Here is a 72089-nt window from a genome sequence, read left to right as displayed (position 1 = left end):
TCCTTCAATTTTAATGTGCTTTGTTTGCTGTGCTGCTTCTTAGCAACCAGGGACCCTGTCATCATGGGGTGTTTCAAAATGCCTCCCATAGCATCTTATCTCTGCCCCCCATGGCTGCCCCTCTTCCGCAGTCTATCGTTGAGAATGGAGTATACTTTATAGCACCTGTCGTTATCCATCATCATAATAATTAGAAAATATAAGACTTCCCTGATGGTCCAGTGGTTAAAACTCTGCGCTTCCACTGCAGGGCGCGCGGGTTCTATCCCTGGTCCGGGAACTAAGATCCCGCATGCCAGGCGGCGCGGCCAAAAAAAAAAAAAAAAAAGAAAAAAAAATAGAAAATATATAGTAACAATAATGATGCAATAACTTATTACATAACCATATAAGTCTACATAACCATATAAGATGCTGCAAAAAGAAACTATCAAAACACACATACACCTTTGTGAATCACCTATGTAATTCAATCCCATGCTAAGTAGAGATGGCATCTGCACTGCCTGTATAACTGCCCAAACTTCCTCTTGCTCTCTTACATGCAATTCGGCTCAAGATGTTTTTTCCACATCTGTTGGAGGTAAAATTTCCAATTACATCCATGGGAATTGTGGGTCCAGCAGGAGAGAAGGAAAGCCCCTGAGAACTTATTCCTTTTCTATTAGACATCTAATTAGAAACTCTGACTTTAACACAATAGAGGATCATCCTTGAAGGCTACAATTTATATACTGAGGTTCCTTGGAGGAATTACTTTTACTTCAGTAAAATGATATACCACTAAAATGGGCAGATATTAATATACAAAAATTATAATGACTTTCAATAGACTGATGTCAAGGAATGTAATTCCTGAGATAAAGCGGAAATTAAGAGAAAAATCTGAACATAGTTCTGTTCTAACTTGGAATTCTTAAATAAAAAACACCATTCCACCGGTTTTTTTTAATATATCTTTATTGGAGTATTATTGCTTCACAATACTGTGTTAGTTTCTGTTGTACAACAAAGTGAACCAGCCATGTGCATACATATGTCCCCATATCCCCTCCCTCTTGCATCTCCCTCCCACCCTCCCTATCCCACCCCTCTAGGTGGTCACAAAGCACCGAGCTGATCTCCCTGTGCTATGTGGCTGCTTCCCACTAGCTATCTATCTTACATTTGGTAGTGTATATATGTCAGTGTTACTCTCACTCCGCCCCAGCTTCCCCCTCCCACCCCGTGTCCTCAAGTCCATTCTCTATGTCTACATCTTTATTCCTGCCCTGCAACTAGGTTCATTAGTACCATTTTTTTTTTTTTTTAGATTCCATATATATGTGTTAGCATACGGTATTTGTTTTTCACTTACTTCACGCTGTATGACAGACTGTAGGTCCATCCACCTGACTACAAATAACTCAGTTTCATTTCTTTTTATGGCTGAGTAATATTCCATTGTATATATGTGCCACATCTTTATGCATTCGTCTGTCAATGGACATTTAGGTTGGTTCCATGTCCTGGCTATTGTAAATAGTGCTGCAATGAACATTGGGGTACATGTCTCTTTTGAATTATGGTTTTCTCAGGGTATATGCCCAGTAGTGGGATTGCTGGGTCATATGGTAGTTCTATTTTTAGTCTTTTAAGGAACCTCCATTCTGTTTTCCATAGTGGTTGTATCAATTTACTTTCCCACCAACAGTCCAGGACGGTTCCCTTTTCACCACACGCCTTCCAGCATTTATCGTTTCTAGATTTTTTGATAATGGCCATTGTGACAAGCGTGAGGTGATACCTCATTATAGTTTTGATTTGCATTTCTCTAATGATTAGTATTGGGTTTAACACTGTTCCTGTTTCAAACACACAAGTGTACACTACACACCAGCTAGCCATTAAACTTAACACAATTATTATTCTGTAGTGTAGATGTTGAGACATCAGTCACAAATAGAAAATCCAAAACTAACATTTAAAAAAATGAGAATTTCCACAAGTTTGTGTTCCTTGTGTATTCCTGCTATTTTTATCCATTCTAAAAAATCAGGGCATAATACTTTTTTAAAAATCAGTAGATTTTTCATTTTTTTCATATAAAGACTACTGTATGAATGAAGACTATGTATGAAGACTACTGTAGAAAAATTTATGAATTTTTCTTCTTGTCATAGGTTAAAGACAACTGAGTTAGTAGTTCAAATAAAGAAATATTCTGTGACATAATCTTCACTAAATTGTTTTGAGGTCTTTCACAGAACCTTAAAAGCAAAGTGAAGCAAAAGTTTCTGTTAGTGTGCTAAAGTTACCAAAATTATGAAAGATTTTGCCATATATACTTCAATTAACCATTATGCAGAAGAGGAATTACTCTGCAACCCCCTTAGTTTCACTCCTTAGGGAAGAAAAGGAATTGTTATTCCTAAAATCTGAAGTTTTACTAATAAAAATGCAGTGGGAAAAATATATGGCAAAAGAATTTTAAAGGCTGCACCTTGAACTCAGAAACAATTTATCATATTAACAAATGCGTGAATAGAGTCCTTTATGAAGTGTTAAAAGTGAATCTGTTATATATAATGCCCACTTTTAATGAAGATGCAGGACACTGGCTGATCATACATGACTAGCACAGCTATAAATTGGTACATTTTTAGAAGGCAATTTGACAATAGAGATCAGAGACTTGACAACTACACATATACTTTGATTCAGCAACTATGCATCTGGAAAAGAGTTCAAGAAAATAATAAGAGTAGTTCACAGAAACTTATGTACAAAGATGTCCCAACAGTAAGAAGTAGGCCAAATAAATACATGACTAATCAGTGTGTGGAATACTCTGTAATTTATTTAAAATGATGAAAATCTATATACCAAAGTAGGGAGGAAACAAAGTCAGCAGTGCTTAAAGCTGTTGCAACCTGGTTTTCCCCTCACCCTGAAGAGGCCAGTTCCATAGAGTTCTGGGCACACCATGCCCCCCAGCAGACACTTCACGCAGAAAAGCGTCTGCTCAGTAATTTTATGTTGAGGTTTGTCTGCAGGAACATTGGGATAATTTCTTCAGGATTTGTGCAAAGGTCTTACTGACTTCAAGGGTTTAGGGCAGCAACGAAGGAAGAACTTTTTTTACTTTCCAGAAGACCAGGTGCACAGAGATGCACATTGGGCTTTATGGAGAAGAACCGTTAAGACTTCACTCACAAGGAAAAGAAGGTACTTTAGCAATACATTGTGCTATTAGAAACTTCATCATCAGAAGTAATTATTGGAAGTAAACTAATCTCGCCTGAGAGAGCAGAAGAGGATGAAGGGCAATGCATAAACTTAAGAAATGCCTATTTGTAAGTCCTAAGAGCCTCCAAGATCATCATTGAAGATACTGCACAATCTATATTATTTTAAACAACCAAAGGCTGTCTAATTTTTTATATATCACTTACAACTACTGGAGTATATCAGAAATTCAAAACTAATGAGCATCCACAAAAATTCAGACTCCAACAATCATTAATACTCTCAAGTAGGTTAATTACTAGGTGCTGGAAGCACATGCCACAGAATAATTCTTCGATTGAAAGAATAATATACCAGTATGGGTTTCTTGTTCATACTGACAGGAGCTTTACTAAATACTGTAAACATAAAGACTAACAAGATCACTTGTCTCATGATGTTCAGAGTTTGATGGAGAGGATAGACATATGAACAAATAACCAGAGCAATGAGATAATGGTGTAAGAGGATGAGCATCTGCTTCCAAATCATAAGCACTTAGCTTTAACTGGTTAGCTGGGAAGGCTCCCTGAACTGATGATGGTATTTGAGTTAAGAACTAAAGGATAAGGCTTTTCCAGGCAAACAAGTAGCACAAAGGCATTCAAGGTAGAAGGACCAGCATGTACAAGAAATAGTACGGCCCCTTTTGAGAATTCTATGTATTTTAATTCCAAGAGACTAGCTAATGAAAGGTAGAGTATGTAAGCTAAAGAGTTTTATATAGCCTGTAGGTGATGGGGCAATATTGAAATTTTACAAAAGTGTAATACCATACCTGCATTAGTCAGGGTTCTCCAGAAAAACGGAACCAAGAGTATGTACGTACATATAGAAAGAGATTTATTATAAGGAATTGGCTCACACGGTTATAGAGGTTGGCAAATCCAAAATCTGCAGGGCGTGCTGGCAGGCTGAAGACACAGGAGAGCCAATGTTCCAGTTCCAGTCTGAAGGGTATCTGCTGTAGAACCAGGAAGGGCTGATGTTGCAGATGAAGTCTAAAGGCAGTCTGTTGGAGGATTCTCTCTTGTTTGGGAGGGGCTGGTCTTTCCGTTCTGTTAAGGCTTTCAACTGATTGGATGAGACCCACCAACATAATGAAAGGCAACCTGTTTTACTCAAAAGCCACTAATTTAAATGTTAATCTCATCCAAAAACACAGAAACACCCCAAATAATGCCTGACCAAATATCCGGGCAACCTGTGGCCCAGTTATGTTAACACATAAAATTAACCATCACAATACTATATCTCAAATCAAGATGGAGTTATACCATGTGAAGTAGACCACCCAGCACCTTTTATACGTTAGTACATTGCTAAAGTTTAAAATACATGTCTCTTATTTACAAGCAGCTCATGCAGCTCAATATCAAAAAAACAAACAACCCAATCCTAAAACGGGCAGAAGACCTACATAGACATTTCTCCAAAGAAGATATACAGATTGCCAACAAACATATGAAAGGATGCTCAACATCACTAATCATTAGAGAAAAGCAAATCAAAACTACAATGAGGTGCACCTCACATCGGTCAGAATGGCCATCATCAAAAAATCTACAATCAATAAATGCTGGAGAGGGTGTGGAGAAAAGGGAACCCTCTTGCACTGCTGGTGGGAATGTAAATTGATACAGCCACTATGGAGAACAGTATGGAGGTTCCTTAAAAAACTGAAAATAGAACTACCATATGACCCAGCAATGCCACTGAGAAAACCATATTTCAAAAAGAGTCATGTACCATATATACCCTGAGAAAACCATAATTCAAAAAGAGTCATGTACCACAATGTTCACTGCAGCTCTATTTACAATAGCCAGGACATGGAAGCGACCTAAGTGTCCATCGACTGATGAATGAATAAAGAAGATGTGGCACATATATACAGTGGAATATTAGCCATAAAAAGAAACGAAATTGAGTTATTTGTAGTCAGGTGGATGGACCTAGAGACTGTCATACAGAGTGAAGTAAGTCAGAAAGAGAAAAATGAATACCGTGTGCTAACACATATATATGGAATCTAAGAAAAAAAAATGGTTCTGAAGAGCCTAGGGACAAGACAGGAATAAAGACGCAGATGTAGAGAATGGACTTGAGGACACAGAGAGGGGGAAGTGTAAGCTGGGACGAAGTGAGGGAGTGGCATGGACTTATATACACTACCAAATGCAAAATAGATAGCTAGTGGAAAGCAGCCACATAGCACAGGGAGATCAGCTCTGTGCTTTGTGACCACCTAGAGGGGTGGGATAGGGAGGGTGGGAGGGAGACGCAAGATGGAGGAGATATGGGGATATATGTATACGTATAGCTGATTCACTTTGTTATAAAGCAGAAACTAACACACCATTGTAAAGCAATTATACTCCAATAAAGATGTTAAAAAATAAAATAAAATAAATAAAATACATGTCTCTTTATTTGGGCAAAACAGACATAGACCATCTAAATCTAACACGGGATAGCTGATCTGTCTTGATGAAAAGAGGAGGATAGACTTCTTTTTACCGTATTAATGTAAACTAATTTTCCTGTCGTGCCCATGACTTCATGGAATTACTATTTGAAAATATGTTTGGATTCTACATTACTATTATAGAAGAAATATATGTCATATTTACTAGTTTTATAATGAGTGGTTCTGACTAATGATCTAGAGGTAGAAATCCCTTCATGTTCAGAAGACCATTTTTGGAATATTTAGAATCTATATTATATTTCAATAAAGGGCAATTAGTAACTTTGACAAACTAGAATAAAACAAAAAATAAAATAAATAATACATTTTAGGTTTTTTAATTAAGAATTTTGATTTGAAATGTTTGATATTAAGATATTTTCAGGTTTTTTAAAGATCAATTAATTCATCTCAGAAATATGATCCTAATTATTCTGAATGAGTCTAAAAGATTCACTGATACAGAGTGGGACCCATGTAGATTTTTCACCAATAATGACAGTTAATCCATGTATAGAATTAACTATGAGCCATGCACAGACATAAGATTTTCATATGTATGAACTCTTTTAATCCTCACAGTAACCCTAAATGTTAGGTACTACTCTGATCCTTGTTTTATAGATGAGAAAATTAAGACAGGAAGAGTTTAAGTGATTTTCCCAAGGTCAAACAGTATGAGGTGGACCTAGGATTTAAACTAGGCAGACAGGCTCCATATTCCACTGCTATACCATCTCCCTCTTTTACTGATCAGAACACATGTGTAAAATGTAAACAACAAGCTATGTGAGTAATATGCAGGCCCTTTTGGTTTGGTTTATACAAACAGTATTGTACCTGTAGTGAAGTTCCACCTTACACCCAAGCTGGGAGTCAGATATACTTGTCTATGTCTGGCAAACTGGTGGAGCAATAACAGGGGCCAACTAACTAAGAAAATGATGGAATTAGCTCAGACCCCAGCCCCCTCCACAGGTCTAGACAGGTGGGTGGTCAACACCAATGTGGCGGAGAGGTAGGTGTACATAACCTCGGACTGGGCAGAGCACACAGCCAGGGTGACCAGGCGAAAAGTCAGCAAGATCAATCAAGCTGTAGAATAAATCAACTATATTATAGTTTAGATCTGACTCTAAGCTCTTTTAGATGATTTTCCGATCACAGGGACTGATTATGGTTAAAAAAAAAAAAAAAAACTACACTAAAATCTTTGATGAGTTGAGCTGGCGAAGATATAAATAAGTTCTAATCACCTCACAATGATCTTAATACCTCTAGATCATTTTTTGTCAGAAGGAAACGAAGACTGCAAACAGTTGGAGTTGAATTATTTCATTGGTGAAGGAAATTCCTGCTTCCTGGACCCTCGAAGCTGCCCTGATTCCTTTCCTTCTAAATAACCGATTTTTTAACTCTTCTTTCTGTTCTGGCAGCTATCCAGTATCTCTTTTTAATTCTGGTTATCAAGAAGACAACCAATACAATATTATTTCCCCCTTACCTGAGTTCTCTCATTGTCTCTCAAAATCTCACCTTCATTTACAACCCAAGGTAAGTCTTACTTTGACTTCCATTGATTTCTTTCAGTTAGGAACCCACTTAGGAATAAATCTAATATGGTAGTACTTTGTAAATACAGATGTGCATACTAATATTATTCTGCAATGCATAGTTATTCAATGTTAGTATTTTTCCCCAACTATACCTATATATGGTATAGGTAAGCATTCAACAAATATAGATTGAATTGAATCATCACTATCAAATCTTATACTAGTATAATCATGTATAATTTATTCCATATAAACATTCTCATTATAATAGGAATCTTATTTTGTAGTACACTGCAAATATCTTTAGCAGAGGTCAAGATGTTTATCTTTTGGTAAGGAAAGAACACTCAATCTGGATGTCATGTTGTGGCATTAAATTCAACTTTATTTAAAAATGCATATTTTCTTTATAGCTTAAATCATATAAACAAAACATTATACTTTTTGCATTCTTCAGTGAGACCTCTACAACTGAATGCTGAGATATAGTAACTCTTCAGTTCTTTTAAGACTACTTATCTTGCAACCTAGCCTAAAATCAGCAAATAAAGAGTTCCATATGATCCAGCAATTTCACTCCTGGGCATATAACCAGAAAAAAAAATGAAAATGTTAATTCAAAAAGATACATGCACCCCAATGTTCACAGCAGCACTATTTACAATAGCCAAGACATGGAAGCAGCCCAAATGCCCATCAACAGATGAATGGATAAAGAAGATGGTATATTTATATACAATGGAATATTACTCAGCCATAAAAAAGAATTAACTTCTGCTATTTGCAACAGTGTGGATGGACCTAGCATATATTATGCTTAGTGAAATAAGTTAGACAGAGAAAGACAAATACTGTATGATATCACTAACATGTGGAATCTAAAAAATAATACAAATGAATGTGTATGCAAAACAGAAACAGACTCAGATTTAAAAAAACAAACTACTGATTACCAAAGGGGAGGGGGGAAAAGGACAAAACAGATAAGCAACAAAGATATATTGTATAGCATGGGACTTATAGCAATTTTCATCTAATAACTTTTAATGGAGTATAACCCTTAAAAATACTGAATCACTGTGCTGTATACCTAAAACTAATACAATATTGTAAAGCAACTATACTTCAATAAAAGAAATACATTAAAAAAATTTTTTTAAGTTCCAAACAGAAGCCCCAAACTCTATGTAATAGAATTTCGGGCAAGTTATTCCCTCAGCTATAAAATGAAAATGGGTCCCCTCAGCTATAAAATGAAAATGGGTAATAATTCTAATCTACATTATATTATATTATATTATATTATATTATATTATATTATATTATATTATATTATATTATATTATATTATATTATATTATAAGCATTATATTAAGAACTAAATGAGATAAAGTTACCAAAGTGTTTCCTGCAGATCGTGACACCAACATCAATAAATTTGAGAATTAGGTTGAGATAAAACAAACTCAGAGGGTCTACTTATAGAAAAGCTTCTCAGACGTCACTCAAAAAAATGTTTTACTCATCTGCTGTTTTTCCAGTTATCTATTTTCCACCCTACAACAGATTAAGAGTAGCCAATTAAAACAATGGTAGGGGAAAGCTCCAAGCAACCACTGTAAAGGTTATTCCTCCCCGCCCCCCTTTCCCCTTTGGTAACCATACATTTGTTTGTTTGTTTGTTTGTTTAATAAATTTATTTATTTATTTTTTATTTTTGTGTCTTCCTTGCTGCGCGCGGGCTTTCTTTAGTTGTGGCGAGCGGGGGCTACTCTTCTTTGCTGTGCGCGGGCTTCTCACTGCGGTGGCTTCTCTTGTTGTGGAGCACGGGCGTGCGGGCTTCAGTAGTTGTGGCTCACAGGCTCAGTAGTTGTGGCTTGCAGGTTCTTGAGCGCAGGCTCAGTAGTTGTGGCGCACGGGCTTAGTTGCTCCGCAGCATGTGGGATCTTCCCGGACCAGGGGGTGAACTCATGACCCCTGCATTGGCAGGCAGATTCTTAACCACTGCACCACCAGGGAAGCCCCATACATTTGTTTTTGAAGTCTGTGAATCTGTTTCTGCTTTGCAAATAAGTTCATTTGGATCATTCTTTAGAGTCCACATAATAAATAAATAAATATGAATTTGTTTTTCACATTATCTTTTTGTTTTTGATGTCTAATGTTAGTAAGTTGTATAACATCCTCAGTGCTCTGAATCATGTAAGACAATATTGATGTAGTTACTGGACAGACAATTCATCTTGTAAACAGATGATGTAAACTTACGGTATCATTAAATACAGTACAGTACTGTAAATGTATTTTCTCAATAACATTTTCTTTTCTAGCTTACTTTATTGTAAGAGTACAGTATATATTACATATAACATCCAAAATATGTGTTAATTGACTGTATATGTTATAGGCAAAGCTTCTGGTCAACAGTAGGCTATTAGTTAAGTTTGGGGAGTGTCAAAAGTTATATGCAAATTTTCCACTGCATGGGGAGTGGGTGCCCCTAACCCCTGAGTCCTTCAGGTGTCAACTGTATTTGCTATTGTTGCCAAGTCAGAAGCAAGTAAGATGAGAGTAGGACACATTTAGAGTTACCTTGCTGAAATTGAGGAAGCATATATAGAAAGTATTAAAAAGAAATAAGCATGAACCTCCAATGCAGGTATCATGCAAATAAAGCCCTGCACATTATATAGACTTGAGGGCCTCAGATTATTAACACACAAAAGAAGTGTGTTGAGTATACTATCAAAAGCAGTGGGTCTAGTCTCATGTTCAAATCATAGGTCTACCCCTTATAAGCTGGGTCTAGTATTTATTATCTCTGTAACCTCAGTGGCCCCAGCTATAAAAGGAGATAACAATAACTATTTTGCATGACTGTTTTAAAGACCAAAAAAAAAAAATGTGAAGTGCCTATTATATAACTGTATTCAGTACATTTTGTATAAGGAGGCAAAGAGGTAGATAATACAATTTAGAATGATTTTTCATTTAAAAATTGCCCCACTTTAAAGTTTTGCATTAAAAAAGGCTTCAATTATTTTGAAACTTTATTTAGGTAGAATTCCTCATTCTTGGACAATGCCAAATGAAGCATTACTACCTATGAATTAGAAATGCATACATCAGTTTTTAAAAGATCATAAACACAATTTAAAGGCAAATGAAAAAACATATTCATAATATATACTACAAAAGATTGATACCCTAATGTATAAAGATCTAAAAATTAATAAGAAAAAGTTGGGCCAAGTCATGAACAAGCAATTCAAAAAGAAGAATTACAACTGGACTATATATATATTTTTTTTTAATGTTAATTAAAAACAGTGAAATAATATTTTCACCTATGACCTTGACAAAATTTTTAAAAATTATTGTAATGACTACGATGTGGGGAAACAGGCTCTTTTACACACTACTGGGGATATTAGAAACAGTCTGCCTGAAAGGCAAGTTGTTAATTTATATCAAAAGGTTCAAAATGCTGTTCACTCTTTCATCCAGGAATACTAATAAATGTGTATAAGGATTAATAAAAAAGAATATTCATCTATTTGAGATATTGGAAATATCCTAAAGTTTTGTTCAATATGGAAATTGTAAGTAAATTATAATTATGGTTCATTCACATGAAAGAGTATATATTAATGGATGCAATCCTATTCAATGCTAAGGGAAAAGGAACAAACTACATATTGTATATTATACACTGCAATAATAGGGTATACTTTAAAAAACTATATGCATAGGTAAAAATTAAGATGAAAATGACATAAACGTGATAATAGTTGTTTGGAATGATTATGGATGATTCTCAGTTACTCCTTTTTGCTCATTTTCATTTTCTGCTTTTTTTCTTAACTTCACCATGTATTGCTTTTGCAATAAGAAAACTGAAACAAATGTACACTGATTTTTATACAACCTGAATACAAACAAGACTATTTATTCAAAAATATATAAAATATATATTTAATAATCCTACATTTACATACAATTTTGTGTGTAACACTTTTCCATACAAGATTGTCTGAAGCCTCTGTGACATGTCTATTATCATCCCAATTTAAGGATGAAGAAACTAAGTTATTTCAACACAGTCATCCCACTGATAAATGACAAGGCTCTGTCTTAAATGCAGCTCTTCTGAGTTTAAGGTCGAGGCTCTTTCTACCGCACTGAGAGCTGCCTCCCACTTAATCCCTGCATGGCAGTAAAAGAAGCCAACTAAGCATTAAAATATAGTATCTTTAGCATTTCTGCTCCAGAGGCTTGTAGGAGCAAGCCAGCATATCATTATTTTTCATTTCATTGAGTTTTTTTAATGACAAATTTTGACTGCAAACTCTTTCCAGAGTGGAGAGTTCAAATTAAAATGTCAGTCTTGATTCAGTGAAGATGATTTACTTTCAAAATATTTAAGGAAAATATTTTCATTAAAACCAATATGATTGGATGTTAGAGTATATAAATGTCATGATAAGTTCCACCATTTAGCAAAAAGACTTCAAGCCTTATTAGACAAATCCTGAAACTTTGTAACACAGGAAAACATTCGTCTCATTAAAAATATACATGTGCATATATATATTTACCTAAATATTTAAAACGTATGCAACAAGTACAAGATCCAGATACTTTAGTGTGTCAGTGTCTGTAACAAACAATCCAATTTGCTGACAAGCAGTCTCCAACAATTGTTGACAATGATAGCATCTATTAGACTTCTGTTCACTACTATCTCTCTCACTGATAAATTGCTATGCATTTTGCTAAGCCTCATTTCTTTCCATATATTCGTATTAACTCCTCTGTAGTTCTTTTTTTAAGTAGGAGATAGATACAGAATTTTGAGGTTCACTTTAGTCTAGATTGACAGTCTCCAGGCAAAACAAAATCTCTCATTAGTCAAAAAAATTTCACAATTTTTGATACCCTTACCACCCTACCCCCAAATGGTAGAGCATTTCACAAATAATTTTATTAGAGCCAGACCTTCTGGGCAGTTTTAATTTGAATTTAAAACTTCACCCATAATTGGACAGAGATCTCTTCAACCATGGTGCAAAGATCAATACTGGCTTAAGAGAAGTGGCTTTTGCACAAATTCCATTTCACCTCCCCTTCCTTCTCTCTTCTAGGACCTAGAATGATCCCCACCCTATCCTTTGCTCTCTCAGTAGCATCACCCTTTGCCTTTACTCTTCTCTGAAATTTTCAGTAAGGATGAGAAGGAAAGGGCTTCTTTAGTTCTTCCTCCTCTGAGGATTCCTAAGTACTCTTCTGCGGCCCATGGGAAACTGAATCAGAGCCAGAAGCTATAAGTTGATACTGCATTGCACTACCTTACTCTCCTCTCTCCCACCTAGCCTCTTAGCTTTTATCTTTATTTTTCTGCTTCTCATAAACACCACTAACTCTCCTTGAGATTTCTCCAATATGACCTAGTCCTAAAGGAACTGAAGGTGGTCTCCCAATGACACACTCCGGATCATCACAATCTCTGTTGCTTCTTTTGTTTTGTTTTACTACTTGGACCACTGCAAGACCCCTCCTCAGACATACACATGGTTTAGCAAGGGTATTATATATGTCTTACTTGTAAGTGGTATTATTGCATGGGTAAATTCATTCAAAAAGCACAATTTCAAATATTTTTAACTGATTCAAGCCAATTGCCAAAACACTTAAAAACAAGTAGTCTACTGAATTTAACCAGATTGCTTTAACCATTATTTACACATGGCAAATCATGATTGGACAGCTCCATTAGAAATCGAAGCAAAGAGGCTTTTGGTAATGTTGAATTCCAGGAGGGTTCACTTCGTCGATCCAAAATTCAAGTAACAATGATTTATAGAGAACTTAGATTCTAGTACTATGCTAAATTCATTGAAGATTCCAATAGAAACATAAGACAAATTAGGTGAGAACTCAGGAGAAGCATACATAAAGAATTTAGAGAACAATGCAAAAATACAAAATAGTGCAAAATTAAAAGGCGATCACCAAGGTAAAAGCCAGAAATACTAAAGAAATTCTCATAAGTGAAATACTGGTAAGGGAGGGCTCCATTGAGGATATAGAACTCAAAATGGACTATGTAGATTAAAAAAACATTTCAGGAAAGGACATGAGACAGGACACAGAGTTGGAAACTAATAACCATGTAAAGGACTGGAACTAAAAATTATAAGTAGATGACTTACATATCTGTTTCACACAATATCATATGGGGAGATTCAAAACAGCCATAAATCTTCCCTTACCAGAGCTAAAGTCTGTCTCTCCACCTCTTGGATCAGGGTTGTCACTGTGGCTTCCTCTGGCCAATGGAACCTTAGCAAGCATGACACGGGCGGGGGCTCGAGAAACACTTCCACCTCGGGGCTTGCCTTTTACTATACTTGGTATCGTAAGACCACCATGGATGGAAAAGAACCCAAGCTAGCCTCGTGGAGGATGAAAGATGAAAAGACCCCAAGGAGAAGTGAGGTGACACAGACAACAATCAGACAGCCTCCAGGCAAAACCTGCCAACTGCCATTTGTGTAGTAAGGCCGGCCAGCCTGCCAGCTCGCCATGGACACGTGAGTAAGCCCAACAGAGAACAGTGGGGCCAGTCCAGACATAGTACCTTGCCAATCCATGGAATTCACACACACACACTCTTGAGTTTTTTGTTTCTTCCTTCAAAACTACTATCATCCAATTAATCACCTCCAAACTGATGATGCAGCTTTCAGTTTTTCCTTCCAAGCTACCTTAACCACTGCTGTCAGACTAGCTTTTCAAAAAAGCACAGCTTTGATCCTCTCACTCTTCTGATTGCAAACTCCTAATAAGTATTCATTCATTCATTCAACACATTTATTGATCACCTGCTAGGTCACAGCCACTAATCTAGATGTAGGAAATACAGTTTTTAAAACATTGTACAAACTCCCTGCTTCACAAAACTGACATTCCAGCTCATCATTTCTACAGTAAAGGCTCTCCAGTCTGACTCCACATAAGATCACTGGGGGAGTTTTACAACTATGTACTGAGCATAAACAATGGAATGACAAATCATACATTGTTTAAATGGATATCTATAGGGAGAGGAAGTAGATAGGCTGGTGGGACAGGCTAAATTACTTTGACAATAACTTGATTTGTAAATTTAACTTTGGAAACATGTAAATATTCTACATAATTATAAAACAAAATTAAATTTATAAATTAATCTCTCAAATGAAAATAAAATAAATGAGCTTTAATACATAACCAATTGCTGGTGCAATCAAATAGATGAACTATTCAAAGTAACTTTAAATCAGAGCAAATTGACTGTATATCCCTACTGATAGATACACTAAGAACAAAAAGATAACAAAGTTACCAGTAATAATATCATTAGAAAAGATGTTATTATTGTTAATCTGAAACTTTTGTGTGTTCACTATAGGACAAAGCAAATAGTTCATTATAAAATATTCTCCTTCTAACATTCCTGGTGTCATTGAAAGGTGGGATTCGGGGGAGGCCTGGGGTAAAGAAGATACCAACATAAAATAAACCCTGTGGTACTGAGTTTGAATGGAATGTATCAGTATATATCTGTGATGTGATGGTATCTTAGAAAATAAAATCTTCCCTGGTTCTTTCCATTTAAAAGGCTTAGAAACATGGCCTAATAGCAATGTAAACCACTAGTATCCAGATTGTAATCTTAAAATATGGTTTCCTAGTGAAAGATATCAGAGCTCCACTGCAGGTTTGGGACAGGAAATGTACATGATGATCCTGAGACATCTTGTCATACTAGAAAGTAAATAATGTTTCAAATACTACTAGGGTCATGTCAGAAGAACTCTGGAGCCAAACTGAAGAGGTTCCCACCAGGCAAAGAAAGAACAATCTGAGAATCAGTAACAGTAACATTGTAATGGACTGGAATATCCCAAACATGTTTAAATTCATAGTAATACTAAATAAACAAATTAAACAAATTAATTAGATAATTGAATTCACTGCATGATGCTAATGAACAAATTCATTATTTTTGAAAACTGGTAAATAAGGGAAAGAATCATGTATCCTGCCTTTCCTGTCTAAATTGTACCACCTTTTAAGCAACTAGTAGATGAAAGGAAATGTCTCTTTGTAGAAGTATTTTAGCAAGTTAATGAAGAGACAACAGAATATTATCATTTTGCAATTTCTATTAAATTAATGGCTCAAGGCATGGCTCATCAGTGGTTGCTAACATCTTAATAAGACAGGCAAACAGATATTATAGGCTCCTAATGAAAGAACACATCACGACCTAGAAATTAGTCTTGAAAAAAAAAAAAAACTGGAACTGAAATCTTATAAAACCTCTGGATCCAACTATCTATACATGACTAGAAAATATGCTAAATGATACCATAGGAATGAAATCAGCAAATTGCAGAGTGAGGAAAACTCTGTAGGACAATCTAGTTTCTTGAACAGAGAGAGAGAGAGAAATGGAGTGGGAACATGTATTATAGATTCAAAGAGACATACCAACCAATCTTATTGTATAGGCCTTGTCAAAATCCTGAGTCAAACGATCTGTAGAAAACTGTACACGTACACACTCACATTGATGAAACAGTAACTAATTAAAACACAACTGGCTCTTTCATGATATTTAAAAAATATGGTACGATGGCACTTTTATGTCCTTATTTAGAGATACATGCTGAAATGTTACAGATGAAATTTTATAATGTTCAAGATTTGCTTCAAAACAATACAGAAGATGGGGAGGGTGGTAGGGGTACAAGTGAAACAAGACTGGCGGTGAGTTTACAATTGTTGAAGTTGGGTGATGGGATGGGTGTTCACTATCTTGCTCTGCCTACTTTTATATATATTTAAATCTTTCCATAATAAAAAGCAAAAAATATATGCATTGATACAAAGGCCCCACTCTCAGAAATTCTAATTTAATTGGCCTGGGGCTCAGGTGTGAGAGAGAGAGGAGTAGAAGAGAGGAAGAGGAGGAAAAGTTGGGGGAGGAAGAGGAAGAAAGAGAAAAAATGGAAAGAAGAAAGGAATGGAGGGAGGGAGGGAAGAAGGAAGGAAAGTAGGAAGAAGGAGGGGACTCTCCCTGTGATCCTACTGCATGAGCAGCCTGGGCTAAGAGCCACTTGTCTACCCTCCAGCCATCCCATTACTTCCAATTACCCAGCCATGCCTGTGTTTCTCAGTCGTTCCCTCAGAATTAACTAGGATCCATGTTAAACATGCTGATTCTGGGAACATGGACATTTAATAAGTTCCACAGGCCATTCGCTATCAACTCAGGGTGAAACACCCGCCCCACCCCGTGCTCATCAGAGCAGGTCTTCCCATTGCTCTCTGCATGCAGCCCTCGTGCTACCTCTCCCGAGCCTTTGTTCATTCTACTCCTCCCTTCCTCCACCTGAAATGCCTTCCCCTTATCTTCATCCAAATCCTCCCTACTCTGTAACCGAGTTCAAAAACTGCCCCTCCATGAAGCCTAATCCCTTCAGCTGAAGTGATTCCTTCCGCCTGTGAACTCAGTTTTTCCCCCTTGCACAGGTTTACATCAGTTTATATATAATGCTTCAGCTCCTTTACTCAACAATAAGCTGCTTTGGGTCAAAGGGCCTTTTTTTTATACATATTTTTGTACTCTCACAGAACTTAGACATTCAATAAACGTATATGATATCAATGAAGCAATGAAAGCATAATAGCTGATGACAGCCAGAATACTTATCCAGCAAGCTCTCTTCTCTTAAGGACTAGTTACCATCCCCATTCCACCTTCAATATACAAAGAAGCACCTCTCAAGGAAAGGTGCTACTGGAAGGAAGGCAGCTCAAGTTAAATGACTATCAGCATTTCTCAAGAACCAGCTAAATCAGCTATAAAAGCTTAACTACTTTCTAAATCAAAATGCCACTCTTACCGTTTTTACAAACTAAAGAAATTGGTTTCAAGAAAAATATTTCAAAGTACTATTTTGCATAGAAAAACTGTGTCCGAAAAGTGTTAAATATCCTAAGAGGTTTTATAAAAATGTAAGTAAATACGCCTTTCTGTATAAATGTGTTGCAATTTTAGGAGGCTTCTAAAGGAAAGGGATATGTATTTGTAAAGACCTCTACTTCAGATTCCCAAAGGAAAGAAAAAAAAAAAAACTTTCAAACTCTGACTTGGGAGGGTTATCATTATAAATTAATGCCTGGCACTCATTGAGAGCCTACCATGCTCAGCAGTTTGTCTGATTCTCTCTCCGTCTTCTCTGAGTTAGGGTTATCCATGGTTTATTGAGAAGAACACTGAGATCTGGAGAGGCTAACTGCCCAAGGTCACCCAACTGGCAGAAGTGGGATTCAAGCCCCTGTATGAGAGATTCTTTCTTTCTACAGACCTCTGTCTTCTCAGAACTCTGCTGACTATTGAGAGTAAAACCACAAACACTAGGGAAGGGGATGGGGAAGAGGAGGGAGGGTGGCTAAGAGGATGAGAGAGAAGATGAATGAGCAGAGGACTTTGCTGTGAGGCAAATCTAGGTTCATATCTTACTACCTTCCCTATACTGAACCTCTCCGATCTTCAGCTTCTTTCTTTGTAATAATATGGACCATTTGGAGCTGTTGTGAGGAATGTGTAAGACGGAGCATATGAGGACCCTGACTCAGTAAATGGAAGGTGTTGATAAAAACAGCCAGTGCGGTCAACTTTGGTCTTATGAACAGGATGTCCTTGTAGATTTCTCGTTACTGGGCTATCAACTCATTCAGTGAAATGAACTAACTGATATTTCACCCTTCACAGATTCTGCTGAAATCACATTATACCACCTAATTTGTTGTTCTTTGGGGAATTTTCTTGTCAAATATCTTAAAGCATTATATATATTTAAGAGCGTGTAATATTTAAACGCTTCACCTTCGTTTAACCCCAAACTCACGAGCAAAACTGCTCTCAGCAACCTCAGTCTGCATGATCTGTCATTTAGGCAGAAGGCTCCACTCTGTACACAAATCTTGCCCAAAGGGATGTGGCCCAGGAAGGGTTAATACAGTACACCTGTCACAATTAGCCTCTCTAGCAGTCCTTCTGCAGCCTCCTTTGCTTCATCCAGGGATAATGATGATCATTATTTTTCCTAGAGAAATCCTTCCTAGAGGCTCAGATCCAGCAGAAGGGAATGGTCTGGGGAGGGACACTCAGCTTGCCATTTCTCCCTCATCTGTCTTTCCCTCCCTAATTTGATTGGTTTTACCCTAAACCAAGGGGTAAGTGTCAACCTCTTAGGATTCCAAGAAAAAAATTCTTTTCTAAAATCCATCTGTACCATCCATGTAGGAGGTACACAGGAGGTTTTACAGAGTGGTCTGAGTCCATGGTTAAATTCTGAGGTGACACAGTACTTAAAGATGCAAACAATTCTGCCTTTAATTGGTGTGGAGTTTGAATAACTGAGTCAATAGTCAGAGGTACCAAGAGAGAGACCGAACATTGTTGATGATTTATCATTTTGTTGACCAATTATAGCCACAGACATTATTTATAGAAAAATATTTACAATCTCTACATTGTTTATGAGAAACATAAATTACTAACCAAAATAAACAATTTGTAATTTGTGGGTTTCTGTGCACAATCTTTAGTCCCTGAAACAAAGTGTTTCACTAGCACCTTCCTGGACCTGAACTGAAGAAAAAAGTAATGAAATTAAGTGTTTATTTATAACTTAGAAATAAGTTTACAAATATTCTGACAGAATGATTCAGATGCCCATACTAATGAGCACACATATTTTTTTCTGGAAAATAGTGTGGTTCTCCAACCTCCACGATGCTGAAAATCTCTTGCTCTCTGGGGGAATCGTTCACCTACTAATTTATGAAAATACTTTTAGTCTCCCTTTATTCACAGAGAGCTAGGTTTGGAGAGCCTACCCTTTTAATGTAGTACAACATTTCTTAAAACTTAAGTTCATTTATGTTTTTCTAAAAGGTATGCACAGATGTTTACACTTTTAAGAATATGGCTATTTTTTACATAAATACAGAAAATACAAGACAGAAATATGATATTTAAGACTATGTTAAAAGTATAGTCTTGCTATGGAACCAGCACTAAAACAGGATTTTTATTGTTAAAATCTCCCTGAAAGCCCTCTGCATTTATGAGATTAAGCTGCTGTGAGGTCTCTTTTATCTATTCCTGAAATTATTTTGTCAGTCTTTTTAACTATCTAAGTATTTTTTACAGTTAGAATTAAAAACCCAAACCTATCATTAGGGTTCTTACAAATCCTCTGTAGAAAATCTGTTTACCAAGGAAAAGAAACAGAAAATTTCTTCTCAAGCAGAGGATGTCCTATAACCAGAAATGATGTAGGAATAATGCAAATTACACATTTTCCGAAATTTATATTTTCTCTCTTAGAACGATATAGAGGAAAAAATTCTAACCCATTATGTAAGAAAAACTTGGTCATGCTTCCAATACAAGGGCTTAAGCTTTCTTCAATGCTCCTGTACTGTTCTTCACTGGATGCTAACATTAGCATAATCCTGAATTATTAAGAAAATTAGAGGTCAGATTTACTTTACAGGAGAATTCAACCTATCTATCTGAATCAGGCCTGAGAGGGTCGTAGCATTCCAGATGTGAGCCTGGTGGTAGGTGTAAAGTGCACCACATGTAGAGAATGTGCACAGTAAGGAAAAAGACAAATTACCCAGAGCTATTACTGTCATTAGTTCCATCAGCCTGGGAAGCCCTCCCACGGCATTTTCAGTGTAGTGTGTGGAGCAGGCCTGGGGCTTATCACATCTCGCAGGGGGTCGTCTTCTGCCGTGCATAGCCACATAGCTTGACATTTCAGTAAAAAAAAAAAAAAAAAAAAAAAAGTCTGGGCCTTCACTCTCTGTGCAGGCTTCTGTTTCCCAGCTCCACAACTAGTAGCTCAGATAAAGGGAGCCAGCCCACTGAAGACGCAATCATTTATCTGATGGCAGAATTGCTAGCCTTTCCAGAGGTGCACACCGTTCTTTCACACAATCAGTTCTAAGCCAAGGAAAATAAGCCTGTGCTACTGTATTGTGCCAGAAGCTCCTCTGGGGGTTGTTTCATTAATCTTTTGAATATTTTGCCATAATTAAAAGGTTAGGAATCTATGCCACAAGAAATGTGATGAAATTATTAAGCATACACCATAACGTTAAATGGACTGTGCAATGGTAACCAGTGAGAAAGGCTTAAGGAACCACTGATGTTAACAAAGCCATTTTCTCAAGATGTTTTTGATTCTGAAAGTGCACGTAATACTTACTATGGGATATCAAGCAGAAAGGGCATAAAACAATACATACACATTATAATCATAACTGTATGAGAATCTGTGCTTGTGGGAAGTTATATGTAAAAAAGAAATGGGTTGTGTTAGGTAGGGTGGTATGATTTTTAAAAATTATCTTTTAATCATTTGCTAAAATCCCTTTAATTCTCCTCAGTTAAAGGAAGCCACAGAAGTATATATACACAAGCATTCTCATGAAGGAAACTGTAGCCACAGAAAGGAAAACAAGTGTAAAAATATAAAAACAAGAAAAAACATAAAGACTCAGTATCCATCTCAATAGGGAACAAAGAAAAAGATGCAAAGAACCAAGTAAATTCATTCACGAGAATAATACTTTTCTTATACCCTTCATAATATAATAATAATCCTACATAGTAGGCACACTTCAAACTGGTCCAACAAGCCATTCCTAAACATGTGGAAACAAGTTCAGAGAAGCTAAGTAACATGTCCAAGGTCAAACAGCAAGTGTTCATATCCAAGACTACTGCCTGACTCTGTCTTTAACCACTAAATTGCACCTCTCTCAATCTCTGTCTCTCTCATCATTATTTTATTAAGGTCCAGTCATAATTCTGAAATAGCCCTCTTTTCCGTTCCTCCCTTGCCCGTAATAAAGCGGTGCAATTCTCATCTGACTTTGGCAGGTCTGATATTCACTCATACTTTACTATACACATACAGTAAATAAATACTTGAGTACCTGCTCTGTATTGGACTGGTTCTGGAGATACAGAGCTGAAGAAAATAGACCCTCTGGAGGCTTACAGGCAAGTGGGAGATAGAAACAGGCAAGCAGGCAAGTGCAGTCTGTGATGGGAGCTCATAGCTGGGGCATATGACTTCGGCTTCTTGAGGAACTGACATCTGAACCGGGAAACTGAGGGATGAGCTAGGATTAGCAGACGAATGGTGCATTATAAGAAATAATTCCTGTGGAGGGCCAGGTGGGGGAAAACAAAAAGAGGACAAAAACAAAAGCAAACAAACATGGTGTATTCCAGAAGCCGAAAGTGACCCATATAGCTGGACTTGGCGTGCAATAATAACCATAAATACTTTGTTGTGCCTAAACTGTATTATTTTTTGAAGACTTGGAGGGTTTGCTTTTCAAGGAAAAAATTATTCATGATGTCAAAAAGCAACATTTAAAAATTTTTAGGTTTTCCCTCATTTCATGTCAACAATAAAAACCTCTTTGTGAATGAGCACACCTAAATTGTTTTGTTATGCAAATTACCTGTGCAATTAATTTAAATATCATTATGTCTAGTTCCACAAATTCTGAAACCTTGGGCAAGTTTTCTTGACTGGAGGTTACTTTTCTCTTCTGCAAAATGGAATGAACTTATCTTACATGTTTATGGATGAGAAAGAGAAACAATATGAAACTAGCACCTAGCCAGGTGCCTGGTACATAGAGGACAACCATTAAATAATAACTGTAGTAGGAGAGTTTGGAAAGCCTAATGCCCATAAAGTATCATTTTAGTGACAAGAAGAAGAAGGGGGGGAAAAAAAGAAGGAAGCGCCATTTGCTCACCTGCCTCACACCTTGTTCCCAATACTGACTGGCTGTTCAAAAATATGATTATTTTCCTAACAGCGAACTTCAACTGTGTTAATGACTCAAAAGGCTTCCTGTCTTTCCCGTACTCCATATGCATTCATGCTGCATTTAAGAATATGTGCTACAGATCAATGGCTACAGATCAGAATGGAAGGCTTGATCCATTGAGGATAAGGCCTCTAGGCATGGTTAGAACATTCCTAAACTTAGGAGGATGTGTCACAAAAGTTCTCATTCACTGCCTATGTCATCTAGCCACCTATGTGGCTTATGCACAGCTTGCTATAGAACTAATGAGTTCAACTCCAAGAGGTTTGGGGACTCTTGTAGAGCGTCCAACTGTTGTGAATTTATCCTGGTATGTTTCTTTCTGAGATAGTTTACTGCAGCATGCCTTACAAAATCAAGACCTTTATTTAACTCTACAACTTTCTAGGCTATGTTGCTTATACACTCTTGCTAAGCAATACTGACTGATTCAGGCTGCCATTCTGAGTAGTGGTCAGTGGGGAAGAAAATGATCCTCATTAACTCTCAAGTATAAAAATAGATTTATCATCATCATTTTGAAGAGAAAAGATTTTTCTCTAACCAATTGATTTCAGAAAGCCACTTTTCTGAAAACAAATGTAGTTTGGATTGCTGTGGCATTTTTTTCCACAAAGAGAAACAATCAAGACATTGTCTTTGAAAAAAGACAATTAATATCAGGTGATATCAAATTAATCTAGCAATAAGAGGTAAATTACATTTCCACTATTAATATACTTTCCACATGATGTGCATTTTGGAAAGTTTATCACATGAACACAGATGATATTTCATTCAGAAAAAAAGTCAAAGATTATATTGGAAAGTATTTTATATGCCAATTCTGGATTCTACAAGGAATAGAATAAATAAAACCTTTACAATTATGGAGGTGTCTTCATTTTATCGTTTGATGCACTTTAACATAATCCCAAAATTAGAGCTTTGGGGGAAAAAGATGGAATCTCTATCATTTTAGGGGAAAATAGTATTAAAGAACTCACCAAGACTAAACATTTTCAAAACTGAGTAATTCAACGATACTTACTGAAGTCTTTTGTTTTGTCTTTACACACTTGTCCATACTACACCTAGCGCATTTAGCTATCAGATGAGTGTTTCCCATTTCCTTTATGTTGGCCCTCAAAATCAAGTAAGCCTTTCTCTTCTTCCTCCATTCATTCCTACCTCTACCAAAGATTTTATGTTTTACCTTCTTGTGTACACAAATAAGGGGGATAATTAATCTTTTCAAAGTATTGGATGGGGGATAATTAATCTTTTCAAATTATTTTAACTACAAATAATAACTAACCTAGTGTGTTTTTATGTTACTAGATTTAGTCTTTACTTTTCCCTCTAAAGGGCCTACATTATAGGCACATCTATAGTGGTACCTATAGAACCCAGCATTTCTCATAGAGCAAAGTAAAACTAAGAGAAACTATGAATTCTTGGTAGGCATCCATTCCATGAGAGGCAAATTGTAGCAGATATTATTACTGGTTTTCTCATCCCATGGACACCTCCGTGATGCAAAACGATATACCATCTGATTCCCCAGTGTTTTCAGACTGGCAAAGCATCAGCTGGATGATGAGTCACAATACAAAATATATGAGGTCTTTGCTTCTTGCCACTTAAGTTTCTAAGGCCCAACTGATTTTTTTTCCCTTACTTCATGTGGTTTTCAAACCTGTTGCTCTTTCCCAAAGTGTTTTCAGTTGAGTTTTTAATAGTACGATAATATAGAGCCCAAGGAATATTACTTTCTGTTGAAACATCACATACACTAACCTACCGTCAACAAAACTAAGCAAATTGCTAACCTCTCACAGTTTTACAACATGCCAATAGGACTTTTTTCTTTTAGGTTTTTGCCTAGGTTCTTATAATTACTGGATAATGACCTCTCCATACTCACTTTCTTTTGACAGCTTAGTTCTAGCCTCTGGGATTTTAACATCTAATTGGTTTGTCTGCTTAGATTGTGGATACTTGAGTCTTCCTGAACTCAGCAAAGCCAGACGGCCAAAGGGATTAAAAGCATTTTAGGTAATTCTGTCCCCCAGAGCCCTTCTAAAATAGAAGTACCAGACTCTGGTACTTCCGTCATTCTTCACAAACCTGGTAACTGGATTCAGCGAATACTTTGGTTATCAGAACAGCACTCTATAGAATCACTGCACTCAATAAATGTCCAATAACAATGGTGAAGAGTTAGATGAACTATATTTAAAATATTTCCCCCTTAATTCCCCTCCTAAATCTGGCTTCCATCTTTGCCTCTTTATGGTATCCAATGATCTCAATTCAGCCAAGTTCAAAGGCATTTTCTCTGTCCTTATCTTCCTTGATCTTTCTGATGTATGGGGCACAGCTTTTCATACCTGCCCCTTTGAAGGCTTCTGGCTTTAGTTCCTGAGACATTTCTATTGTCATTTATTTTTCTTCATCATCACCCTGATCTCTTCACTTATTTCTCACATTTCTTTGTCTTTCTTTTTTCCTTATACCTTTCCAGTCACTTTTCTTCCAAACATATCTTTGATGAATACTGTTTTCCTTGTGTCTTCCTGCTTTTTTTAAAATTCTACAGAGATTCTTTTGTTTTCACTAAGTTGTGTAAGTTAATAATTTACAGATACCTCTCTAACATTGATCCATTTCTTTCCGTACATCAAGGACATGTTAAAACTCAAATATACAGTTTCAATATAGAATTGATACAGTACATACATTATCTCATTTTCACTTTTTCAAGTGCTCACCATGTCTTCAAAAGTCACTTCTTCTGAGAAGCTGTACTTGATCACTCTACTTCAAATTCTGTCCCCCTTTTTTTTAATCTGCTTGATTTTTCTTCATAGCATTTGTTATTGCTTTCACTGTAATGTGCATTTATTGTACGTCATCTGAATGCATAACAAAAATATAAGCTTCATGAAAGCTTCATGTTTACTGCTATACAGCCAACACATAAAATAGTACATAGCATGAAGTAACTACAAGATAAATATTAGAATGGGTTAATGAATGAGTAAGTGATTAAGTAAATAAATGCATGATTCATTCAGAATCTGTCATCCAGATTCAGAACCTTAGAATCATCCTTGATTTCTTACTACCTCAATGCTCTAGTCTATATCCTGTTGTATTAGGATAATAAGGCTAATTACCAGCCTAAGGCTAGGCTGATGTAATAAATAGACCTAACAATACTTCAGTGGCTTAACGAAGATAAAAAATATTACTTCACACTTATAGTTTGAACTGTTTCAGGCTCCACTGGGCAGCTGGGCAGCTCCATTCCCTGAAATTATTTAGAACATTAGTTATTTCCACCATGTTGATCCACCATACCTGTAGGGCACTTTCCTCATCTGTCCTATTAACGCTGGACTTTCCTGGGTTCCAGCCAGTTAGAAGGAAAAAGAGAACATGAATGAAGCACATCCCCAAGCCCAGAATAACCTACATTATTTCTGCTTAGATTCCATTGGCAAGGATGTGATCATGTGCACCCCACACACACCTGTAAGGGAATCTGGGATATAAGCCTATTATACAATAGCTTATGAAAAAAGGGAAAAACAGATTCTGATGAGACAACTGCCATTCTCCTCCACATCAGTCAATTTCTCAGAATATTTTTCAGACCAACTCCTTCCATTCTCTTCCTGCCAAATCTAAAAAAGTCCTTCCCTTGCCTGAACCACTATGATCCTCGACTTGTTTTTTCTAGCCTTTAGTCTTTCATCTCACAAGCTTATCTCATTCCAAAATCCAAATGACTTTTCCAAATTATAACTGTCATTTTTAATTTGCTGTCTCAAAATGCTGCAGCTAGCAATTCCCACATATGTCAAGTCAGAATTATTCGTTATGGATTTCAGTGCTCATCACCTTCCAACTTTACTAGGGTAAAGGAGAAAAAGATTCTAAGAGATAAAAAAATAAAATAAATGAGTTCAGCACATATTACATACGCTAGTCCACGTTCATGGATCTATTTCTCCTAAAGTTTTTTAGAAAGGAGTCTTAAATTTTCAGTTATGTAACATCACAATATTTTTTTTTCTTCAAGGCCCTGGATATAGGTGACTTTCAGATCAGTGTTTGATGACGGAATTGGAAAGTCACAAAATAAAACTGCAACGAGAATTTGCCTTAAAAACAAACCTGTTATCACTAGAACATTAACCTAAGCAATTAAATTCCCTCAAGCAATAGTTTCTCTATAATCCTTTTGTAAAAGCCCATTTTTAAGGCAAAGATTCTCACTATGTGATCTGGGGACTTCTGAGGAGGTGTCTCTGAAACCTTTTCAGGGGGTCTATGAGGTCAAAACTCCTTTCATGGTAATGCTAAGACATTTTTTACCTTATTACTTTCATTCTCTCATGAGAGGACATGGACTTTTCCAGAGGCTACAGGATGTGTGATATGACCACAGTTTGAATGAGGAAGCAGATATGAGAATTAAGCTGTCTTCTATTAAGCCAGATATCTAAAAGATTTGCAAAAATAGAAAACTATACCACTCTCTTCTTAGAGAACAGAACTTATGGTTACCAGGGAGGAAGGGTGGGGGGACAGGATAGTTAGGGAGTTTGGGATTGACATGTACACACCACTATATTTAAAATGGATATCGAACAAGGACCTACTGTAGAGCACAGGGAACTCTGCTCAATGTCATGTGGCAGCCTGGATGGGAGGGGAGTTTGGGGGAGACCATTGGATACATGTATATGTATGGTTGAGTTGCTTTGCTGTGCACCTGAAACTACCAAAACATTGTTAATCAGCTATACTCCAATATAAAATAAAAAGCTAAAAAAATTTTAAAAAAGAAAACTATATCACTCTTCTTACTAGATTTTTTGCTTTGTAATCTATACTTATTTTTCATTAAAAAGTAATTTATGTGATCATATAGCACATTATTTTAAATAAATAATAAATATTTCAAAATCATCATTTAAAATTTATATAGTAAACACTGACAAATATAACTCGCATAAACCAAAACTTTTTGAGAGCCTCAATAATTCTGAAGAGTTTAAAGGGGTCCTGGATCAAAAAGTTTGAGAGTCACTTATTTAAGGAGATAAATTACAGTTTTGCTAGTCAATTTCACACACCCACTGCACCATTCAGCATCTCCCCTCAATTCCTGGAAGTAAGGAGAGTGGACCTCACTGAAGATGTTTATAAAATGGTTTCCATTCTCTGATCTAATGTAGTCCTCACTGAAGCCATCAAGGACAAAGTATTGTTTCTTTGATGTTCTGCTCTTACACATATGAGGGAAAGACAAGGGAATTTTTTTTAATTTATTTTTTATTTTTATTTTTTTTAACATCTTCATTGGAGTATAATTGCTTAACAATGGTGTGTTAGTTTCTGCTTTATAACAAAGTGAATCAGCTATACATATACATATGTTCCCATATCTCTTCCCTCTTGCATCTCCCTCCCTCCCACCCTCCCTATCCCACCCCTCTAGGTGGTCACAAAGCACCGAGCTGATCTCCCCTATCTCCCCGTGCTATGCGGTTGCTTCCCACTAGCTATCTATTTTACGTTTGGTAGTGTATATATGTCCATGCCATTCTCTCATTTTGTCACAGACCTACTAGAGAATGGACTTGAGGATATGGGGAGGGGGAAGGGTAAGCTGTGACAAAGACAAGGGAATTGAGAATTGTGCTGAGAAACAGGTAGAGAGGTCATTAGGAAAACGGGCTCAGGGCAGCTCTCATGCATAACTAATGACTGTAAAGTGCTTTACAGATAGAAAAGTGTCATGTCATGGCAGAAACAACCACTATGCGTCTCTTGCTTTAGGAGAAACTGCCTCCTTCCCTGATATTCCCTATAAAGATTTAAAATATGCTTAGTCTATATAGTGGTTCTAGAAGATTTTAACTTGAATAACCAAAACAACATTCATGATGAACAACATTCATCATTTATATTCTTGGACCATCACTCAATTCTGTAATGTTACAGATTCAATTCTAATACCAGCCACTTAGCCCGGCCCTCGAGAAAACTCTATGCCACGGCCAAAGGCTGCCATAATACAGGTTACAAATGCACACATTTATCCACAAGAATGATTTCATAGAGTCCATCACCACTACAAAATGAAAACAAATAAACAAAGCATTACTTAATTCCGGTAGATAATTCATTAGAAACAAGGTTCTATATGGTGAGTAAGCAGTTTATCACCAGCTTTGGTCCTAGATCTCAATGGTAGAGAAGCTGTATTATTTGCCTGGCCTGGCAGGAATATTTCTGAACAATCAGTTAACTAATAAGGATTACTCCTAAAATTCTAAAAGGTGAGGGAAAATATTTTTAGGCCTTTTTAAAAAAAAATTAATGCATTTGTTTTTAAAGTCAATTCTAATCCTACCACTTCATATGCTGATTTTCACCTGTGAGACTAATATATTATCTAGGCCTAGGTGTGACTGAAATTATTTCTTAGGTCGTTTTGGCCTTGACATACTTGCTATAAAGACATTGCTGGGTGAAATACCTCCAAGCCCTGTTTTGCAAATGACACATTAACATTAATGAAACTTATGAATCCATTGATGGGATAATAGAACTAAAAGGTGAATTTCTATTGGTGATATACAATCCTTCATCCAAGTGTTCAAATTCTGGTAAACAGGGAGAAATTTGGCCATGCATAAAATGCCGCAGTGACTAGTATCTGTGAAGCTGTAAAGACTTCAAGGATATAGCATAGTCTTAAAAATACGAAATGTACTTTGATACAAAAATGAAATTCTAAGTAGTGATCTCTAAAATATTTCCATACATTACTGAAGAAAGTAAATGATTTCAGGATTTATTCAGCATTTTTATTCTCCAGAAACTGATAATCAGTTTCATTCTCCAGAAACTGACAATAATGTATTTTCCGCACTTAATCATTTTAGACATCAGCATTCATTGTTAGTGGAAGAAAATTACTGTATTTTACAAATAAAATCACTCATTTTGTTTCATGAATTAAATCTTAAATGTTATTTAGGTTGCCAGGCTATTTTTATTTCAAGTATTTCTTCTTGAGAACTTATATCCCACAACAAAAACTCTTGGACAAAATTTTAAATAACTATAATTTATAGTCTGTGAGTTTAAAATGAGATTTTAACTATTTAGCCCACAAGCACTTTCCCATTTATTGCTTAAAATATACTGTTTCAAAGTATATATGCTCTCTTCCCAAATAAAACTCTTTTTTTTCCTATTTCCTGCTAGTTCTCCCCCGAAGTCAGATATTCTTTTTCCTTTGCTAAACCTATTTTTAAAGTAAACCTCCTGTATATAATAAAAACAAAGTAATATTTGATCTAATAAGTAATTATTGAAAATTTTAAGGCAAAACATGATCCTAATTAAGTGTGGGCATTTTTTTATTAATGGTAAAGAAAACTTATTTAAAACTAATTGAGACTATAAGTAATCTAAATCATCAAAATAACTGCAGACCAGAATCTGCACAAGTAGCATTTTGCCAGTCATGTCTTTACTGTGCTCTGAACAACTGTTTACAGTATGATATTACAGAACTGTGGAAAAAAAAATAGATGTAACATTTTGAAGAAATTAATTAAAAAGCTATTGGGAAAAAGTAAAATCCTTCATAGCCCCTAAAAGTTCATTCCCACCATATTTTACCTTATCATATTCAGTGGCCTGTCTAGTATTATCTCCATATACCTGCTAAGTTTAACAAGTTTCAAACAACACATTGTATTTGTGACAGGTCAAAATAAACAGCAACTCTTACCCATGAGAAAAAGGAAAGTCAATGCCTGAGTTACAGTTAAGGATTATTTTCTGGAGAAAGAAAAAAAAAAAAATTAAGCTCCCTACAGAAATTCTTTGATTTCACGAAACTTGGGTTTTGTCTTTTTTCATTTGACACGTTTGTGAGACTGGGACCAGGCAAGGAAGAACATGATGTGAATTTGCATACCTCCAAAGCTGGGAGATGGTGTTGTCTGTATTACCATCACATGAAGCAAATAACCAAATTTTCTGACCTCCACTGATGGTTAGTTTTCAAACAGAGGCAGCCAAAGACACACACACATACACACATACATTGTTTGCAAACTAGAAGAATAGTAACAAGATGTAACTAGAAACTCTCCCTTCTTTTTGAAACAAGAGAAAAACCCCACAGGGAAGGACCAAAATTATAATTAACTGCATGCTACTCAATTAATTTGAAATGCAAGCCACAAAATCCTTGGTTATAAATCCCCAAGCTGGGTTATTCGTCATTCCAAAAAGGGCACTGCAAGCTCTGTCCCAATGGTCCCCTCGCTCCCAAGTGGATGGTAGTGCCAGCCTCTCTGTGGTGGAAGCCAGCTGGAGGATCAAGGCAGGCTTCCACGGTTTGCCCAGTGAACTGGTCACGAAAACACAAGAAAGTGACGCCACTTCTTGTGCTTGCTGGGAAAGAAAGGGCGCTCCGCCGCTCAGGGACACTCTAAGATGGTGACGCATCTTTCTCGGTACACGGTGGGGGGCGAAGAGGGGAGAAGCTTATTACTGAACTAAATGTTTTTATTTATTGCCCTTGAGTCAGAGCCCACTGACCCCGCAGACCGTAAGTGGTATAGCGCAGACCTGTCATTTCCAGGCAGCAAGAGGAGATACTGGATTAGTCTAGGACACCTCGCGCTGAGCTTTCTCCTACAGCCCGCCACCCCCTCGGCCTCCGAGGCGCGGATAAAGATGCGCGCCGCGCTGGGGTCTCCGGCGAGCCCTGCCCAGGGGCTGCGCGGGGTGGGGGGGGCACGGGACCGCATGGCCGCGCGCGGTGGCCCGCGGGGACCGAGCGGACGGCTGGGCTGGCGCGCGTCCCACCCGGTGTCCGAGGCCCGCCGCCACGCAGAACGGCCCGGCTCGGGGCCGAGAAAACAAATGACTGCTTTGCGGCCCTCCCCATTAAACAATAAAGCAAGCTGTAAAGGCCTCAGGTGCCGTGTTTGTTGTGCCGTCTGCGCCGCGCTGTGGCTCCGGCCGGGGCGAGCCGAGCGCAGTGGGCCGGGGAGCGCCTCTTCGGCTGATTCCAGGGAAAGATAAGGAGCCGCCGAGCCACCAGCTCTGTCTAGACTCGCGACCTCACAAGTCAAGCGCCTTGTTTGGATTAGCCCTCCAGATCTGCCAACCTGATCAACCCCTGAAAGAGAAGGGCCCAGCAACACCCTTTTTTCCTCTCCCGGACCACGATTGTCCCTGCTTTAAGGGATCAAGGGCTGACTTGCCTGCGGGAGTCATGGGGCTGGTTAGACCGGTGTCGGGTCCCCCATTCCTAGCACCCACCCACCCCAAACCCGAGTGCAGCCCGGCTCTGCCCTGCCCGCTGGACATGGGAAACACTTTAGAGGGGAGACCACTAGGAAGACCGGAAAAATAAGTTGCCAACCCAATCAAATCCACAAATAACATCACCCTGAAATGAGCATGAACTTTTGCTCAGTGGAAGGGAAAGAGGGTCCTAGGCGTGGAGAGGGCTGAGCGGAATCTCCCCGTAGGGCTCTCGTAAAGCTCAGGTCAAGGTGCCTTTCTTCCCATCTGGTGAAAAGCAGTCTTACCCCCAACTTTCCCCCCTAATCTTAGGCGTCCTCTTTTGGAGAAAAAAATGGTTTTCTTTTTAGAACGCTTTGCTTATCATTGCTGAGCGCTTTTTCAGAGGCATAATTAAGCAGGAAGATTTGCAAAATAAATGTTAAAAAACTAAAAAGAATGAAGTACTCTGAAGTGCGGCTCCGGGAGAGGCTGGCTTCTCCAAGGCATAGAAACTGGCTTCTCGGAGCCAACAGCTTAAGCGCCATAAAAATTAAAGGATGTGATAGTAACAATGCTCACAGCAAACACTCAGCAGCCTTCCCTCCTGCCCCTCCCCCTCCTTCGCTCCCTGTGAACCAACTTCTCTGTCTACACTTCAGAAGTCTCCGGGAGGTGTGGAGAGATCCTCCATCACGACTTGGGACATTGTAAGCTGTGAAGTTTATGTTTGTGGCGCCTGGGCTCAACCAGCCATTCAGTGGCTTGCTCGGTTATCAAGAAAACAACAATCAGAAAAGATCAGTAAACAGAATCGGCTGCCAGCGCCCTGAATTAACTACTTACACTTTAGTTTAAAAATACCCACTCACACTGTACAAGTTAATTGTTTTTATTTTAAATAATTAATGAGAATTCAAGATTTGTAGCCATTTTTTGAAAGTAACACTTTTAAAACAAAGGCACAAAAATAATCCCCTCCCCCTTTCTCCCAGCGCCCCCAAAGAAAATTTGACTTGCCTTGTTGTGACATAATCTTTAATTGTTGATTAGCAGCGAGGAAGTAAATAGCCCTTAATGAATAGAACCCAAGCATAATTTGGATTATAAATCTCCTTTACAAAAGTTGACTAAACTGAACTTTACAGATAAGAAAACAAGTACTTTCTGCTTAGTTTACTTGTATTGGAGGTGAGATTAAACTCAAACTGGCTGGGTTCCATCCAAACTTAGCTCTTCTGGTGGTATGGACCTAGTTTTTACTTTTTTTTTCTCTTTCTTTTTTTTTAAGAAAAAGGAAAAGGCTAAGTAAATCCACATGGGGCTTATAAGAGATATTTCAATGAGATCGATCTTATGGCTTAAAAATTCAAGGTGCTAGAAAAATGCCAAGTACTTTGAGGTACCTCAAAAGCACATTGTGTCTTTCTGGCTTTTAGCCAAAAGGATAAGATAGACCAAAAAGGGGGTCAATAGATAGGTTTAACAACTTGATCAGGGTGAAGAGCCGCAGAGCAACACAAAATCATCTATTTAATCTTGAATTCCAAAAAAGTTGTGAATTGGGAAGTGGGTAGACACACCCACACAGAATCTCAAATAACCAGAAATGTTATTTCAATGAAGAAAAAAAAAAATCTCTTCAAATATGATTCTAACTTAGAAAGGACCTTTTTTTTTTTTAATGGTAAGAAAAGCCAGGTCCATTTGATGAAAGGAAAAGACAGAGACAGTAAACTGATACAGAGGGTTATTGCTCTGAACAATAGGGAGAAAAAAATCCTGTCTTTTTAGGAGTATAGATGTTGATATAGATTCCCTGATTTAAGGAGAGCGTCCTGGATGTTTTTAGTTGCATTAAATTTTAGCTTGCAGAAGCTGGAGGAAATGAGTCATAATGTCCAGAAGGAAGAATTCAGAGTAATAAGGGGAGGGAGGATCAAAGATAATGGCAAACAGGAGGAATTTCATTAGAAGAGCACCGCTCAAAATTCGGTCTCCAGAGGTGTGCAGGGAAAAGGAGAGTATGGGCAAAAGATGGTTTGCAAACAAGAAGACATTTCAGCTACACATTGTAGAGCACACGCTGAGGAGTCTAGAAGGGAACACACCTTTCATATGAATAATACAAGAACTGGAATGCTATCGACCCATCAATCCATTCTCAGCCATCAGGCAACATATATCTTGAATCTAGCAAGTGAAACCAAATCATTCAACACTTCCCTCCCAAATTACTGTACTTAAATTCGAGCTGTGGACTTCAGAACAGACTGACATCTATATATGTAAAACATTATCTCCCCACACACAAACCTAATCTTAGAAATAAATGTCAGGATGAAAAACCATCACAAAGATGTGTGCCTCACTTAAGTACCTCTATTGCATTCAAACCCTAAATAAAGTTTTCTTTCCAAGTCCTAATGTTTTCAAAAGTGTCTACTAAAGGCTATGGCTGGGAAAGGGAACTTAATGGTTTTCAAACCAGGGCTTGGGCTATCAGTAACTCTGCACTCCTGACACCAATACTCATGTTGTACCTGCCATCCTTGCACTTATTAGTTAGTCGTCTCAGGTATGACGGTGAGCAAAAAAGGAAAATCAAAGACAGGCGAATAGAAACAGTGAATGGGAATCTGAAAAAGTCAAGTCTGGTGCAAGAGATTAGAGGAGAGAGACGGGATAGAAAAGAAAAAAAAGAAGGAGAAGAAGAAGAAGAAGAAGAAGAAAAAGAAAAAAGGCCTTTCTTGGAGAAGATCCGTGTGAGATAAGACATAACTCCTGTTTTTCTCAACAGATGACTACAAGCCATTATTACTGCCGGCCAAATTATTACCCCTCTGTCAAGAATTAGACACAACAATCAAAGTAATCAACGGGCATGTCTAATGCACTGTAACATTTTCAATGCAAAGTTTGTTTTCTCTCTGCCCCCACCACGTTAGAGCCTGTAATTAACCCCTTATGTAGGACAAAGCCAAACAAAAGCCTAATTGAGGCTTGTTTCCCGACTTGCGGCAGGTTTGGAGAGGGTGAAAGCGACTTGAGAGCTGGGGAGACGCGGGGCTCCCGGGGCTCCAGCCCGGCCTCCGCCCCGCTCGCCGTCAGGGGTCCTGAGGGGCGCACGCCACGAGACACACCATTAGGGTACGTTAGCTTTCGTATTTATTACGAGTTGTCAGATGTTTAAAAAGGCATTACACTCGCGCGTACAAATGCATTCAGTTTGTAGAGAGCCAAAGTATCATGGGGGGAGGGGGGAGGGGAGGAGAGGAGACAGGATGGAGCCCCAAATCCTAACTCTACACCCACAAACGAACCGAGAAGCCTGATTTCGAACAGAACCATTTCTCCTTCCCTGGGTTCTGGCTCTGGCCCCGGAGCCGCTGCTAAATGCCAGCGGGCAAGGTGTTAAGAGCGCACGTCCACGAAACTCCGACCGCACGCAACCCGGACCCCTGCCCCTAGAAGGCGGTTCCCCACCTAGTCCCCGCCGCGCCCCTCCGCCCTAACCAATCACCCTCGTAAGGTTTTGGGGGTCGGAGTTAAGGGAGAAAGAAAGAAGGGGGAGTAGGAAACAAGTTGGAGACGGTGGGGAAGGAGAGGCAAGAAAAGACACCCACTGACTGGTCTGGGAACTGGTGAGAAAACTCCCCTCTCTCCGTCTGGTCTTCCTGCGCAAATAAAGCAGCATTTCTCAAACGGCTGACAGCCGCCACTGGTAAATAATGGTCATACTTCACTGGCTAGGCAGAAAGCCTCTCTTTTAGCGAGAGCTTATACTTGAAATATGGGTCATTTCAACGACCCTAAGCAGAAGACTTTGGTATAAAGCACTCTAAGAAGATAAAAATAGTGACTCAGGATCAAAATCCATTTTAAGCAGGACCCTCTTCCTATTTTGGGTGGGGTGGGGTGGGATGGAGGGTAGGGCAAGAAAAGAGACAGGAGGAAAGAAAGGTGGGAAACAGGACAGAGGAAAGCATCTCATTTTCAAAAAACCAGTAACATTATCACAGCTGAGAGCTAAAGGCTTCCAACCAGTTTTGATCCAACTATTGAAATGCAAACTTGCAATTTCAACCTTAACTATCTGCAATAAAATATCATACCTATTATATGTCAGTTTACCCCGATTCACATGCAGTCCTTAATTTCAGACATTTTAATGACTTAACTTGTAAACATATAAAAGAGGGACCCTGGATCATTGTGTTTATTTATTTATCTATGCCAAACATTTATTGGTGAAATAGTCCTGAAGATATAATTCTACATATGGCGCTTTGATTTCACATAATATTTAAGAAAAAAGACAAAACACATAGAATTAGACATATAATTCAAAGACCACGGTACAACCTTTATCTTTTTTTTTTTACTTCAGCAAACAAAAAATAATGTCAAATGACATGAAAAGTGGCAAGTCTTCCGACAATAAATAATAAATTACTTTATAATTTTTGCAATGCAAGAGCAAACAAAAAAAAAGTTTCCTTTTTTTCCTCTTTATTTCCAGAGAGAGCGAAAACAGTCATTTTAACCAATAACTATACACATCTTTGGGGGAAAAGTTCTTGGACAGACACAAGTCAAACACAATCCCGAGACGCTTGTGGCAAAATAGAGGTAACCTTGTTGCAATGCTTTATAAGTTGGTTTTTAAATCTGAATTCAAAAACCTTTAAAGTCGCTTCAGACTTCTTGATAGAGGATGGATCTCAAAAAAAAAAAAAGATGGGGAGGGGCAAAAGGAAAAAAGAAATCAGCTACAGGACATGCTAGAGACCCAGGATTTCAATTAACCCCTTGTTAAAGTCAACTAAAAACATTGCAAACCAACGCAGCTCCACCTTCCTGAAAGGACTCTTTCAGCCAAAGAGGCCAGTTTCTCTTCCCGCTCATTTGCTGGAGCTCCTGTGTGGCAAGGCAATGACCAATATAGAAACAGCACCATTCAGAAAAAGATGGACTAGAAAATCTCTATTTCTGCTTTTCTCTAGATGTGCAGTGAAACGAAAATGCTTTTTTTGAGATCCTTGAATATAAATCCTCTACGTTTTAAAAACGTCTTTTTTTTTTTTTTTCAGTACTCCTAAGGTCATTGGATAGCATTATGTTGGGTTTGGGTTTTGTTTGTTGTTTTAATTCTAGTAAAATCCCATGATTGTCTTCACAGTGTTGCTACCATATCACCTTGTCATTACAGACTTCGTGCGTTTCATGGAGCATTCATTTCTTGATTCAGTTTTTATTGACTGGGTCGTTAAATACTTTTGTTTCGGAGTTCAACATTATAATTTCCCACTTTCTCCAACAGGGAAAATAATACGTCTGAATGAATGTTCCTCATGCCTCAATGGGACTGGCTACCATGCTGTTAGGTGTATCTGGGAGCTGAGAGGACATCGACGCTACTTCACTGCCAGTGGAATTAGAGCCCGGTCCTCCTTCTGAAAAATTGACCTGCATAGAAGGTTAAGAAATGAATAAAGGAGGCTGTGATCGTATTCACAAAAGGATTATAAACTTGTCCTCTGTGTGTGTGTGTCTGTGTGCAGAGACAGATATATAGATAGAGATATCCGCATATATAATTGCATTTTAACAGGCTTAAAGAAAGCCTACAAGGAAAAGAACTTGGGAAGAAATCCTCTCGCTTTCCCATCTTCCAAGAGATCTCTGTTTTAACTGAAACTGAATTCCCAACATTATGTTGCATTAAATTATTTAAGAACAAATGTGTTTCCCACTGTAAAATGGCATCGCAACTCTACCATGCATGCTCGAAATAAAATTATCCTGCCGGCTACGTGTTGCCCTGGGAGCAGGCGAGTTCTCAGTCTCTAGGCATCAAAGCCTCTCTTCTTGAGTTGGAAAATCCATAACACGCCGCTCAGATCGTGTGACGGGAGATTCAGAGGAGGCTCCACAGAACAATGATTAACTCCTCAGAGGGTTCACAGCGTGGCCTTTCTTCCTTGTTGTTGGTCCTGCTGCCTTTTGGCCTCTTTCTCTCTTTCAATCAGGCTCTTCCTTCCGAGAGGAGACCCATATATTATAATGTCATCCACATTATAAATATCTGGCTCCTTGTCTTAAGCCGAAAGTATTGTGTTGCTGTTGTAAACCTTCTTCTCCACTCTGCTCCCAACACCTCCCCATCCTCGGCTTCCCTTCCACTGCTCTCAGCTGACACTAAAGTTTCAGGAGGTGCAAACACTTGGCTGCCCTGAACCCTCCCCTTACCCGCCTTCTATGATCCAAATAACTGGTAAGATTAGACTGACATTAAAAATAAGTTCTTTTTCCTAATTCCAGGGTCTACCTTCCTTGCTATCTTATTGAACTCTCCCACTGTGAGGCCAAGGGACTTCTCAAATTTGCCTCCTCTAGACTGGCCCACTTGCAAACAGACACCTGGGCCAAGCCCTTTTAACCACTGCCTGTGGCCCATTACCCAACTGTTGCCACAAAGAAAGAAAATGCCCTCCAGGTAAATGTGAGGGTAAAAAGTTAACCTCAATTCAAGCTTTATTTTCAAAGAAAGGAACAAGTTTTTCGGATGGATCTTGTTTTATAGAACAAGATCCTACAGGGCTGTTTATTACTTAAGAAAAAAAACCGTATGTGTACATATATCATCTCACAAAAGATACATACTTAATAATCTTAGTTATCTTCACCCAGGTGAAAGGTGAGTTGAGTTTTCTCTTCTCTGGATGTGTAGAACATATTAACACTAAAACCGGTTTTCACATTATTATCTCTCTGATTGGTAGAACTCAGGTTCCTTTTGCTATACATGCCCCACAGTATGTGACTGTGTATGACATTTGAACTTATACACTAAAAAAATGTTTAAGCAGTCCTACATTTTAGATTAAGATATAGTCCCAGAAAGAGATATAGTCACAAAAAGTATCAATCATATCTTTGAATAACCGAACTCTTTATTGATATATTTGAATAGTGCACAGATAGGTGCCTGCTGACCATTGATAATAACATTGATTATGTATTACAACATTGATTATTATTACAATCACCTTGATTTAGGTCCTTAACTATACCATGCTCTAGGAGCTGAGAAGGGAGTAAATTTACTGGCTGCTGATCAAAATGCCAAGGTGATCTCTAATGTCCCTTCTGACGCTACAAGTCGAAGATGTATGATTCTGCAACCCAGGATACCTTCCCACGCGTGTCTATTTAGTTAGGCACCTTGAAGTTAATCCCTCAGAACAGGCCTGATTGATAGAAAATTCAACCTATATGGTCAAACTATGAACTCTCACAGAAAAGACTCGCAAGAGGTTTGTTTTCCTTGCGTGCTTGCCTCTTCTCTCCAACACACCCCCTTCGTCTCTCCCCAACCCTGGGGACGGGCAGCACCTTCCTCGCTAACCCCCCCCAGAATCTTTCCTTGTGTGACAGTTTAACCAGAATCTCCTTTCTTTGGAGATTCAGCCTCCCCACTCTGGGAGCTGACACTTACCAGTTGCTGAAAAGCCGGCTGATCTATGTCACTCTGCAAGGCGAAGTCACTCAGTACTTTCCAAGGCGGCTGGTAACTTTGCACCTCCACTGGGTTTGCCTGTAAGCCACCGTCGTGTCTCTCTGGACTGGCGGCCACCATGGGAGTTCCTGTCATCCCCTGGATATTCTGTGAATAGGTCCCCCCCAATCCCAACATGTTAATGAGCAAACTCCCTCCCTCCATTGTCTGTGCAGGCTAAGCAAATATACCCTGGTATTATCTTATCTATATAGTGGCCTTTATTGACTCAGTTAATCTGCTACGCCTATGGATATTAGCCAGGGTTCAGTTTTGTGTTATTACGTTTTGTTCTTCTGTTTCTGTGGGCTGGACTATTAGGTCGGCTTGGACCTTATTAAGCGAAATTCTGTCTCGACTTTCTTCTTTCCCCTTAAATTCACTGTTCATCCCAATTCCGCCCGTCTGCCTTTCCAGGCCATAGCATCTCAGTGGAAAGCTGAGGCAGGATAGGCCTCCCTTCAGCCTCTAGACATGGTGGTTTTCTGGGCAGTTTGTTAGTCAGATTTGGGGGTAGATTTTCTGCAGGCAATTCTCCGGGAGCCAACCCCGACTCCCAAGCATTTGGGTCTGGCTGCTATTGTGCTATTATGCACTAACCAACTTAGAAAGTGCCCTGGCCCAGGCTTGGCCAGTCTGCCAAATTTAATGACAGCAGCTTTTATGGCATTTAAAAATAGGGCCTAAGCAGTAAAAAGCAAAAAAAAAAAAAAAAAAGCAGGTGGTGGGGGGCAAGAAAGAAACTCTTCAGTTTAACTTAACCAGGAGGCCTGTCAGTTGGGTGCCGCTCTGGGCCAGGGATGGTAGTGGGTAATAGTGCCAGGGGCCTGACATCTCTGGAGACCTGGGCTTGACCTGGAGCAGAGGGTGCCCTGTTTTCATGGGTCACCTTGGGGCACTTCGCCCGCCTGGGGGCTCTGCTGCAGGCTGCGCACTGGGGACGCCGGGGTGACCCTGGATTAAAAAGAAAGCCAAGGAGTGGTCCCTTCCTCCTCTCGGCTGCCTGAGGAACTGATGACCGGAACTTTGGCAAAACCAGCGCCAGGCCTCACTGCCCACGGAGGGGGCGACGGCCCTTCCGGATCCGGGATGGGGCGAGGCTGAAGGGCACGAGCCCACCCCCGGGGGCTGGGGCCTCCCGGAGCAGCGTGGGCCGCGGTGTGGCCACTGGGCCGGGCACCGGTGGGGGGCCTCTCCCCGGGGCAGGGGTGAGGGGGAGGGGCCGCCAGTGCCGGGTCCTGCTCCGGAGCCGGAGGGAAACGGCGCCGGCCCACCTGGGCAGCAGGCACGCACGCCTCCTCGGCTTCCCCCTCTCGTCCCCTGCCCGGGCCCCAGGGCCACTCACAGTTTTGTCATTGGGCTGCTGCTGCTGGAGCTGCTTCATCATGATGCTCCGCTTCTTGTCCTTGCACCGCTTGTTCTGAAACCAGACCCGGATCACGCGGGGACTGAGGCCGGTCATCTCCACCAGTTGCTCCTTCATGAGCGCGTCGGGCCGGGGGTTGGCGGCGTAGCAGGTCCGCAAGGTGTGCAGCTGCTTCTCGTTCAGCACAGTCCGCACGCGGGTGGTCTTCTCTGGCTGCTTGTGGACGTGGGGCCGCAGGGCCGGCTGCCGGGCGGAGATGGGCTCGGCTGCGGGGCAAGGGGTGCCGTGAGCGGGCCGGGCCGCCCGCCCGCGCCGCTCCCAGACAATGGGCAGCTCTCTGCAGCCTCGACAGACAAAGCAGGGGCGGCAGAGGTGGGGGTAAGGGGCGCGAAAGGGAGAATAAAATCTCGCTCTCTAATCTCAGAGGTCAATGCTCAGTAATCCGGGCCCGGAAAGCAGCCTCCGCCCCTGCTCGTGTCAACAGGGAGTCAGCAAAGGGGCGCATGTCTCAGGGCCTGCCCCCCTGCTCACAGCAGGGGCGGCATCGTTCTGCCTTTTTCTCCTCCCTCCTCGCCTTTTCTAGTACCCGGACTGGGCCCAGGTTACACCGAGTCCACCCCCCCCCCCCACCCCCAACTCACAGGCGGTACTAGGGAAGGAAACGCACAACACCCCAGTGACAGCCAGAGACACTACCCCAGCGGGATGTCTGCAGCGCAAAGGCTGAGGAGAATTCTGACAGAGAGCTTGAACTTCAGTTCCCAGGGTACAGTTGTATCAAGGGGATAAAGAAATTCGGGATTTCGGCCATCTCTCCAGCCTTTGATCTTTCTTAGTCTACCTGGATCTACTAAATCTACCTGGACGTTCCTGATGTGATCTGATCCCAAGAAAAGGAAAACCGAAACTCTTTAGAGCTGCCCGGCCTCTACAGAAAAGACAGCTGGGGAGTGTTCTGGCTCCTGACTCCCTCCCAATACTTCGGCCTCTTCTGTGCGTCCCACAGCAGAGCACAGGTTGCACCTAACAGAAGTTGCCACCTCTGGCTTTGCCCCCCTGCAAGTTAAGTCACAAATCCCCCAGGACGGGATTCTTAGAGCTGCCAGAGAGCAGAGGAGGAAGAGTTGTAGTTTTCTCACAGCCAGAACTCAGGGCGAATTGACACTTTAAAAATGCACAGGGCAGATCTATCAAGACCGGAAAGCAGGTTTGGAAACATTGTCTGCCTTCTTACCTGTGGCCCCCCTCCTGGCCAACCTTGCTCTATTTCTACTCTCCTTCCTGGGGCAAGGGCCCTCAGATCTGTTTGTTACAAATCCTGCACTTTCCAGGACCCCCGGGGGTCAGGTCAACACCTATGGGGTCAATTTAGTGTCACAGCAACAGGCCCGAAGATGAAATTCTCACCAAATCAAGTAGAATGAACGGTTTAAAGAGGGAGGCTCCCTTTTAAAAGGCAATTACTGCAGATAAGCTTGTTGACAGTTTTAAATTACGGCTCTGTGCAAAGGCTTGCAATTATTAAAACTGTATCTTTTCAGGCCCACTCTCTCACAAAGGGATACAAATAAAATTTTAAAATATTTTGGAGTGGGGGGCAGTTTGCAAGGGAAAAGGAATTGAGAGGCTAAATAACTTGAGGCCTCCTAAGCTTCCTTCATTGGGTTAAAGGAGGAAGCTCCAGGGGCCCAGAGCTCCACCCCTTTAATTAGGCAGCGGCGGGCAGAATACCTGGCGGGGAGCTGAAGCCCGTTTTCAGTAAGCCGCGTTTTGGAGGCCAAGGGGAACTGGAAGTACTGTTTGGGCGTGTGCATACACGTGTGCCCAAGCGGTGTACATTCACGGGCACCCACATCTAGACACACAGACGTGTAGCTGTGCTGGGGGGAATCAAGGGAGACAGTGAGGGCATTGAACCTGGCTGCGACAGAGTGAAGCGCGGTGCAAACCGCACCCAGAACCCTCCGTTTCCGAACGCAGCAACCGCCGCAAGGGTCCCAGGGTTGCTGCGGCCGCTGGCGCGCTGGCAGGGGTGGCGCTGGCCTCGCCTGGCGCCTGCCTCCCCGAGGAGGGCCTCCCTCCGCGCCCAGTAGTACCTGCCATTTGCAGCGGCCGCGCCGGGTGCAGGGGGCTGAGCGGGTCGCCGGCGCCCAGGCTGGCCCTCTCCACCACGTCGTGATCCGCGCGGCAGAAGAGCCCGTCCTCCCGCAGCGCGAACTCGTCCCCGGGGATGAGCTGGCGGCTGCAGGCCACGCAGCGGAAACACTCGATGTGGTACACCTTGGAGCGGGCGCGCATCACGAAGTCGTTCTTGCTGAAGCCGATGCTGCACTTGGCGCATTTGATCCCGTACAACCTGCGCGGGAGCCGGGCCCGGGGCGGGAGGGAAGCACAGAGAGAGGGGGTCACTTCAGGCGGGCGCTGCCCCCGACCCAAGGTCGCTGGCAACCTCGGCCACAACGCCCTGAGACACTGAAATCAGCATTCGCAGACAATCTGGGAATGGGAGGGTGGAAATGATTAGATTTCTCTCGTTTCCCGCTCCATTTCCCTTTCCTATGAGCTTCTGTGTCTCGATCCGTACCTCTTAGTTGAAAACGCCCAGTCCAAACTAACGAAAAATGTTTGACGTGTTGGAAGCCTGGCCCGCTGCTCCTGCGACCAGTCCAGGGTGGCCCTTGCCGCTCTTGGCAGGAAGGGGTCCAGGGGGACTCCGGGAGTCACTGGCCCCAAATTTTCGCCTCCCTATCCCCCAATTTCTGCTGCTAGAAACGTCTCTAAAAGTGCAACCCAAATCCTCCTTTTAAAAGAAAATGAGGTTATGGAATGAGATTGTCACCCCACTCGGTTTGAAAACACACAAATGCACAGGCAGAAAAACAAAATGAAACCTCTGAGGGTTTCCAGAGCCCTTTCTGCACAAGCCCACTGCACTTTTCCCCAGCTAAAGATCTTTTCCTCAGGCAGCAATGTTAACAGAAAGTTTCCTCTCCCTTCCTCCTTTTATTATTATTTTAAAAATCTGCTTTGGTTCCCTCCATCTTTTTCAAGTTGCTGAAGCATCTACCTTTATTTCAGTTTGTTTGAGAACCCTGACCAGACAGAAAAATGAAAAGACCCACTCTTAAGGTCTTCCTCACTGCTGACCTTTCTTTACCAAGAGACAATCCTTGCAGGTTTCATCTAGAGGCTCTGCCCTGGCCCCCTCTCCGCGTTATCACTAATAACCAAAGCAGGAGCGTTCCTACAAACAGCGAGAATGGAGGAGAGGAAAAGACCTACACAAAGGTGGGGGGGGGGTAAGAGGGGGAGCCTCGCTCCCCCAAGGGGAGAAAGGCATTCGGAAATCTAAACGGTCTCTCTGTTCTGCTTTTACAACTACAGGATTTCAAAGGGACACACACACTTGCACGCGCACACACACACACAGTTGAAAGAGTGGAGAAGAAAATGTAAAAGCGACTGGTTCCTTCCACTAACGTTTAGCCAGAATTAGGCACAAGCAGGTCTGAATACAATTGAGCAAAACACTATCTCCACAGGAGTAAAGCTACTGCTGGGGTTGAGAAGTGAGCTCTCCCTCTCCAGAATCTCCAGTTCACAAACCAATCAAGTAAACAATTGAAAATGGCTCATTTGTCAGAGGTTAGAAGGTAGATTGAAAAGTTTTCCCTCCCTCCGCCTACTCTATGTGAGATCTTCCACTTCATAGGATGAGGACTTTACCTTGCCTGTGACCAAACAATTTGGAAAATCCCTCCCCCTTCCTCTAGCTCCCCACTTCCCCTCTTTCCTCCTGTTCTCCTCCCCCACCATCAAAGTATTAATAAACTTTTCTTTTTCTGCACTGTTCAGCTTTATTAAAATTACACTCTCCACTTCATGGTTTTAAAATAAGAAAAAAGACTGCACACTAAGTGAGCAGGAAAAAATTGTAACTGCATACTTAAATCACAGCTAAACCTTAAGATAAGTTCTAAGCTCCATAAACTCTATGACTTACAGAGCTAATTACTTGTTAACAGCCACTGGAGAACTTATTTTTAAATATAATATTTTGATATTATTCGACATAATAACGAAGGTGTTATCTCTTCTGTTTTGTTCTTAAAACAATAATATTTTCTTTGGAAATTCTACTTCCTTCCTAAGACAGAAAATGAAGTTTCTGACATATGTATACACAAGTCAGAAAATTTGAGATTGGCAAAGCATGAAGTTTAGATGCAGAATAAATTGAAAGAAAAAAATTCAGAAAGTTCCTTATGTGGTTTTATTCTTGACAGTAAGGGCAATTCGCTCATTTTATCAGTTACCAGATTTTAATGTGAGAAAGGAAGCTGTTCAATTATCTAAATATACCAATTGTTCGTAGACAGATGATGGGCAATTTGATCTGCTCTGTCTAATTCATCAGCTCAGATAAGATAAGAAAGAAGACAGTCAGATGTCACCAAAGGGTTAATATTTAAAAAGATTAAATTTCCGGTCTTTTTTACAGAGAATATTTGGGTTGGTTTTTAAATTTTCCAGGCAGGAGTCCTTACCCTAAAAGTAAAAGGGCAATATCTCTATTTGCTTTTTCAAAGTACATCTCTAAATATGCTTAGGTCAAACTATTTCACCTATTGCATTGACATCTCCGAAGAATCTGGAAGTTACTAATAAAATACTTAATTAAAATAAATAAAAAAAGAAAAAACATTGCATGATACAATAAAAACTAACCAACCTTTTTTTTTTAAGTTTAGAAACCCCAACTTTTCCATCTTGAATTTTTTGTTTGTTTTGGAAGGGGGAGGGTAACAGAGGAAAATAATTTGAGCATCACAAATTCCAAGAGGAATTATACAAGCTTCAATGCCACATAATTTATGGGAACTACTATCGAGTTTCGCAGGGGTTTTTTTTCCCTCTAAAAAGTAAAATGAACAGCATAGGTTAATTTACATATTACACTTACAAGGGTAACTTTTGCACGCTGGAATCCATTAAGGCAAACTTCACCAAAGGACAAAGCCACACAAAATAATAACGAATGGGGAGAGAGAGGGAAATCTCACAAAATTAAGGAAGCAGTATAAATGGCGTACCTGATATAATCTCTTTTACAGTAGGTTTTCCCATCTCTAACAAAGCACGTACAGCTCTCGTCCAAATACTGATTACACTCCGCACATTTCAAACATGCCGCATGCCATTCCAAATCCGGAGAAACCCTCAGAATATACTGATCGTGAATTTGATTGCCGCAACCAACACATAGGGAAATCAGACGTTTTTCTGAAATGAAAATAAATACATGATTGACTAACCGTTTACTTCCTACAGAGATAAACACACTTTTAGTGTCGTTCTCTCATAAGGCGTACTCTGGGAGTTTTTTTTTTTTTTTTTAAAGAGTATTGCACTTTGGGATGGTAATTGGAGTGTGCCATCAAAACCCTGACTCATTTTTAAAAGGAGGTGGAATATATGTAAAATGTAGATTTGAATAGTCTACATTTGTAAGCCTAGCACGCAATCAAACCCGTTCATTTTGTATTTCTTTTTCCTCCCTCCTCCCTCTTTGCCATAATCATTGGGAAAGATTATGGATAAGTCAAGTCAAAGAAAAGGTTTTGACTAGAAGCGTTAAGTGAACGCAGGGATGTCTATATTTTCCATGAAGCACGCTCTTAAATAGCACATAGGACTGGAAATTGTTAGCAAGAGCAGACATCAATACAGTTGTCACTCGTTCTCTTTTGCAAGTCTAATGCTAATTCACATCTCCGGGTATTGTACTTGCAGGCAGACCTTTGCAACCGAATAACCTTCTCGGAGAGCTCAGGATTCCCGAGGAGGAAACCACCGCTTAGCACCAGAAGGCTAGGGTTTTGGAGGGCACGCAGGCGAATTCAAACACAAGGTACGATCGGTTTCCCGAAGATCAGAACCGACAGCAAGCATGCAGGCGTGGCGGCAACAAGAAAAAGCCACCTTCTCTCTCTCTCTCTCCAAGCAATGACTCGAACTCCGAAGAGCCCTTGGCACTCTTGCCTGAGAGAGACCCCCGCACAAGAACAGCACACCGAGCCCCACAAGGTAAAATCGCCTCTTACTTTTTGGTGGATCTCCCATGTCTCCCATATCTGTAACAGGGAGTAATGTCCACAGTGAAATGGTGGTTGTACAGTTGGTGAACAGCCCACAGAGAGGATGCTGGAGCTGTGGCTAAGTGGGAAACAGTGGCCCCTAGGGTTGCCAAGGCTGAGAGAGCCGCTGCCCGGCTGCGCCGCGCCCTCGCGGATCGGGGAGTCCAATTTAAGCCGGCGGAGCTGGCGGAGCGGAGGCGCTGCGGCGGCGGCGGACTCGGCGCGGATCGGGCACCTCTCTTCCTTATCTCTTACTCAAACTTCTCTGCTCCAACTCAGCTCCATCGCCATTGGTCTGACGCAGCGCGCGGGGACGTCAGGCGAGCGCTTCGCCCATTGGCTGCGGGGCGCGCGGCGCAGCTGTTCTGATTATCATATTTCAGCCTCGCTGCTGCTGTGCGCCACTGATCGCTCAGCGAGCCCGCGGGAGAGGATTAGGGCTCCCGAGGCGAGTTGCTCAGGGCTCAGGCCGCTCTCCCCCGATGCTCGGGCGGCCCGGCCGCTCTGGCTTTTGGCTTCCTTCTCCTCCTCCTTCTCCTGCCCCCTCCCTTGCTCCTTCTCGGCCGTGCCGCCAGCGCCCTCGCCTCCTGTCGCGCTGCTCCTCCGCCCTGCGCTCCTGGGGTCCCCGCAGTCCGGCTGGCCGTGTTGCGCGCTGGGCTCACTTTTCCGCCGCCGGTGGCGAGTGGCTGGTGGGTAGGTCTTCCTGATGACGAGGTCCTTCCCGGGCTTTAGGAAGAGGGGCGACTTGGAACAGGCCGTTTGCCTCGTTTGGTTTCGCGCTTTGGCGCACAGCTCCGGGCCTGGCCGGGCTTTGCTGCCGGGGCGGGTGAGTTCCCGAACCGGCTGCGCATAGCGCGCTGGGAGCTGCCTAGGGGAAGACGAACCGGTCCTGGGATGAATAGACCCAGAGGAATTGTTCGCTGCTGCTACCCCACTACCCCGTTACCCCTGACCTCAGATCTCCAGAAACGTGGGGCGGGGGGAAAGGGGCGTTTCTTGCCTAAGCGGAAAATCAGGTTGGAAGCGCACAGGTAAAACCAAGCTGACTCCGCGGACTACTCTCTCCTTCCGACCCGCGAGGTCTGCTTTGCAGATTAGAATTAGGAAGTGCACTAACCCGAAGCCTAAGTGCAAAGTGATCGGCCAGTAGTTTAAAGTTTGCAAAGCGATTATAGCCTGTCCAGTTCCTCTCTCTGCTGGTTTCCTGCCCTTTGTTTTTAAGCAAACGTGTGCAGTTAGCTGGTGGTGGTTGATAATTGTAAGGACAAGTCTCCACGTCTCTCTAGAGATTTTAAAAATGCGTCAGTCTAAGGGCGTGAGTTAGGGAGAGGTCTAACAGAAGAACAGCGAAATACCTATTTCACTTCACTGGGTGTGTTTATCTAATCATTTTCTCTCGGGAAACAACCTGGAGAGAGAAGAATGTTGGCTGCAACTCGCCGGTAAATAACTCTTTTCAATAATTTCTTACATGTTCCCGTCATATCTTAACCATCTCCCCAAAACAGTCACAGGAAGGCCACGAAGACTCCCCCCACCGCACTCCTCCAAAAGCTCCTAAATAGCTATTCCTTATCTAATGTGACTGCCAATTTTATCTAAAAAGGCCCGCAAACGCACGCAGTAGTAGGTTTAATTTCGGTGTCTCGTTGCCTTGAGAAAACCTGGTGTGTTAGGAAACCCCTTTCTTTGTATCGTTCGCCAGATCTAGCCCTTGATAACAGCCGTGAGCCCTCAGCCGGTCTCAGTGGCTCGGTTTACAGAGATATGCTTCTCCAGAGGGCAGAGAGAAACTAAGATGCTGAATTTCCTCCTGATCTGGCTGGGGCTTTGCCAAGAACATGCATTTGTTTTGTTTTGTTTTCTCTCAAGGAAAATTTCTAACTGGATCTCATCCCTTCTGTTTTTATTGTATCAATAAGTTATATCAGAGTGCGTGTGTGAAATCGAAAGTTAGAGGTAGGTTGATACATTTACCAGGTTGGGGGGGCGGGGTGTTTTTTGGTCATAGTTTCTAGTCTCGCTGGTATTATATGCGTGGAGCCTTTTGTCAGGCTGCTTTTGTAAAACTGATGCTGGTAATGACAACACGAAGCAAATCTTCCCAGCATACGGGTATGTTTCCTGTACAGATAACCAAGCTGACTCTAGTTTTTCTTTTAAAAAAGGTACTATATCTCCAGGAAGTAAATAGAGAATTTTAACCAATCATATTCCATCATGCCACCTTTATAACATGGAATTAAACAACGGAAGCTGCCAGAAGCCTGATGACTTATATTTGAGATCCGGAAAGCACCCTCACTATCCATCCTCTTTCAAACCAGCCACACACACAGTGTGGTATTTTAACTCCCTAAACTCATAAGCTATTCTAAAGAATTATTGCTGCTGCTGATAGCAAGTCTAAATAGAAAAGCTGGCATGTGGCTTGGAGGTAAACCGTTAGTAATAGGCAATTTTATCATAATGGTGAGGACAAGATGTTTTCCTTTCTTCGGCCCACACTGTTACTGTAAACAAGTATTTTCTTAAGAAGTTTCTAAGCTGTTAGAGGTAAAGATCATGCAGAAGATACCTTCTGTCAAAGGGAGAAATTTGAGGGAACCCAATTATGTTGTTCCATGATGGATGTACTCTGGAGTTCTGTGTGTCTGTTGCTAATACATTTTGCATTAAAATCACAGTTAGGATAGCAGGCATTATTGTTTCACTTCACCTTGAAGTTCAAGTGCGATCACAGATTATTCCCGTTTGTTTAAATGATTTCTATACACACATTTAACGCATCAAATATATCTGTAAAAAAATTTTGTAATGTTTTTATAGAATACATCAAACTGTGATTAGCAATATTCCCCCCCCCCGTATTTGATCACAGGAGCGACCTCTTGTGTTCAAAGGGGGGATTAGACCCTCTTGTCAAAAATGGATTCAATTTTGACCTTTGTATATTCTGTTAGGTCAAAAAAATCTATCCTTCAAAACAGCAGTTGTGTGAATCCCGTTGTCAGCTCCTTTACTGGTGAGAGAAAAAAGAAGAATATGAGTTCTTATTAAGTATAGTTCCCATTACCTCCTGGCCATCCCAAACATATTTTAGTGTCTTTGAATATAAAAGGGATGCTAAGATTTAGTAAGTTCCACTTGAGTCTGTGGCATCCACCCACATGGGCTTGTACACACCTTCCAAAATGCAGCTTTTCCACCTAAAATGCCTGGTGGGCTCTTACAGCTGCGCTTTGTGTGTTGTTGCTTTCTTTCTCTGCTTTGATTAAAATTTAAACACTCCACATCAAACAATGCCAAATACAGATTCCTAAACAAATATCATGTTCTCAAGCTACGTTTCAAATATCTAAATAGGCTTTAATTGCAATTGACAAGTAGCATTACATATTTAGGATTTATTTATTTCCCAACAACTTCTGGCAGATATAAGTGGATTTTAAGTAGGTTCTTTGGGAAATTATGTACGGTAAGGGGGAAAACTTTTTCCTCCCCAACTAACCAAGATTGGGAAGGAGAGGTGGCTTTAATCAGCTTTTCCTGAACTATGGATTTGTTTGGGAACTTATTCCCAGGGAGGTGATGCTCAGTTTAGCCCACATCAGGATCAGGCTTGAGAATAACAATTGGAATGCCAATCTCCACGAGTAAGGTGTTCAGATATAAAAAATATATATAACTGAAGGATTTATATTTTCTGATATCCACAAATACATAACTTGGGGGTCAAAATGAAACATGGACATATTTTATTCACCTCAGAAGATAGGTATGGAATATATGTATATTTATCCCATTCACAGCTTTTGTTTTTACTTATCCTATGTAAGATAGGAATAAGAATAAGGCTATACAAACCATCAATATCTTAAATCACGTCCAAGGGTCAGATAAAATTACAGCTGTATAAAGGGAGTCACGATTAACCATTTATATTCCACCCAGAACCGGGTGTGGATGTTTAGAACTAATTTGCCTCTCTTCCAGTTGCTGGTGGTGGCTTAATGAGGTTGAATCAAGAGAATCTGCACTCTAATTTCAGAGAAAAATGGAAGGGATATTCTTTATGTACCACTGGGTATGAAATGATTGTCTTTTTTTCTCTCCTTTTACTTTTTTTTCAATAATTCTAAGCAACGATAATAATAAAGGCAGTTGTTAACAACAACAAACCTTTAGTTGTCATTCTTATTTTATTGCCAAGGACTCCTGCTGTGATTGTAGTTTTGTTGAGTGTCAATTGCTTTATTAACCAGTTAAAACAATCTGGGTGAATTAGCAAGAATTTTCTTCTGCATGCAGAGCTTCTTAGCCTGAATTCAGGTAACCGCTGTGTCTGTCACCAGCGGTTCTGCTATTTTCTACTGGCAGACGGCAGCCAGGGAGGCAGCGTTCATGTGCGGTCTGCTACTCGGTTCCCAGTCAAGATAGAATTCCACGCTCCCGGAAGCGGCGAAGCCGCAAACCTCAGATCAGTCTTGAGAATGCGAGGTTCCGCATCTCACTGCCGGTAGGACTTCGACCAAGCGAGGACAGAAATTTGCACCCTCCCTTTAAAATTGTGCTTTTGGAAACATTTATGGTTTCACAAAAGCGCTGGCCACGTCAGGTGAAACCCTTTTCTTCCTTTTTAAAGTTTTTTTTTTTTTTTTTTTTTTTTTCTTTTTGAAACCCTATGTGACTAGGAACAGGCAATTTTTAACTGGACCGGAGGTCTGCGTGGACCCCAGGTTGGAGTCAGTGAGTGCAATGGGCTAAGAGGTTCTGACCCAAGGACGCACTGAACCCTACCTCTGGCAAAGCCTTCATTAAATGCATCGGATTCTCGCGGGGGCAATTGGAGTCCTGAGGGGCGAAAAAGCTTATCTCCCAGGTCCTGGGCGGTTCAGCTGAAAGCTACCACATCTGCACCGAATCTAGCAAAACACCCACGGGCCCACCCGAGCTCTCGGGAAACCCGGAGCAAGTTAACTCAAGTGTAGTTGATCAAGTGACATTCTTTCTGAAAGAAGTGACACCCTTTGCCCCATTGCAATCCTGTAAAACCGGCAGCTCTGAATTTAGCGCCAAAGGATTGATTTCCAGCGCGCGATGGAGGTTTACTGGGAACGAGTGGGGGGAAGGGAGGCGAAGGTACCTTGCTGGAGGTCAAGAGGAGGAGGAGGAGGAACAGCAGCAGAAAATTACCGGCCAAGCGGGGGAGGGAATTGGAAGCCCGGAAATCTACCACTATGCCTCAAATAACCTTCCCTTACGTCTCAGAATTCAGCGCTCGAAAAAAACAATCTCAGTAAGGTGTCCTCGGCTGGAGTCCTCGGGTGGGTTGCGGAGGTGATGTCAAGAGTTATAGCTACTTTCTACGAATAAAACTGGTGGCTAAAGTGTGCCGGGGCCGTTTACTGTATCTGAGGGGAGCGTGGGTGGAGGCTGATTTTAAGGGGGGGGGGTGGAGGCAATCATTGGTGGCATCTACCGGCAGATTGTGAGCGTAGAAGAGAAGGTGGTTTCGGGACTGGAGGAAAATCTCCAAACCCCAGTAAATGGCTGGTCAGTTCGGAAGGTATGATTTTAGGGACAATCTTAAAGGTCGCCGCCTGATTCGACTCCGCCAAGGTGAATGGGAGGATGAGCTCCGGGCGCGTGTACATTTATAGAATTCTCTACGCCTCCAGATCCAGGGTGTTAAGAGAAACCATTAATTCTTTGAGACTCCAGGCTGAGGGGAGAATTTGCTTTGCCCCTCTACCTGCTAAATACCAGCTGAGAAAGGGGCCCAGGAGGCGACGCCTTTCAGAAAGAACGTCATTTGATCAACTCAACCGAGTTAATCACTTGCCTCCCGGAAGGGGTCAGGAACGCCATCCCTTCCCCCTGGTGCAGCCGCGCGGCGCGAGGTCGACCGCTCTACCCCAGGTAGCCTCTCATCGAGGGCCCAGGAAACCCTGTCTGACTGTTCTCTGTAGGGCTTAGAGCTTTGCGATCACGTTTCTGGTGTTTCCTAGAACCCCACTCGCCCGCGTTCAAGCACCAAAGGTCGCTAGAAATTTAGCCTGCCCCGAGTCCAAGGATAAGAGGAGCGCGAAACAAAGAGACCTCCCCCCCATCTCCGTCTCTCGGCCTCCTCCCTTCTGGATTTCCAACTTGCCAACCCCTGTGCTGGAATCCCCCCCCCCCTCCCCGCGCCCCGTGTTCTGCGCTTAAGGGCATTTTTCAATTTCATCTTCCCATTGAAAGAAGTGGAAACATCGAACTGGATCTACACCCCCGGCCCTAATTCCTGCTAGACTTGGGAAAAAACCAACGTCCCGCAGACCTCTTTCCGTCCCGGTTGGCGAGCGCGGCCCCCCGAGAGAGGCCACTCAGTTCCTTAGTGTGAATTTGCTTGTCACGCACCTTTGGGACCAGAGCCCCGGATGGCCTGTCTCTGTCGCGCACTGGTGGGCCCGGGTGGGGACTCGAAAGTAAAAGTGAATCAGGTCGCCTGCCCGCGGTGCCGAGCACTATAAAAGAGCAGGGGTCTCTGCCTGCCACCTGGGGGCTGCCTGCTGGGAGACCCGCCAACCTGCTAGACCCCAAGAGTGGAGAAGAAAGCACAACCCCCGGCTGCAGGCTCAGAGACTAACCCTTTGGGAAGGTAAAACTTTCAGTGTTAGGTTGCCCCCTTCTCTGTCCATACCCCAATCCCCCGGGCTTCCCCCCAGATGAATACACTTGTGGAAATGAAAGAATCAAGGTAGCATTTTAATTGCTTCAAACCCTTTGTCAGATCATCTCTTTATGCCAGCTGCCAGAGGCTCAACTTGATCTGAGCGCCTACATTCCAGAAAATGGTAAGGACGACATTCCCTCTGCATTTGCCTTGGTGGCAGCCTCCGGAAAGGATGGTATAGTTATTGATACAGAACATTGGAGTGAGTAGTTTAATTCTTAATATCACCACCAAAATATAGATAGCCCCAAGTATTCGTTGGCATTTTTTTCCAGGTTTATTTTATTCACTTTGTGTGGCAAATGTTTGAATTGGAAAACGAGAGAAACCCCGCAGCGTAGATTCACTTCTGTGCTCTTCTGTCAGGCGGGGGACCCACATGCGTTGATTAGCCGGAGAAGCGGACTCCTTTGTTGATTTAAGAGTTCATCAGGCAAGAGGTAACAATTACCTTGTTGCGTTTTCTCAATTCTCTGTTGTTGACTTGTATCCGGAATGCCTCCATTGTACAAAATTCAATCCAAAAATGAAAAAAAATTAAGGCAAAAAGGTAACAATGGTAAGACAGGTCTATTTTAACTGACCTTGTGTGTGGATTGTATAGACCTCACAGATATATGAAAAACATTAAAAGTATATAGCATATGTTTTATGTATAATTATGTGCTAATGATAACATTATTTAATATTTTAATATAATTCCAGAAAGAAATGTTTGAAATGCTGTTTCAGAGTACACATAACACCCTCCTTCCAAGAAAATAATTAGCAGGCTTCAAAATAATATTCAGGGTGCTTTGTAATAAGAACAAAATCTGAAACTTCATAGACCAAAATCCCATCAAACATCATGGTCCATAACTAGTTTGCTACAGGTTAATTCTATAAAGAAATACCCTTCTGTTTTGCACAGTCTCATTTTATTTCAGTTGTGCATTTAAAGTATGTATTTTACCACTTACTATTCTGAAATTTCCAGTCATATCATATCAACAAGAATTAAAATACGAATAAGTCCTAGATAATGCTTAAGGAATGACTACGATTAACTTTTGTGGTTTGACAGTATTGTGCTCTTCTTTATTTAAATGTAAATATTAATATATTAATATAATTAGATAGTTTCACCATCTCATAATTTACAAGACATTCATATAGTGAAAGAGCAAGTATTACTTTCTGTAATGTCTACTTAGGGTCTATTATCAAAATATAGTAATAAGATTCATATGAGTAACAAATATGTAGCTATGCACTCTGCTGTCAGAGTGTTCAGTCTAGTTATAAAAACACTGAACTGTTATATCATGTGTGCTCTCACTTGAATGTAGTTAAATTAATGCTTTGTCATTTTTAAGAATCCTCCCCACACTCCCTAGATATGTGTAATAGCCTAGGAAGATCACTGCATCAACTGTAATGCTAAATCAGATATTATATTATTACCTATAACTAGCATTCTGCTGACTTTCACTTGAATATCAGGACTCACATTATGTCTTACTTCAGAATGTGGTACAATGTGCTATTTTGTCTTCTTGGCTCAGTGTTAGAATTTATTATTCACTCTCCTTTTTATGAGCTGCACAAACCATCGGGGATAGTGATGAGAAGCACGGGATAAGTTTCATTGGCTTTGGAATCTCCTATGGTTTTTGACAAAATAGAAGTCTTATCTTTTTAGGTCTTGATGGTGTGTTTCTTCCAATCCTGAGATGTTGATTTAGCTGTCCCGAACATCACATGATGTGCCTCTCCATAAGCCTGTACCCAAGTCATTGCAGATCTGCTGACATGATTTTGGATATGCTGTGCCGGGCAAGTATATTCTTTTGAATTATGCCAGTAGTGAGGAGGAAACATGAGTACAGCTCTCAAAGTGGAAGAAAAGGTAAGTGGGTAGAACATCACTCCTTTGAATATGGTGGTGGAGAAAGAATTGAGTGTACATGACTTTATCAGCCATCAAAAGAGAGGATGAAAATAGATGTTAGACTAAGAAGAGAAAAGTATTCAATTTTGAGAAGGGTAAGAGAAAGCTTATTGAGGAAAAGGAAAAAGTGGAGTAAATGTCAAGAGGAACAAAAGAAAGGAACAGGCCTTGATGACCCAGTTCATCTGGCACCCAGATCTTTACTAGCAGTAGATGGAATTTGGGAAAAAATAGACTTTCTAATTATTTTAATCTGGCATTTATACTTTAAAACTCTGATTTAAGGGGGGAGATTTTTTGTAGACTATTTGGCAATAATTTTAAAAAGTTGTACTGCATCTTTAAATGTCTTATGCTAGAATGCTTACCAAAAGTAAACTCACTATGGTTAAACTGAACCAGCACAGAAAATACAAACTAAAATTACTAGAAATACCACAGAATGGATTCCTACATTTTTTAATGTAACTATTTTCATTTAACAACAAGATTCAGGACTCAGAAAGGAGAAGGGACTAGATCTGAGAAGGAATTTTATAAAATGGCTTCAAAGTTTTCCAGAGTTTTTGTCAGTCATTGCCCTTTCTACAGATTGGATTATACCAGAAAGTGTGATTCACATATTTGGAACTGCTCACTTAAACCATAATAAAAACAGAAAGATGTTGTGAAAAAACTACCCTATGTTCAAATTCATGCCAGGGAACTTGAAGGGCTGCCAGCAAAATCGTTGCTCTGTTAGCATTTCTGACCTGGCTTCACATTCTCCTAGACTAGTTCTTCTGATGTGAGAAGAATGTAAGCCAAAACCACAAGGGAGCACTCTTCGCACCCATGCCCTTGGGAGGAGTTGGGATGTCCAAAATGTTGGAACGGTCAGATACAGTTGCTCTCAGAATCTATTCCGGAGGTCATGGGGTCAGAATGTCTGCACATGTGCACAAACCAACAAGCCCATAAAAGCCTGATTGGAGGCAGCAGTGCCCCATAAAATGTCATACCCAGCCAGAATCCAACAACATTTGAAAGGCGTCTGCTATAGAGAAGAAATATGAGACTGACAGCGTCATCTTCAGCAGTGGCAGCAGCAGTGAAGAGAGATGGATGGGGATTAATCATGGTAAAATACTGAGCAGAAGAGACAGCAAATTCTGCCAAGCATGAATACTTCTCTACTCACATGTTTCACAAAGTACACTCTTCAAAGTACAAGCTGATTGGTCAAGGTCAGGTTGATCTTTGCTAGGCTAAAAGAAGCAGCTGCTGAGTGTATCCCATGGCAGATGGAAGACACTTAAAGATTTTTAACGTTAAAAAAAAAAGAAAAATTATTTGTGGTTTAACAGTAGAAATACTTCTGATAACACATGGTAATCAAAACTGCATTCCCTCTCAGCGCTCATGCCATCCACTTTGGGGAGTAACACGGATTTATAAAGATTATTGGATGCTATTAGCCTGTGGATCTTCAGTACTTTTCATGTATATCCCTTATGTTACTAGATTTAGCATGTTGTCTCATTTCATAACCTCTCCTCATTGACATCCTTTGTGTAAGTACAACATTTACATAACGGCCTTTGAAGGACTGAACAGGTAGCTCTAAACGTTAGCTCTAGGCAAGGCTACCAAGACTGAAATAGCACCACAACCCTCCCCCAGTATCTATCGAGGGACACCGAATAACTCTTGTAAGGATTTACTTCTTTGACATTCATAAAAGGCTTTTTAGTCTTCAGAGGTTTTTGTTTAGTTTTGTTTGTTGGTTTTTATTTCAAATATCAAAGCTTTCTGCAGGTGATTTTTTTCCCTGTTCCTTTACCCTTTTGTGTTATTATGAAAGTTTCTATAATAAGCAGGTTGACAATAAGAAAAGAGGAAGGAAGATGTCAAAAAGGAAACAAAGATGGTGGATCTAAAAATGAGTGATATACAATGGAATACAACTCAACAATGAAAAGGAATGAACTATTGATACATGCTATTACATGGATGAAGCTCAAAATACATATGCTGAGTGAAAGAAGTAAAACCAACAAATGGACACACCGTATGAATCCATTTATATAAAATTCTAGGAAATACAAACTAATGTATAGTGACAGAAATTGGATAAGTAGGGACTTGGGGATGGGACAGGTAATGGAGGGGAGGCAGGGAGAGATTACAAAGGACCTTTAAGGAAACTTTTGGAGTTTCATTATCTTGACTGTGGTGATAGTTTCACTGGTGTATATCAAAGCTTACCAAATTATATACTTTAAATATGTGCAGTTTATTGTTCATCAATTATACTTCAATAAAGCTCTTAAAAAATCAACCTCAAGAAAGAAGCTTGAAGTATTGTGTTGCCCCATTCTTTATTATTATCATTCCTATATCCTTTTTACAGTGAGGTGATAGGGGAAAGGACAAATGCACAGCATTGTACATGATGAAATAAGGTGCTTGAGGAGAGAAGGAACTTAACCTCAGCCATTGCCCTGATTGGAGCTTTGTCAGCAGTCGATCAGGAACACCAATCTGAATTTTCTATTGCCTAATTCTATAATTTTAAGCACTTTCCCTTCCACTTGTACTATCACTATTAGGGAGGATCCCAAAATATGCTTTCAAGAAGGTTTCTCAAATATCCTGCTTTCCCCAAAGTCAAATTAATTCTATCATTTTTAGCACTTTGTTGATAATTTTTTATGATACATCACTTTCTACTTTGTTTAGGCATACGTCTTTCCATCACTATCAGAAAGTCTTAACAGAGAGTCCACATCCAGTCCATTATTATAAACCATTGGCTATCTACAGATCTTTGGTGAATTATCTAATGGTCTCCCAGCCAGATGAGTCTTGCTGCCTTTGGCTGAACTCCTCCAGATGTCAGTGTGTGGCTCCCCTGAACAGTATTCTTGGACACTTGGTTCTGTCACCCAGCAGGTCCTAAAGTCAGCCTGATTTATGTCTGAGCTCTTCACACCCTTCAGGCACTGCCTTCAACTCCTGGCTGCAGCCCATGGCTTTCTAGACAGGCTGCCACGCCCCTCTTTTTGTCCCTGTGGATGGGTCTCTAGCACATCCCCAGCTCACTTCTTCCTTGTCAACTTAAGTTGCTGTGAACTGACCTCTATATCTGATCTTCAAGTAATCACATTGGTTCTATCTTTAATCACTCAGACACACACAGGCCCTTCTGTGAGGTGGAAAGAAGGGGAAAGAGAAATGATTTAATGTGGCAGTGCTTAAATGTAAGATTTATGTCTCCATGTTTTGGATTTGGGGTTTAAACATTACTCACGAGGGAAAGGATCAGCTAGTTTCTTTGCCTGTAGCTTATATTTGTGGGTCTCTCCACAGGGCAGGACTTGTACCACATGGGTGAACACATACCTCCCTTAAAGTCAGAGAAGGGTATGAGGCATTTGAGGACAGAGGAGATGGAGCAAGATCAAGAACACTAGTATTGACTAGAAACCTTTCTTCATACTAGTTTCTCCCATCACCATTCAAAGTTACAAAACATGCAATACAGTATTATTGACTGTAGTCACCATGCTGTACTTTATATCCCCAAGGCATTTATTTTAAGACTGGTAGTTTGCACCTTGTGACACCCTTCATCTATTTTGCTCACCCTCCCAGAAAACTTCTGTGGCAGAAAAAAAGAACATTTGAAAAGCTGTTGCCAGAACAATTTTTTTTTCCTTTTCTCTCTGTGGAAGAGACTGCTGTTTGCTCACAATATCCATTCCTCTCCCACCCCGCTTCTTCCTTGCTAACAGAATCCTGTTTGGTGTTTGTTTGTTTGCCTGTTGGATATATTCCCAGCTAAATCACTCTATTTCCTAACCTCTCTTGTAGATAGGAGTGGCCAGCAAGGTGTAAGTGGAAGTATATGTGTGGGTCTTGTGGGAAAACTATTTAAAGTGTGGCAGACAACTAGCATGCATCTCTCTTGCTCTTATTTCCCCTCTTCTCTTTGATTGGAACTTGGGCATTGTGGCTGGAGCTCCAGCAGCCATATTGTATCTTTGGGATGACCATGAGGAAGAAGCCAGGCACAGTGAGTAGATGGAAGAGTTTCCTGGATCTCTGATTATTTTCTAGAGCCATGATACCATCTCTGAAATGTTGTGCTAGTTATCTATTGCTGCATAAAAAACGACCACAAATCTATCAGCTTAAAACAACACCTGTTTATTATCTCACAATTTCCTTGGGTCGTGAGTCTGGGCATGGCCTAGGTCTCGCAAGGTTGCAGTCAAGGTGTCAGCCAGGCTGCATTCTCATCAGGAGGCTTGACTGAGGGAAGAATCTGCTTCCAAGCTCACTCAGGTTGTTGGCAGAATTCATATCCTCGCAGTTGTAGGACTGAGGTTTCCATTTTCATGCTAGCTGTCGGCCAGGGACTACTCTCAACATCTAGTTCAGGACTTTGCCATGTAGCCATCTCCATAGTTCACAACATGTCTGTTAGCTTCCTCGAGGCCAGCAGAAGAATCTCTCTCTTCAGGAAGGGCTCAGTCCTTCTTTTAAGGGCTTTCACCTGATGAAGGGAGATGAAATCTCCCTTGTGATTAACTCAAAAATCAACTGATTTGGGACCTTAATTACATCTGCAAAGTCCTTTTGCTTTTGCCACATACTGTAACCTAATCACTGGAGTGACATCCCATAATATTCACAGGTCCTGTCCACAGTCAAAAGGCACGTATAGCAGGAGGCTGAGAATCTTGGAGGCTGTCTTAGTATTCTGCCCATGGGCTTCCTTTACATTCAGAGGATAAACCCCTCATTTATTTCACCATAGACAGACACATCTCTGATACTTACAACCAAATACAATTCCTAACTGCTACAATCTCTGGAAATGTAAGGGAAAATATATAAAGAAATAACTGAGTAAAAAAAAGTAATTTCAAAATTAATACAAAAACATATGTTTGTAAATTAAAAAAAAAAGTCAAAAGCGAAAACCCTCTTTCAAACACCCCAATACCTCTTCATTCCCTAAGAGTAGAGGCTGTTAGTCACAGTCATTTTTCTGTGCATTTACAGACACACACTCCCATATGCATGTATTACATATATAATAAAACGTTTAATTATATTTTATACATATATAACACATCTATATTTATTAAAAAATTAATCATGTGATGCATAATGTTGTTGTAGGATTTTTATGTCTGTTAGTGCCTTCCATCCAAAGACCACCAGGAATTCACTTGTAGTAGGACAAGTCGGGTTTATTGTTCATTGCTGCAAGAGAGGCTGCACACCATGGAGAACTTGGGAGTGTCTTGATAAAAGGGTATTAGAAAGAATTGAGGATTTGTACTTTAGTTGGGTGATTTGGGGGGAGGGTTCAAAGCAATGGGGGTTTGCACACTCTGGATTGGATGCTATCAGAAAGTGGGGATAATTTTGTGATTGGGTATCTTAACAATCTTTTCTAGAAGGAGGGAAGACCAGAAGGAAAATAAAGCTGTCATTGCTAAAGAAGCAGCGCTCACTTAAATGAGCCAGGAGATATTTGATATTTCTGTGGTTTGTACAGTGACTTGGCTTTTGTCTTGTGAGTAGACAAAATTATGAAGTGGTCTTGGTCTTTAGAGTCACAGAGAAACCTCGCTTCATGTTGATATCTGTGAGACTGTTTTGGTGGGTCAAACGGGAGAACACTGAGCCTTAGGTGTGAGGGCCAGGCCAGCTCCTAGCAATACTGAGCCCCAGCTGTGTCAGACTAAGTTCACAGATGTCAGGAGCTGCTTTTCTCATTCTCCCAGAGAATCTATCTCCTGAGAGAAAAAGAAAGATACAAATGAGGTAATATATTGCATTGATTTGGAGATAGAACACTTATAAACTATCCATCACATGCATAATTATATATGTAGGATCATAATGTAGTTGATAATTCTAGACTTTGAGACATTTCAATATTGTCTGAAAATATCCTATGTTGGTGGGATACACACACACCACACCTACAAACATATATGAAATACATGTTTTATATATGTCTCATATATATACTTTTTAAGAGAAAGCATTACTCTAAAGGTATCTATAGACATGTTTATAATATATAATTTATATATACTTTGTTAAGAGAAAGCATTACTAACTATCACATCCTGAATCAGTATACTAGTTAGAACTTGTAGGATTTATCTTGATTGGTCTTTGTTTCACAGTTGTATAAACAACCAACTGCTGCTGCTAATATCAACAACATTTTCTAAAAATATGCTGAGTATGTTGTGTCCTTCTAAATATTTATCTTTTTTAATAATCTCAATAAGCTATATTTTGGGAAACTTTTTGGGTGGGCAAATAAATACTTCCAACTGAAACCAAATGAAGAACAGTTCACTTCTCTCTAGCATTTATAGCATTCTTCTCTAGTAATCGAAATATCCTTGGTCCAAAATAGATCTGGGCTCTAATGATTTTTCTCTCTAAAGTTGGGGGTAAGTGAGATTCTACCAGAGCCAACCAGCCTGGTTTCTCATTTTTCTGTTAGAGAAAGAGAGCCCTTTGAAGTTCATTCTGAAGTTCCAACTGGAGTCATGTGTATTTTTCACATTCCTAGTCTTTCATGTAAGTGTTGTAAGCCTTGTCTACAAAGTAGTTACAGAGTTATCTGAAAGGGACTGTGGGTTGCTTGTCTAAATTACTTAGGATGACTTGTAATTTCTTGGGGGAAAAAGTTAGAAAATGAAAGTTATCTCTGAGTGTTTAGATTGAATTTCAGTATTCAAAGGATGAAATCTTCCACAAATCTATTTAAAGTTGTTGAAAAAGGTGTAATATAAGCACAATACTGTACCTTCTTTCCTTTCCAAAACCCCTGGAAAGGTGCCATAGAACATGTGTTTACATCAAGTCTCTGCTAGAGGTGAGTAAGCAATTACCATAGATCAGTTTAGCAGCCAAAAGACACCCAGTTCATTATTCAGTTTCCTGGTCCTTGTTCCCGCCAGGTGTTCTATCTACTTCATATGCCACTTCATAGCCAGGTTACCCGGTGAATCAAAGGAAAAGAAAATAGGCTCTGTGGTCTCTTGAGAAGGCAGAATGATGAAGCAAGTTGATTTTTAGCACACCTTCCACTTCTTTTTTTTTTAATTTAATTTTTATTTTATATTGGAGTATAGTTGATTTACAATGTTGTGTTAATTTCAGGCATACAGCAAAGTGATTCAGTCATATTGGGTGGGCCAAAAGTTTTGTTTGTTTTTTTCCATAAGATGGCTCTAGTATCACTTAGTTGTCTTTAACTTCATTCGAAACAATTTTGTTAGATTGTATGTGACAGCTGTCATATCAATGTGAATTTTAAAAAAGACATCAAAATTGGTGAATTTTCGTGTAGCCATTTTAATATTGAAGATGGAAGAAAAAAAACAATGTTTTCGGCATATTATGCTCTATTATTTCAAGACAGGTAAAAACGCAACCGAAACGCACAAAAAGATTTGTGCGGTGTATGGAGAAGGTGCTGTGACTGGTCAAACGTGTCAAAAGTTGTTTAAGAAGTTTCGTGTTGGAGATTTCTCGTTGGACGATGTTCCACAGTTGGGTAGACCAGTTGAAGTTGATAGCGATCAAATCGAAACAATAATTGAGAGCAATCAACACTAAACCACGCGAGAGATAGCCGACATACTCAAAATATCCAAATCAAACGTTGAAAATCATTTGCACCAGCTTGGTTATGTGAATCGCTTTGATGTTTGGGTTCCACGTAAGTAAAGTGAAAAAAAACCTTCTTGACCATATTTCCACATGCGATTCTCTACTGAAATGTAATGAAAACGTTCCGTTTTTAAAACAAATTGTGATGGGCGATGAAAAGTGGATACTGTAATAATGTGGAATGGAGGAGATCGTGGGGCAAGCGAAATGAACCACCACCAACCACACCAAAGGCCAGTCTTCATCCAAAGAAGGTGATGTTGTGTATATGGTGGGCTTGGAAGGGAGTCCTCTATTATGAGCTCCTTCCGTTGAACCAAACGATTAATTCCAACAAGTACTGCTCCCAACTAGACCAAATGAAAGTGGCACTCGACGAAAAGCGCCTGGAATTAGTCAACAGAATACGCATAATCTTCCATCAGGATAACGCAAGACCGCATGTTTCTTTGATGACTAGGCAAAAACTGTTACAGCCTGGCTGGGAAGTTCGGATTCATTCGCTGTATTCACCAGATATTGCACCTTCGAATTTCCATTTATTTAGGTCTTTACAAAATTCTCTTAACGGAAAAATTTTCAATCCCCTGGAAGACTGTAAAAGGCACCTGGAACAGTTCTTTGCTCAAAAAAATAAGTTTTGGGAAGATGGAATTATGAAGTTGCCTGAAAAATGGCAGAAGTAGTGGAACAAAAGGGTGAATACGTTGTTAAATAAAGTTCTTGGTGAAAATGAAAAATGTGTCTTTTATTTTTACTAAAAAACCGAAGGCACTTTTTGGCCCACACAATACATGTATACATATCCATTCTTCCTCATATTCCCTTCTCATATAGGTCATTACAGAATATTAAGTAGAGTTCCCTGTGTTATCCAGTAGGTCCCCATTGATTATCTATTTTATATATAGTAGTGTGTATATGTTAATCCCAAACTCCTAATTTATGCCTCCCCCACCCCACCGTTCCCCTTTGGTAACCAGAAGTTTGTTTTTGAAGTCTGTGAGTCTGTTTCTGTTTTGTAAATATCATTTGTATCATTTTTTTAGATTCCACGTATAAGCAATATCATATGATATTTGTCTTTATCTGACTTACTTCACTTAGTATGATAAACTCTAGCTCCATCCATGTTGCTGCAAATGGCATTACTTCATTCTTTTTTTTACAGCTAATACTCCATTCTATATATGTACCACATCTTTTTTATCCATTCCTCTGTTGATGGACATTTAGGTTGCTTCCATGTCTTCACTATTGTAAGTATGGAAACGTGAAAGACCCCAAATACCCCAAGCAATCCTGAGAAAGAAAAATGGAGCTGGAGGAATCAGGCTCCCTGACCTTCCACTTCTTATAGTACTGTGGTCTGCATGCCTAAGGAGCCATCCTGCCAAACTCTGAACTCTGTGGGTGTTGTTTGGATACCCACACTGATCCTGACTGAGCTCTAGTGCCCAACATTGTGATCTGGACTATCATGCAGTAGGTCCTGTTCTCTCAGCCCTGGCTTGTGCATTCTAGATTTGTTCCCTATTTTCATGTGGCCAGTCAGATACCCTCATTGCTCTCAACTGATGCGCCTGATGGGTTGAGGCCGCCCCATATCAGCTGTTGTTTGGTTGGTTTTCAAGCACCAACCCAGAAAACCCATTTTGAAGGTATCTGCTTAAGATTTCATAAAGGCACTCATGCATGAAAGTCTATTCACAGGGAAGGTAAAGTGTAACCCTTACTTGCAAGATATAAATGAGACATGATCTAATTTTTCTTTCCTACCCCCTGCAATGCATACCTCTATCATTAAAGATTATATTTGAATATCACAAGGTTGATGTAAACAAAATAAGGTAATGGATGTGAAAATAATTTGTAAATAGAAAGCAGTTTGGTTCTATAGGCATTGTAGTTAAGGCAGTATAACTATCATTATTAGTACTATAGTTATTATCATTGATGGTATATAGTAGTAGCATTAGGAAGGACATTGTAGATGTATGTTCCTGTTCAAGTGGCAAAAGACTTTAAAATGGGAAATACACTAAAGACATAATTGCTAGTTGATAGATTGCTGATGATTATAATTTTTCTAGCCATGTAGAAATATATAGCTTTGTTGTTTTCTTAGAGATGCCAGAGGAATATTATATATATACGCCATGCAAAAATACTAATATAAGCACATATTTATGAATGTTGTGCATAGGTTTTATAAGTACTATCCATGATGTAATGTATAATATATCACACTACTATAATGTAGATTCCATGTATATTACAATATAGTACACATCAAGTTAAAGAGGCACTGATACCTCATACGAAAGACAAATTATCATATATATTAATTAAAGTCCTATCTTTAGTTCTCTTGTAAAGTACAAATTATTTATTACAATACTATGTAAAAATGTTAAATTGAACTTGGAAGGGCAAGCATTTATCCATACTTGTACACTTCAAGCACGTTATGTTTTACTAACGAGTACCAGTGACTCTAATGAAGGCAGCTTAGGGTAGTTCAAACAAGTAATTAGTGCAGACAATGTATGTATGAATCTTTTCTGCTCTGAATAAGCCTGTAGAGACAGGAGCCTATTTTATAGTTAAATGCAAGTGCTAAAATTATAATCTTAGTGTGTGTATTTAGTTAATTTTGTATTTTCACAGCCCTTTGATTTGAGGCTTTTTTTTTTTAATAGTATGCAATATCTAGAGAGTGAAGCCTGTTCTTGTATCTTTGTTTCAGTGAGACTGTAAAACTGACACTATCGTGTCTCTATATGTAAGACTCTGTGGCATTTCCAGGAGCAGTAATGTGTCTGCAGTCATCCTCAGTCCTCTGTTCTCCTTTGTGACATTCATCCGTGAACAATGTGGAAAGAGTTGAGTTGGGGTAGACTCTGTAGCAAAATGGTAACTGAAAACAATTTTAATTGATGTGAGAAATCTCAAGCCCACTTTGGCTTTATTTCCCAAAATCTTTCATCATCTGCCTGTACAGCATAAATTAATCTTGTAGGGCTTGATATTTTCAAAAAGGAGAGAGGATTTCATGATTTCTATGAAATACAGTTATTTGACCAATTTGAGGGGACTGGTGGAGGGTTCTTTAAATTATGCTATCTTATTTCTTTACCTAATTTGTCTAATTCAATAAAGTGTGAATGTTTGTGATTTAAGCATGTACAGAAGAAAGTTTCTTCTTCTGGCAACTTTGACCAACTCTCACTTAGGTGTAATTAAGTGTATTAATTAAGAGTATATATAATTATTAAGTGTATATATATACATATATATTAATTATACATATATTATTAAGTATATATATACATTATTAAGTATATATATATATATATATATATATATATACACACTTAATAATCTAGACATAAAGTGACAAATGCATTTCAGATATCAGTCATTTTGGATACTTATTTTCCATATTATAGCAAATCTCCTGAAGATTGACCAAATATTTTTGATCAATCCAGATATTTGACATTTCATTTATATAGTTTCTAAAAGCAGCCATGTTAAATAATAGTTTTGATAGATTATAAACAAAATAAATGTGCTCTTGATGGGCACATACATTTTAAAAATTAAATTCTTAAATTCTAGTTACCATTTATTTATTCCTGTAATTATCTGTTATGTCTATCTGATTGACCTTCAGTATTGCAATGAACTGTATTACTTCATGAAAAGCATTTCTCTCCACTCTTCTTTGTTAAATAGTTTAAAGTGCCTAAAACACTTGAAAGTATTTACTCTCTAAAGGTATGTTTGGTAACACTTTTTGTGGGCTTTTTAAGTGAAGGAGGATTCAGTTTTTCTAAAGTGGGGACAGACATGTTATAACTCAATTCAAAAGATGAACAAATTATAATTTTAATTACTGGTAGACGATTACACTGTCTTAAACTTTCTTATGCTTGGTATTCTTCCAGAGCACCTCAAGGAAAATGTAAGACTCAACTAATTAAGTCTTAAATGAATAGTATGAAAAAGATATTCTGTATTGAATCAGACAGTTTACCAGCAGCAAAGAAATGGCACACTCAAAGGGCTTAACCAGAGAATTATTAAGGATTTAGGGAAGTATGGGCAGGGTTAAGGGAACCAACAGGGGTAGTGAAGCATTTGGGACTAGCCACCGTGGGGTGTGACCAGCCCTAGGCCTAGGGTCCTGAAGCTGTGGAGGTAAGGATACCTATTATGAATGGGGGCTGTAGGGAGACACCATCAAAGGCCAAAAATGCAGTGATCTATGGGCGGGACAGAGATAAATACTCTAGCGTCTCTCTTCGCCTTCCCCATTCCTGCCCGTGCCTCCATTCACTGATCTCAGCTAGAAGCCAAAGGTTAGCCTCCTATGGCACAGACCCAAACAGGAACGGGTGGAAAATGGATCTGGGATGTCAGGAAGCAACAATTAGCAGAGACCCTGTTTAGTTTCTTATTTCTGCTGTAGCCAATGACCACAAACTTAGTGCCTTAAAATTTCACAGGTGTATTACCTTATAGTTCTACAGCTAAAATTCTAAACACAAGGTGTCTACAGGACTGCATTCCTCTGGAGGCTCTAGAGGAGAATCCGTTTCTCTGCCTTTTCCGGCTTCTAGAGACTACATGCATTCTTTGATTCGTCACCCCTTCCTCAAGTCACTCAAACCTCTGCTTCTGTCATTACGTTGCTTTCTGTTACTCTGACCCTCTTGCCTTCCTCTCCTCAGGAACCCTGTGGTTACTTTGGGCCCACTTGGGTCATCCGGGATAATCTCTTCATTTTAAGATCCTTAACTTAATCCTAGCTGTAAAGTTCCTGTGCAATGTAAGGTAACATATTCACAGGTTTCTAAGAATTAGGACCTGGGCATCTTTGGGGAGCCATTTTTCTGTGTTCAGATCACAGACCCCCAACTAGCTATGAATGTGAAAGAAGTTGATGCCTCTGCTATTGGGAGATTAAAACTAGAGACTTTGTTTACACATTGTACAACTAAGAAAGAATTGCTTTTCATAATTTGAAAATTATTTTTTGGAGGAATGCAAAAAAAAAAGTTAAAGTAATGTTCCATTTAGTGTTAACACTGTTGTATATGTTTAGGCCTTTATGTTTTGAATCTCTTCCAACGTTTCAGCTTCCCAAGTTATCCTCTACACATCTCATAGCATGAATTACTTTGACAACTTTTATTTAAAAAAAAACAGACTTGGAAAAAAATAATAGCTAAGTTTTATTGAGTAGTTATGATTTTCTAGCTATTTTCATATATTATTTCCACAATATCCCTATGAAGAAAATACTATTATTAGCTGGATTTTAGAGATGATGAAACAGAGACAGAAGTAATATGTCTCAGGTAATATAACCAACAAGCGGATATGTTGGCTATCATTTTCCATTTGCTTCCCTAGATCAATTTTCTGTTCTCCTCTCCCCTGCTCTGGGAGGCAAAACTATTCAAACTGCATCATCCAGGCTTCCTTTTCTCCTGGCTTCTGGGAGCCTTCAACACAAGGGAGATCTCAGCAGGAGTCTTAAAAGTGAAAGAAGAGGGAAGAAGTGGTGTTATTTTTCCCTACCTTACGGCCACCCTGCTCCCTTCCTGCCTGGCTGTGGAGAATCTGTTTCCCATACAGTCGTAGTTCCTGTTGGTGTTTCACCAAATTCTGGTAATACTGTTTCTTGAGTTCTTGTGGGTAGCAATGGCTTCCCATTTTTGCGAGTCCCTGAGTTCTTCAGCATCCCTTGTTGTTCCCTTCAACTTTCCCCCACCTCTGCAAATAATTCCTCCATTCAATGATTTTTATTTAAACCCTTCTGAAGGTGCCATCTTTTTTTCTCCCTTTGGAAGTTAGCTGCGATTTGATTACAAGGATATTTGACTTAGAAGCTGAGCTCTTAATCATTTCAATGTAGTGACTTTAACAAAAACACATCCCCCAAGCAAGTGAATTTATAACTTGAAATAACTTAGTTGCATTTGGTCAACTGCTTATGTACTTGTTTATAGTAACTAATTTAAAAACAATGACTAACTTACTAAGTTCAACCAGTTTATTAATTTTCAAGTGTGGACATAGCATACCTTATGTTGGAGATAATGAGTATATTATATACTAAATCTCTCTGTAAATGTAAGGCCAGTTCACCCTTGTTAATTTTCTGCCATCAGCAAGCATTGTTCATAACATCTTTTCTGTCATGCTCAGATTTCATGTTTTGCAGTGAATTTGGGTTCTATTCATTAACATTGGAAACCTATCAAGTTCTCCTTCAGAGAAGGAAATTCTTACCACTGCAACGTACAATATACTTCTCTTCTTTTACAGGTTTCTTTTCACTGCTTCCTAAGTGATCCTGATGGCTGTTTCCTTGACAACAAGGTAGTGTAAGCACTGAAATGATACTGAGTACATGTCAGATGTATTCATAAAATGAGTTGTAGTTGTTCAGAGGAAATATGTCAGAGCAACCTTGTCTTCTTTCGTGAGCAAAGATGCTAATGAAGGAGCTTCACGTCACCAATGATTTCCATGGAGCTGAGGGGATAGATACACATGTTACTCAACCCTGGTCCATCATATTTTTGCATTAGCTTACTACTACTGTTCACTTTTTTCCCCCAGTTATTCTTATGTTGTACATACTGACCAACTAGTTTCTAACTTGAAAGCTAAACAAACACTTCATCTATTCCTTTTCAACTGTGGGGTACAGTTAAGATATAGCATGATGGTCTCCGGTGGTCTTTGCAACTAGAACATGTAGTTCAAACTGTGTTATAACAGTATAATAATTATTCTGTGACCCAACAGCAGAAGTCTCCATTAGTAGTTGTTCCTGCAAGTCTAAATGACAATGTCTATATTGATAAACGTGTGATGTAACAAGATCCTAAAATGACTTTTGCATTGTAAAAAAAAGTGTTAGATTAGTTTTAGTCACCTGGATCTTAAATGTATATTGATGTGTTGAATTATTTGAAAATTGGTAATTCAAACATAATACGTATGGAATCTCCATTAAAAAGAATATAATTAATCAACACATTCCCTTTCTTGCTCATGACGGATAATAGAGTAGAGTTTACTCTACTTGAATAATGATCCTCCTGAAACTAAAACCTGGGATATTGTGGTTGAAAATTAATTTATATATATGATGTAATCGTTGGCTATGATTATGGGATATGGACATTAAGGATTTATAACTTTAGTTCTCTTCAGTATTAAGGTATCTTCCCAACATTTAAGGATGTTTTGAAATGTACATATCTATATTCCTACTGGATAAAAATCAGAATAACTCCAGAGAACTTATACTTTTCCATAAATTGAACACATCGATGATATAACTGAGTACACACAATATAATGGGTATTTCTTTCACAGACCATGAAGGTTATATCTGTTTTAGCCATTAACAAAAGTTTATATTATTTTCAGAAGTACCTAACTCACTTACTGTTGTAGATAACAGATTAAGTCCCCTGGGAAGCAGACTTTGAAATGGAAGATTAGTATGCAGGAAGTTGACTAGGGTGTTTTTTGAAAAAGGAAGGCAACGGAATTAAGTAGAAAGAGAATTTGGGCTGTGATGCAAATGCAACAAAGGTCTCAGCCAACCTCATGGTTGAAGCTGAGATGGTCCTTCAAGGTTGTCCCAAGTTAAGGTGAGGGAGCCTAGCCTTTACAACCCCATATTTACTAGTCATTGGATGGGGGCTCCTCTGAGAGGCAAGACAGCTGTCTGGCTCTCTGAAGCTTATGGTAATTCTGTGAGGGGCTGAGAACAGATCTGAAACCCTTCAACAATCTTCCCAGCAGCTGAAGAATCATTTCTTCAGTCCTGAAAAGAGGATTTGAATAGGACAGCACAGCATCTCTCACAGTCCAACCCTTGAGCTACTTGCCTCCACTTGCTTTAGAGGAGGTCGAGAGCAACTCCTTCAGGGCTCTGATGGGCCTCTTTTCCTCAGCAAAACAAATAAGAGGAAGTTTAGTGGTTGATCTCCAGCCTCTGGTGCAGCAGCTTGTCTAAAGGCTGCAACTGATACTCAGCATCTCCTTCCTCTATTTTCTATTCTAGATTTGCCTCATCCTTGGCAACTCTGCTGGTCTAGATGGCTTATCTGGTGGGGTGGCAAGACCCTGATCTGAGGGGTACAAGGTCCTCTTACCATGCTTTTTTGAGGCTGCTGCTCTTGTCTCATGCACATCTCATTTGACAACCTGGATGCCAAATATATTCATTCCTTCCTATCCCCATTGTGTAACAGCATCCCTACCTCCTCTTCATGGTCTGGGTTAATTACTTCTGCCAGAATGGCAATTTCTCTTTTTACTTGCTGAGTACCTTGGCAAAAGTTGTTCAGAGTGCTTAGGCAACCTATCAAGTTCTCCTTCAGAGAAGGGAGCTCTTACCCCTGCAGCTGTAGCTTAGTGTTCAGTGAGACTCTTTCTGTTTTCCCTGGTGACAGAGTGGCAGAGTTGGGAAGCATAAAGTTTTCAAGTGGGTCACTGAGAATGATGGTAGGCAGGGGTACTCCTGCTTCCATCTTTGGTTCCCAGACCCATATACTCTGTCTACTGGGATCATTGCACTCTACAGTAGTCATTGATTTAGCATGTACACTGTGTCCAGGAAGATAACACCCATCATCCTTGCAGGGTATCATCTTCCAGCTGGCACCTCAGCTGTGTTTTTAGTAGGCCATTACATTCTCTATGAGGCCATCAACTACTGTGTGCATGGTATGTGACAGGACCGGTGGACTTCATGGTCATGTGCTCACTATCACACCCTCTTTGCTGTAAAGTGGGCCCATAGCTCTAATGAAAAGTTGTAAAGGATGATGTATCAGTGTATCAAACATTCCATAAGTTCTTGAACGGTGGTGCTAGTTAAAACTCTGTGGACAATAAAGTCACACTCACACTTGGAATACATGTCAGTTACCAACCAAGTGTGTCACTGTCCCTTCCCATAGTAGAAGGGATCAAATATAATAAACTTGCCATCAAATGGCCAATTGGTTTCCTCAAGGAGCTGTGCCATATTAGGTGCT

The 72089-nt window shown here is 40.0% G+C and overlaps 1 protein-coding gene across 1 annotated transcript; it reads right to left on the bottom strand.

The window, feature by feature from the left end:
- Window positions 1-36948: 36948 nt before the first annotated feature.
- ISL1 (ISL LIM homeobox 1) lies at window positions 36949-46655 on the bottom strand. The gene is made up of 6 exons (XM_061187773.1): window positions 46628-46655; window positions 45617-45806; window positions 42620-42879; window positions 40503-40789; window positions 39098-39265; window positions 36949-37065 (listed from the first exon to the last, which is right to left on the bottom strand). The coding sequence occupies exons 1-6, from the start codon at window positions 46653-46655 to the stop codon at window positions 36949-36951; spliced, it is 1050 nt and encodes a 349-aa protein (XP_061043756.1).
- Between the last annotated feature and the right edge of the window lie 25434 nt (window positions 46656-72089).

The sequence above is a fragment of the Eubalaena glacialis genome, chromosome 4 (assembly GCF_028564815.1).
Source record: "Eubalaena glacialis isolate mEubGla1 chromosome 4, mEubGla1.1.hap2.+ XY, whole genome shotgun sequence".
NCBI lineage: Eukaryota > Metazoa > Chordata > Mammalia > Artiodactyla > Balaenidae > Eubalaena > Eubalaena glacialis.
Note: the sequence above shows the minus strand (reverse complement) of the source record. Positions and strands in the feature narration are given on the sequence as shown.

Coding starts and splice junctions, on each gene's coding strand:
- ISL1 (XM_061187773.1), bottom strand. CDS start 46,655: ATGGGAGACATGGGAGATCCACCAAAAA. Junction 39,266..40,502: donor AGCAGCCCAATGACAAAACT/GTGAGTGGCCCT, acceptor ACCTATTCACAG/AATATCCAGGGGATGACAGG. Junction 37,066..39,097: donor AGCCGGCTTTTCAGCAACTG/GTAAGTGTCAGC, acceptor CCTTCTATGCAG/GTCAATTTTTCAGAAGGAGG.